The 72,089-nt window shown below is 35.2% G+C and overlaps 4 protein-coding genes and 3 pseudogenes across 4 annotated transcripts in view; 5 read left to right on the forward strand and 2 right to left on the reverse strand.

The window, feature by feature from the left end:
* Gabrr3 (gamma-aminobutyric acid (GABA) A receptor, rho 3) overlaps positions 1-14,774 on the reverse strand; it is a 39,389-nt gene extending 24,615 nt beyond the window's left edge. Inside the window, exons 1-3 of the mRNA XM_013024110.1 lie at positions 14,650-14,774; positions 6,200-6,312; positions 206-273 (exon numbers count right to left, since the gene is read on the reverse strand). Of these exons, the coding sequence (XP_012879564.1) occupies positions 206-273; positions 6,200-6,312; positions 14,650-14,774 (306 nt within the window). The remainder of the gene's footprint in view (positions 1-205; positions 274-6,199; positions 6,313-14,649) is intronic.
* A 13,018-nt stretch (positions 14,775-27,792) lies between these two features.
* On the forward strand, positions 27,793-28,679 carry LOC105991430 (annotated as a pseudogene).
* A 3,963-nt stretch (positions 28,680-32,642) lies between these two features.
* Positions 32,643-33,560, forward strand: LOC105991495 (olfactory receptor 5AC1-like). Its single transcript, XM_013024134.1, has one exon. It carries the CDS (start codon positions 32,643-32,645, stop codon positions 33,558-33,560), a length of 918 nt encoding a protein of 305 aa, XP_012879588.1.
* A 6,716-nt stretch (positions 33,561-40,276) lies between these two features.
* On the forward strand, positions 40,277-41,188 carry LOC105991479 (olfactory receptor 5AC1-like). Its single transcript, XM_013024119.1, has one exon. The coding sequence runs from the start codon at positions 40,277-40,279 to the stop codon at positions 41,186-41,188; it is 912 nt and encodes a 303-aa protein (XP_012879573.1).
* A 1,604-nt stretch (positions 41,189-42,792) lies between these two features.
* Positions 42,793-47,982, forward strand: LOC105991432 (annotated as a pseudogene).
* An 8,281-nt stretch (positions 47,983-56,263) lies between these two features.
* Positions 56,264-57,193, reverse strand: LOC105991481 (olfactory receptor 183-like). Its single transcript, XM_013024122.1, has one exon. The coding sequence runs from the start codon at positions 57,191-57,193 to the stop codon at positions 56,264-56,266; it is 930 nt and encodes a 309-aa protein (XP_012879576.1).
* A 12,841-nt stretch (positions 57,194-70,034) lies between these two features.
* On the forward strand, positions 70,035-70,959 carry LOC105991433 (annotated as a pseudogene).
* The last annotated feature ends 1,130 nt before the right edge of the window (positions 70,960-72,089 follow it).

Raw genomic sequence — 72,089 nt, forward strand, 5'->3', positions numbered from 1 at the left:
GAAAGAGGGAAGTAGGAAAGAATTGAGTAATGCAGTTAGAGGTAGAAAGAAGTGATTAACAATACAAAATAACTACTCTTATTTAGTGAAGAAGGAAAGACTGATAACATAGAACATAACATGCTTTATTAAAATACCCAATGATTTGTCACTAGTGGATATATCTGTTCAGAAGAAAAGATAAATATCCCATGAAGAAACTTACCATGTCGACCTCTGAAATGCTGTCAATGCTTTCAACCTGGACATCTATACCTACTGGTACCGGGGATCCTTTAGAAAGAGAAAGCAGAGGAAAAAAAAAAGAGAAAGCAGAGAATTACCTTTCAGTGTTTTCAAATTAAAGATCCACTTATTACCAGTTGAATCAGTTGATACATATTTGACTGTTGAAAAGCATATGTATAAATAAATGTTATTTCAATAATTATTAATCTTTTGTTTGGGGACATCTCCACATTTTTTTCTAAAGTACAAAACTGGTACCTTTATTTTTATTTTTTTCTTATGCAAATTTTTTAGCTAATAGGGGTTTAAAAAGGAGAAATCTAAGAATATATAGAATTATGCACCTACTATGGCAAAGGTCATATTTTACAGTCAGGGAGTGTCAGAGAGTCATTGACTCTGGAAAATGTCAAACACCGTCTTTTTCATGAGTGCAGTATTTGGCAGACTAGACTCCCATGGATGTCTTTGTAGTGCTACACATGAACACCACAGACTTGGAAGTGTCCCTTTGCAGATCATCAGTCAGCAGCCACAGACTGCATTTTGGAAGAAGCAATACAAAAAAGTTCACTCTTAGGAAAGTAGATCACCATTCCTAGTCCTGTATTCCAGTGTTGATGATCAGGCTACTCCAAACAACAGCAACAACAAAAAGAAAGTGTAAAGAAAAACAATGAAGAGGAAAAAAAGGAAGGAAGGAAGGAAGGAAAGAAGGAAGGAAGAAAAATTATATTTTCTCTAATATGTGGAAATTAGGATTAGTTTGTAACTTTATAAGTAAATACTTTGGTTTGCAAGTGTACACAAATGTATTAACTGAAATATAGTAGAGTCATGGAAGAACTCAAACAGTGTAATTCTTTAGAAGGGCTAAATCAAAGTTCAACAAGATAAAACATCAGGAAATGGGTATTTGAACAGGGTGGAGTGCGGTCACAGGCAAGATGGTAAACAAAGGAAGAAAAGAAGGAGGGGGAGAATGCAGAAAACAAATTTTATGTATATTCTACAAAATTAAGAGAAGTGGGGAAGGGGATGGGAGGGATGGGTGAGAATATTGAAAGGGTGACGTTGATCAAGACACATGGTATTCATAACCTGCTTTGCTGACTGGCAACTCCCTTCAGAACTACTGAAGAAAAATCAAAATAGAAATAAAAAAATAACCACTGATCATGTATAGATTTTGTTATCATCAATCCTCTAACAATACACTATGATAAATATTTATATTGTCTTTACATTGTATTAGGATTTTATAATTAATGAAGATATGGTTTAAAGTATTCGGGAGAGTACAGACACAATGTGCGTATGTTGCATGTAAATATTGTGTCATTTCATGTAAAAGACTCCCACCTACAGGGTATAGTGATTGTCCTGGAGCCAACATCTTTAGGATCCAGAACTGTAACTGTAACTGTAATTGGCTGGTGGCTTTTTCTGCTTGCCTGGGGCAGTCTAATAGGACCATTTTTAAAGTATATATCCATGTTATTGCACATCAGCAAGCACTGGAACCATAGGGGTTTTGAAGGCTGGTTTGACGGTGGAGTGAATGCTAATGGCTTTTCCATTAGAACTGAATTTCGGAGATACAGCTGGAGATGTGGTTCAACTGCTAGAGGACCTGCCTAGTGTTATAAGACCTTGAGTTCACATCCAGTACGACGACCACCACCACCACTATTGTGTGTATAAAGAAAGAAATGCATTTTTGGCATTGATTTATTCCTTTCTTCCTCCAGATAATCCGGTTCTTGTGGGATGAGCGATTTCGCTCTAAAGCACTATGTGTGTCTTCAGTGTGGCTGGTCTGCCTGCTTGTCAGGGCTCCAAGGTGACTTCCCTCTTGCTCTAAGCACTTGTGCTCTGGCATTCTTGCTGGATAGAGTGGGGGAAGACAGGAATGCAAGGGCAAGGTGAAGAAGCTAAAATTTTGGATTCTATGAAAACAAAGGTAATTCTTCTGACAGCTGAGGAGGTGAGTCAGACATGTTGATGTTAGATGTGATGAAAAAAAATCTGCAGCTGTATAAGCCTGAGGCACAGCCAAAAGTCTGCACATCTCAACTCTTCCATACTTCAGTTTGTTAAGTTGTAAAACAGAAGGGATAATGTATGCAACCTTCCTTAGAAGGCTGCTGTGGGAGCCCACCAGGGAATGTATCCAAACCCCAATTAAATCCTCAACAACGAACTTTTCACTACCTATTGTTCTGTAATAAGTAATAGCAGCCTATCCAATAACTTTATAAATACTTTTTATTAATTATAGCTAAGATACTTAGTATAATAAGATTTAAATTACTCTTAACCTTTCTGATCATGGAATTAATTTCCTGAGATTACTAACTAGGTAGTAGCATTTATAAACATACATATTTATATAAAGATATAGCATCTGTCTGAATTTTTTATGCAGGCCGGAATAAAGAGGGCTAAATAGAAGTTATATATCTTCCTTTTCCAGTACATTTTAAATGTATTATAAACTGTGATTATTATACTTGTGATTATTATCATCATTTTGATAGGTAGGTAGAACTGGCTTTAGCTGCCATGAGGGAACTTACTCTCAAAGAAGACTATATTACACTTTCCTGAAATCCAAAACTAGTTAGTGACAAGAATATTCCCAGGTCCTTACAACTTTTTCTCTTGTATGACAGGCAGAGATTGAACAAACAGCTTTTATAGCTTGAGATTGTGTCTTAGCTTCCTAGTCAATTTCTAGAGGCTGAATTGATTTCACTTTGATGAAAGAAAGAAATGATCATGAATAAGACTCTAACAAAAAGCCCTTACTTATGGGAGAAGGAATGGGTAGGGAAAACATAAATACAGAAAATGAGCTGCAATTTATTACCCAAGTTAAACAAAAAGCTCCCCTAAATTTATCTCCTCCTGTTTCTACATAATGAGTCAATTAATCTTCTAATGCTTTATAAAAGTAAAAAACACTACAGTAGCAGCTGGTTTTAATGTTAAAGCTAATTAGGAAAACACATTAAGTCAACAGAAGTGCTGAAGTTACATTTAGCTCAGAGGGAAGAAGTATGTTCATGAGCTGATGTTATGGACAAGTCTAAAGAGAAGAATGATAAACAAAGGCCTGTCTTTTAAATCCTGCAGTCTGATTTTCAAAGCAATCTGGCCTTTGAGAGGAAAGAGAAATGGATCAGAGTCTAAGGTTCTGCTTTGATCAAGACAGACAAGAGAAGGTTCAGGATCACAGAGCTGGTTGGAAAAATTTCCTCATTGTGAGATGACTTTCCACCTGTCACTACTTTTTTTTGGTCACTGTGTTTTTCCCCTTTGGGTGCCAGTTTTGGGTCTTGAACTCAGGGCCTCTTGCTCTTAGTTGATTTGCTTGTTCAAGGAAGACACTCTACCACTTGAACCATAGCTCCAATTCTGGCTTTTTGTTGGGTAAGTGGAGATAAAGAACCTCACAGGGTTTTGGCCCGGGTTGGCTTCAAATCACAATTCTCAGATGTCTGCCTCCTGAAAAACTAGGATTGCAGGCATGATCTACCAGCACCTAGCTCAACTGCACTTACAGCTTCATAAAGGAGACTCAGGGGAAAATCAGTTTTAAAAAATGTATGTATCTCTAACATATTAAGCAAAGGGTAAGAAAAGAAAAAAATAGGATCAACTTTATATTTTCCTAGTCTGGGCATGATACAGGAACAGGAGAATGAAGACAAAGTGTTTTAGATTAAAAGAAAAGAAGAGATTAATAAAAGGCCAGTGATTAGCAATCTGCAGCAGTGGCTGTCGATTGTCACATGCATGCCAGCCACACGGGGATTATGTCACAATGCAGATTTGTTCTCAGCAGCCCTGAGCTGGGGCATGAGCTTCTGAACTTACATTAACTCTCAGGCGGTTCTACAGATGATTCAACTTCTTTGAGTGATGAGGTGTCACTGGGTTGTTTATTTCAAGGTCCACGTTTCAAGAACAGTCATTTTTCTTTCACTCTTTCTGACTTTCAGTGGTCTAAAATAATCCCTATAAAAACCTTTGCTTTTCACTAGAAAGCACTTTAGCTGAGGAGCCCAACCTCATAGGAATGAAGGCTTTTTGCCTGTTGAAATGAGTCTGTTGAATTGCGCCTCCTGAGACTCCATTCCCGTGCAGGTGCCGCCCCCTCGTGGCCATCAAGACCCATGCTGGATAAGTTTAACCCAAATACTGCCACAAAATGGGAGGAAAAATTTGGAAAGCATTTAAAAAAAATCATAGAAACCAAGATAATAGTAGTTGTAGCAACTTATTTAACATTTAGGCTTCTTTCTCTTACATGGTTGCTTCAGGGATTAAACATTTTTTGGGAAAATAAAGATGATTAGTATGAGGAAATATTAATATGAGTAGAGGAGAAAAGAAAAAGAAATAGGGTCTCTAAAGGGGAGAAAAATGATAACAGTGCTAAACCTTCTTTCAAGCGCTTCTAAAATCTTAATTTAGATTTCAGTAAGCAAGAATAAGCTCACTAAGATTTTAACCTAATGTTAGATGATCAAATGTAATATGATGATTCTCAAAATGGGATCTTCAGAGAAGGCAGCAGTAGCAGCATCGGTGAAAATTGTAGAAATGAAATTTGTGGGCCCCCATCTCAATCAAGTGGATCAGAAATCCTGTGAGAGAGGCTGAGTAACCCCCCTGCCTATTAAAATGTGATTCTGATGCTTAGAAAGTTTGATCGATTAAGATCAGGTCATTAGAAACTGTAAGACTGTGGGTTCCCAGGAGATGGAAAAAAGAAAAGAAAACAGAACCAAAAGAAAACAAAACAAAATCAGCCTCTATCAAAAGGACTCTGAATTCAAGTTAGTTCTCCCTGTATTTGTATCCTGATGTGCTTTCCCTTGGCTGTAACTTTGACGGGACAAGAGTGTGATGTTTCCCCACCTCATTTTGAGTAGTTATGACAGAACCCTGCTTCTCACCCTCATCTTCAATTTCCTCGTCTCCACATCCCTAGGATTCTGCACTGTTTCATGCATCCAGGGAAATGGGAGACTTCGATTGAGAAAAGGATGATCTGGATTATTTAACAGGTAGACTTTTTCCCCCAGATCCTGAAAATTCCTAACAAACTGAAGGGAAGATTTGGCCCAACCGTGTGCCTGGGGCCCAACCGTGTGCTTCTCCTCTGGGCTTCTCCCATCCTCCTTACTTGCCACTGTATCTTGCTTTGGGAAAATCTCCTTTCTTTCAGCCTCAGGTTTCTCACCTGACAGTTAAGAGTCACAGCATTTCCTGTTTCCTAGTCACTGTGAAGGTGGAATAATGTAGTGCATTATAAGACTAAGTATAGAGCCAGTCTAATATGTTTTGATTAATTTCAATTTTTTAAGCAGTGAAGAGAAACAAACACAATTCAATCAGTTCAGAAGAATTGGTTCATAGGGAGCTATCGCTTTTGATGGATTGTGGGTTTTCTATGAAAGCCCAGCACTCCAGCCCATAAGAATAACCTATAATGTCATATAATCCAATTTATAGGTTGTAGTGGAAAAATTATTTGTTATATAGGTAAGATGCATATATTCAATTTACTGAACGCATTCACAGTGTGAAAAGTACAATAATAAGTTTGAAGATGAATCAAAAATAAAGTTTCTATTATTTTCATTCAAGAGGAATAAAAGGTTTCTTTTGATACTGAGATTTGAACTTAGATTTCTGTTCATTAAGCAAGTGTTTTAACACTTGAGATAAACAGTTCTTTTATTGTAGTTAATTTTTCTGAGAGGGTCTTCCATTTTTTTATCAGGACTTGCCTCAGACCATCTCCCTCTTCTTCATATCCTGGATACACACTTGAAATACTGCTAGCTATTTAAAAAAACTGTTGGTCTTCACTCATGCTTTATTCTAATTGTTATTAAAACCCATCTCTGTCTTTACAGAACATGTTTAACTAGAGTTTTATAAAGAGACTACTCACCTCCAAATCCAGGTCTCATTGCAAAATCATGGTCCTCTATATGGAGAAGTTGTTCATGTTTCAGAGGCCATATTTTGGTACTGTCATCTTTGTTCATTCTACTTTCTTGCTTGCTGTCCCATCCAAAGGGAGAAAAGAAAGCGTTTCAGAGGTATATTCTACCTGTTTTCCACATAGCACGTTCAGAAACACACACACACACACACACACACACTTTTTTCTCACTTCATATTGTCAAAGACCTGCCACTAATGGCTCTTTGTTATATAAGGGTAAGGTAAGGAAAGATAAACAGAATTTGGGAGAGACTTGCAGAAGACACACAGTATGGCGTTAGTTCACATGCAAGCAATGTTTCTCAGAATATGGTTTTTAGACTTAGAAAATTCCAATTATCTGGGGGACGGTGATCAAAATTCAGATTCATGGACTCCAGTACACTCAATGAGCCTCTAAGGAATCACAGCCTGGCGATATCGCATGCCTTGTGAAGGTGGCTTGTGTAAGTCACCTTCATGAGTCTAGGGATCACTGAGGTTGAAAAATCAAACATGATGAAATTGTAAGCTGATGCAAAGAGTGTTTCCAAGAGAAAAATAAGAGAGCAAGAGAAGACTGGAGTCAGGATGCCCATCAGCGGTTCTAGGCCTTACAGGTCAGTGACATTTGGACCAATGGAAGCCAAGTTGTGAAGGAGGCAAAGTCTGTGTCACCTATAGCTCTCCATGGTGAAGGGAAATGGGAAGTGCCTTTCTGTACTTATCCCAAAGAGAGAACAGCCCTGTCTGCCCCTGTAATTGTGGACTTTGTCCAGTGCTGTGCTTCTTAGAGTCATTTTCTTCCCTGAGCCACCTCTTTTCCAGAGGCATTACAGGTGTGGAGACTGAAGGTATGAGAAAACCCTTCCTTGGTGTGTGGTACGCCATACACCAGATCCTGACTAGAAAAATGTGCTTGTCGTAGTCACCATTATCTTGATCAGCAGCATCAGTAACAACAAAACCCTGAGGAGTCAAACTTGGTAAATTCTTGTCACTCGGGATACCTGGGATGCCTTTGCATTTTCAATTTGAATTTTAACAAAACACTAATCAAAGGAATTTCTTAACTCAATAAGGAGACTTGGATGGGGAGATTTTCAGGTCCTGAAACAGCTTAGATCACTCTGTATGGTCCAAGCCCCAGAGGTTTAGACATGTATGTCTTCCAGTGATAGAAATAGAGACGTTGGGATAAGACAATGAGTTTGATTCAAAACATGTTAAACCATTATGTATTTTAAGTTATTGAACTACTTCCAAGGAACAAGAATTATAGAAACATAATTCTAAAAATCTAGAATGCACTATTTATTAAAAAGCAATAGCACACAGCTTTTACTAAGTACCTACTCCATTTAAGACAACCTACCAGATGATTTGTAAATATGATCTTTTCTGGCATACATCCAAAGCATTTGGACTTCTGGGCTCCATGCCCAGAGTTTCTGATTCAGTAGGTCTTAGCATATGAAAATTTGCATTTTTAACAATTTCTCAAGAGACCCACTGCTATAGAAAATAATCTACATTTAATGAAAGTGAGCTACTTACTTAAAAAAGAAAAATAGTAATGTAACCTTGCGTGAAAATTATTGTAATAATTTTTTTTTGTCAATCATGGGGCCTGAACTCTGGGCCTGGGTGCTGTCCCTCAGCTCTTCAGCACTCTACCACTGGAGCCATAGTTCCACTTCTGGCTTTTTCTGCTTATGTGGTGCTGAGGAATTGAACACAGGGCCTTATGCATGCAAGGCAAGCACTCTACCACTGAGCCACCTTTCAAGCCCTGTAATAATTTTTAATAAAACTTTGTAATAATATTATAATTCAACTAAATGACAAGTCATTTGTTTTGGAAGTCTGAACCTCAATGATATCAAACAAAGGAATATCAGTTGATGGGAATGTGTTACACCAGTATTCTTAATTTTTGTCTTTGTCCACAAAGAACTGTGAATATCATTTGAGAAACAGGAGGTGTACATCTTGGTAATTGGTATGATTTTTCCCGTTAGACTTTGTCCATCTAGGTTCAGACAAAGGCCATATTCCTCTGGCCCTCCTCCTCAGTAGCAGAAATGCCACCCTAATTTTGTGACTAAGAAATCAGGGCATTGGCAAGTTGGAATGGATAGATTTTGAGCAATCTCAGGGGCCTAAGCAGGTCACTGTGAGGCAAAAAGAAAATTGCTAGAACTGGGAGAGGAAAAACACACCTAACTCATTCTGATTCACGGTAGTTTTAATAATGAAATGGAAATCCATCATTATAACAGACATTTCACTGTTTGCTTCACAGAACTTCTTTGTATGTTTTATATATTTGATTAAACCATTGGATCAGAACTGAACTTGAAAACAACTAGGGCTGACATGAGCTGGATAAAACTAATTGGCATACTTAAAGTTATTTAATTGAAAGGTTAACAGTGAAAATGAAATGAAAACCATGACTCCCATTTTCTACTTGTTAAATGGGCAAAAGACATGGAGTAATGTCAAACCTCCGTGCTGATACGCGTACAGTGATGGAGGAGCATTTGTACTTCACATGTAGAAGAATAAATATTGGTAAACCTGTCTAGAAACTCATCTCAGAAATCACATGATACTTTATATGCTTTGACTTAGTTATTCCACTCCAGGAAAATTACAGTTTTCTTAGGAAATGAAAAAATATGTGAAGATATTTATTGCTCATATTAAAGCTGTGCAATGTTGAAAATAAATGCTCACTATTAACAGTTCTCATTCAAAATAATAATATAATGATTAAAATTCTATCATGGTATCGATGAAGCAGTGTGGCAACTGTTCTCATTACCTGACTCATATAACTGTAACTCCTTTATATATCACCTTTACAATAAAGATTTTTAAAAAAGAAAATAGGAAACAATTTCTATGCTATAATTTTAAATTAAAAATAGAATTGATAAATAAATGATTGGCTCTTATCAATCACAAAAAATAGAATTGATATAATTAAAGCAGTGAGTTGTAAGTATTTACTACCTTTGCTTTAAAATAGTCTACTTAGAGCTGAGCGCCAGTAGCTCATGCTAGTAATCCTAACTACTCAGGAGGCTGAGATCTGAGGATCGCAGTTCAAAGCCAGCTGGGGCAGGAAAGGCTGTGAGACTATAATCTCCAATTAACTACGAGAAAACTGGAAGTGGTGCTGTGACTCAAAGTGGTAGAGGGCTTGCCTTGAGCACAAAATTCAGGAACAGTGCCAAGGCCCAGAATTCAAAGACCAGACCTGTCCCCACCAAAAAAAGTCTACTTAAATTATGGTATTTAATTTTTAATTTTTTTGGAAAGTATCAGCTCTAGTGGGCCAGTGTCATGAATGAGCTCCGATGACAATCTTTCCTCTCCTCATCTAAACAACTCCTGAAAACGACTGGAAATATCTACTTTGTAAATGATAGATGAAATTTTAATGATGTTATTTATTCATTTATATAGTGGTGGGGCTTGAGCTCAGGGCCTGGGTAGTGTCCCTGAGCCTCCTTGTGTTCAAGGTTAACGCTCCACCATTTGAGCCATAGTGCCACTTCCAGTTTTTGAGTGGTTAATTGGAGATAAGAGTCTCACAGGGACTTTTCTGCCCAGCCTGACTTTGAACTGTGAGCCTCACATCTCAGCCTCCTTAAAATAGCTAGGATTACAGGCATGAGCCATTGGTGCCCAGCTAATGATATTATTGAAAACAATGTTTTAAAGGTGTTACTAAAGAATTATTAAAAATAACATTTTTAAAGCAAGCTAACACATTTCCTGAAAACTTGACATTTGACTCTCATATGGAGATTTAAGCATAGTGTAGCACTCTGCTAATAGTTCTTTTGGTCAGTGTGGTGTTCCTGCAGCAACCTTCCCCAAACCAGCACTGAATAGAAAAGTCTCCCAATACAAGGGGTGAAAGAATGAATAAATATTCATTGAGGTTCTTTCTCTGTTCTTCTTTGTACCACTGGCAGTCTGAATCTTTCCTAGCTAAAGCAAGGACATTTCTACTTGCCAAAACTAATCAGTCATATTCCTCTTCTCTTTGTCTTTAAGAAACAATGAAAAAGGGCCATCAGATTAAGAACATGGAAGCCCACAATACCAGCATCAGGAAACAGGTATATGCAAGGGGTGGGACCAAGGGGAGAGAAGGAGACAAATGAAGCAGGGAAAGGGGGAAGAATGCAGTGAAGAATTCACTGTGTTTACCACAACATTAAGAAAAGTAAGGGAAAGAGTAGGTTGCAGGGGGTGACACTGATCAAGATGCATGGCATCCATAAACTGCTTTGTTAAATGGCAACTGCTTTGTACAACTACTTAAAGATAATTAAAAATTTAAAGGAAAAAAAGAACATGAACTATCGTAAGAAAACGGAGGCTATATTCTGCATAAACATAGTCAATGCCGAGGCATTTAAGGGCCTGGTTTTATGAAAACTCTCTCAAAATAATGCATGCAAATGCCAAAGGCCACCATATAATTTTCTTTTTGTATTGTCATGTGCGAAAACTATATTTTATTATTTTATTTTTAATTATCTTCACCATATACTTTTCAACAAAAGATCAGATCTTCCTTTCACATCCACTCTGTTAGTTCTCATACATCATTAAAGGATGAATAATTAGTTAATTCATTATTTGTCAACTCATAATCAGGTTGGATGCTGGGGAAATTACTATATTCCTAAAAATCTAGATTATGAAGAAACTTGGGTGACTTCCTCTAGAAACTATGCCCTATAACAATTCTGAAATGTTTTCAGATGCTTTAAAATCTACACAAGAAAGTCCTGAGTGACAGCTCAGAAGTTGGCTGTCTGGTTTGGTCTATCTTCCGGGGACAGTGTCTAGGTTTCCTTCTAGCTGGTTACTTGGGAACCAGTGTGAAGGTTTCTTTATCCCCCAGTGCCATAGAGAATTTTTCTTTGAAGAACAAAAGAAGCATGTATAAACTTTAATGAATCCTCTTCTAGCTTGTGGCTCAGAGGTGTGCCTCACTTAAGAGTCAGAGAACTAAAAACAAGCATATTTAGCCTCAGAAATCCTGGAAGTTCCTCTGTGGGGGAAATTTGTCTTACATAGTGTCTAGAATTTTCTTTCTTTAAATATGATCTAAAATGAAGCATTTAGTTTAAGAGGAAAATTCCCACCTCACTTCCAAGAATCATTGTTTTCCTATCACCCTTTGAAGTACTAAAAAGTTCACATGGAAGAATTATTGGGAGCATCTCTAATGGGCCAGTGCCATAGATTAGTTTTCTTATGGAAACATCTACTAAACTGACTGGACAAATCTACCATGTAACGAGTACATGATATTGTTAGCAGCTTTTTATTAAATTTAATTTTTGTTATCTTTAAGTAGTTCTACAAAGAAGGTTTCATTTAACAAAGTGGTTTATGAACACAATGCATCCTGATCAATGCCAGCCCTTCCACATTCTCACCCATTTCAACCTACCCTTTCCCTTACTTTTCTGCATTTTGTGGTATATACTCTCCCCTTTCCTCCTTTCATTTGTCTCCTTTCCCCTTGGCCTCACATTCCTTTTACATGTATAAGTTAGACTACATAAATAATATGAGCAATTAAGAAATAAAACACAATAATTTGGTATCAGTCTACATTCTTCAAACATACTCTTGCTTAGTTGCTGCCTTCAGCTGAACAGATGTGTCATTTCAGGTTTGGGGTCTGGTTTGTCATTCTAGCTGAAGACTGGAAGGAAAGTGTGAGAGGTAGACTATTTTTAAAATTTCTTCTCTTTCCTTTTTCTTTTTAAAATTTGGTACTGGTACTGGGAATTGGATTTAGGTCCTGGGCACTGTCCCTGAACTTTTTTTTTGCTCAAGGTTGGCACTCTACCACTTGAGCCACAACGCTACTTCTGAGAAGGAGATTTTTTTTTTTTGGGTCAGGTCGTGGGGCCTGAACTCTGGGCCTGGGCACTGTCCCTCAGCTCTTTAGCTCAAGGCTAGCGCTCTACCACTTGAGCTATAGTGCCACTTCTGGCTTTTTTTCTTATGTGGTGCTGGGGAATCGAACCCAGGGCCTCATGCATGGAAGGCAAGCACTTTACCACTGAGCCACCTTCCCAGCTCCCAAGGAGATTTTTTTAAGAGGAGAATTTTTTCTTTTAATTTTTTATTGCAAAAATAGTGTACAGAGGGGTTACAGTTACATGAATAAGGTAATGAGTACATTTCATATCAAGCGTTGTTAAAGAGGAGATTTGAAATCAGGAATCTAATCCCTATTTCCTTTTTATTTTGGCCATTAAAGTTGAGGTTTCAGAAGATAGATAATAAAATTTGGTGTCATCTCTAATGATCCTGTAGTGAGTGTTAGGTACATTCAGCATGTGAGGGCAATTTGTCATTCTGTTTCCTGGTGAGATTATTCATCTTTATCCTTTATCCTTCTTCTTCTGGGTTTCTTTGGATTTTTTCATTTTGGGGAGAGGATTTTTTTTAAAAATTATCTTTTTTTTTGAAAAAAATTTATTGTAAAGATACTGTACAGAGGGGTTACAGTTACATGAGTAAGTTAATGAGCCAATTTCCTATCGAGCATTGTTACCCCCTCCTTTGTTTTCTCCTACTACCCCCTAAAAATTATCTTTAAGTAGTTGTACAAAGAAGTTGCCATTCAACAAAGCAGCTTATGAAAATAATGCCAATTAATCATTGTCATCCCTTCTAACATTCTCCCCCACCTCTCCCAATCCGCCCCTTCCTTTCTTTTTCTTAATTTTTAGGTTATATATTAAAATTTTGACATTTAACAAACCAGTTTATCTATACAATGCACCTAGTTCTGTGTCATCCCTTTAACATCTTCACATCCAGATCCCCTGTCCCATCCCTTCCCTTCGTTTTCTCAATTAAGTGGTATATACAATGCATCATTTTTGCCTGCATTCTACTCCTTTCTCCCTTCATTCTTCTACCTGTCCCCCCTTGCCTACTCCCTTAAAAGTACTAAGTTTTTGGTACTTATTTTGTTAGGCTTTGACTTAGGATTTAAAAAAAAAGACATTCTATGATTTTTGAAGGCATATTTGGTAATAGACTGAGCAAATTCTCCAGTTTTCCAGGTCAAAGGAATTCCTGGCAGTTAATGGCGCTAAAGTCTGTGAATACCCAGACATTGTGAGTCACTGGTCACTGTAAGGTCAGCTGACCTTCTTCCTGAGGAGCATGGGCTGACATTCAGAATGAGGTTTTATTTTTAATATCTGTTTTTGCTTACTTAATTTTTTTTATTTTTGTTGTAAAGGTGATGTATGGAGGGGTTACAGAATTTAAGTCAGTAATGAGTACATTTCTTTTTGAGCAGTGTCACCTCTTCCTTCTCTTTCTTACCCATTTTCCCTCCTGACCCTCATCCCCCGTATGTTGTAGAGTTCATTTTCAACATAGTGTCTAGTGAGAATCACTGCTGAATTAGTTTATCCTTTGTCCCACCATTTCTGTGCTCATCCTTACCCTCCCCCAAGCAGATAAAGTTACATTCAAGACAAAAGGTTCTGGGAACAAACACAGTGACAAAGGAGGAAAACCAAAACCAAAACCAAAACAATCCAAAACCTCTTGTTTCCATTTCTTGGAGTTCACTTCAACAAACATCATTTTAAATGATCATCTGCACATAGCTATTGAGCCTTTGTGATCCTCTCCTATGACTATTTTCCTTTGGTCTCGCTATGTGAGTGTCTAGAGTGTATCTTGTTCAAGTGTATTTTTTTGATCTTTTACCATCCATTGTGTTTACTTGTAGATTCATAGACACATTTTAGTTACAAAAAATGAGGGAAACCATGGAACTTATGTTTATTTGGGTCCAGCTTATTTCACTTAATATCATTTTCCCCAAGTATCTCAATTTCCTTATGAATAGGGCAATCTCATTCATTCTGATGGAAACATAGAATTCCATTGTGTATATATATCACATTTAGAATGATATTTTAAATAGAAGAAAAAACCAACAAGTAGTTTTAATGACATGAGACTATCTCACCAATACTTACTAAAAGAAGTTATAGGTTTAGCATACTTTTACTTAAAAAATGTTGACGAAATATTAAACAAGTGCTATTAATAAAAACAATGTGTAACTCATTGAAGAAATACATTCACTAAAAGATTTCTACAGGCATCATTTATTTGCTACAGATATAAAGTGTAAATAAAGCATATGATTCTGCTCTTTCTAATGCCAACCAGTTGTTATTTACTCTGAGGAGTAAATGCTGTATCTGGAGGCAGACACTGCCAGCAAAGATAGATTTCCACTCAAGGTATGCTTTCATATTTCTAGTCAGACTGAGGAGTCTGATGAGAAGGCTAGAGCAGCAATCACATGGACTGTGTTGAGAGCCTTACCGGGTCTGTTTTGTTGAAGAGGCACACCGCTGGTGGGGCTTCCTGATATTAGAAACACAGGAGGCATCTGGCGTGAACATGATCCAGATACAAGCGACAGAGACCAACTGGAAAGCCAAGACCATGTCTTCTAGAAAAAAGGACTCGTGTAGATGTCACCCAGTTGCTATCAAGATTTCTTCCTCATGTGTTTTTTTTTTAAATTAAACAGAATGCCAGGTAGAAAGTATGAAGGAAAAAAAAAGAGAAATTCTTTCTTCAATTGTGTTTGTTGCTTTAGTAGATTAAGGAAGAGGTTACAAGACGGGCAGGCCTATATCTCTAAATCCTTGGCGAGTTCAGGAAAATAAGGCAGAATTTCCCACGTTTAATTTGCGTCTCTTTGTCCATCTTTCCGGGGAAGGTTTCAGTAAGATGCGGATCTCCTCCTCAGTAAACCGCGGTTCTCAGCAGACAAATGGTGAGGCTAGGCATTAATCCTCTTAAGCCCGTGCAATATTATTTGAATCTATTTAATGACTCTGTAAAATAATATGCTTAATGAGTAAAAGATGATTCATTTAATCTTAATTATGTATTTGAAGACCTTTTATCTCACGAGTTTTTTTTTTTTTAAATCCAGATTTCTGGGCTTCCCCACCCCTTCCCAAAGCATCAGATTATTTAAGCATGTATTAAAAAATATGATTTCTTTTCAGGGAAACAATTATACAGTAAGATGATGATTAATTCCATTGGTAACAAAATGGCTCAGTTTAAGGTTCAATATCACAATATAATAAGCAATGTGATAAATAAAGTCTTTGATGTTTGCAAAGCACATACTGTCCCTGTTAAACTTAGGCTTTACAAGCTGATAAATATCCTTTGTCTAAACAGAGTAGAAACACCCTATGGGAATATTCCTTCCACTTCTGCAAGGAGCCTCTGAATGGACATGTCAGTGAGGCTAGGCTTCTCTATCTGGAGCATCACAGGGCGGGCAGTACAGGGACAGGTGACCTTCATACTAGAACCGAGGGAAAAAAGTATTACTTTCCAGTATTGTAAAGGAAGTACTTACATTTTCTTAAATTGGTTTGTGTGCTTGACGCTTTTTATTTCATATTATTCCTTTGCCATATTAACTTATTTTTAAATTAGAGTTATTTTCTCGTAGTCATTGTGTCTAAACCCTTCACCTGGGGGCTGGGAAGGTGGCTCAGTGGTAGAGCGCTTGTCTTGCATGCATGAGGCTCTGGGTTTGATTCCTCAGCACTACATAAGCAAAAAGAAAAAATCCAGAAGTGGTGCTGTGGCTCAAGTGGTAGAGTCCTAGCCTTGAGTTGAAGAGCTGAGAGACAGCGCCCCGGCCCAGAGTTCAGGCCCCATGACTGGACCCAACCCCCCCCCCAAAAAAAAACCCCAAACCTTCACCTGTTCTTTAGGTATTTTTCCCCCTCTATTTCTTTTGAAGTTTGAACTTAGGTCTTCACGGTAGCTAGGCAGGCATTCTTCCACTACGAAAACACTTCTATCCCACCTTTTCATCTTTGATAGTTTTGAGACAGGCTCTGACTGACTTGGTCAATCTGGACTGTGGTCCTCCTATACTCAGGCAGACAGGCATGCACCACTGTGTCTAGCTGTTGGTTTAGATAGGGTCTCACAAACCCATGTGTAAGAGCAAATGTCTAGAGTGAAATTTGCTCTCTGAACCACCTTTATATGTTCAAATATACTAAATACCATCACATTTCCCATGAAAGTGCTTGTTTAAATTTACTAATCCACTAGCAGTGAGAGTCATCATTTCTTTCTTTTCATTTTCTCTTACGCTTTCTTTTTTTCTTTCTTATACAGTCTTGCTTTGTATCCCAGGCTGTCTTCAAGCTCTAGTTTCTACAGCTGCTTCTACCTGCAGAGAGCTGGGATTATAGGAGTAGAACACCATGACAGCATACTTAGCATGAACGTTTTCATTTCTTAAAACCTTCCCCCCCTTCCCCGCTCAAGACTTAAAAAAAACATTAGTGTTACTTATCTTTTGAATATATCCCATCTCAATACGTGCTGTAGTTTCCCCTAAAGCTAGAGAAGTGTAGGAAAGTTTTCATGTTTTTTTGGGGGGCAGTATGTTTTTTTAAAAAAATAAAAAGCCAATTGATGGAATATAAGAAAAGTTACTGGTTTTAAGTTTCCAACTCTTTGGCTGCCAGATTTGTATGTTATCGCTATACTGTGATCAAGGTTTTAATGTCTTTTACCTCCATGATGCCAGGAGATTCAGAGCTCAGACCTTTGGTTCCTGAGGCTCTGTGAGGCTTGAATCACTCAGCACCCAGTACCACGATTTCCCAAAACAGTTCTTGGACTATACCAGGAATGTTTTGTGAAAATGCTTTCTGTGCACTCAAAGTCTTAAGTCTATAATGAAATATTGGTAGCTGTCAAAGAACGAATAAGACAACAAGAGGGACTTCTTGCAGCTAGTTTAACCTAAGGAATGAACTCATTTGGAGCTGCTCTTATAGGACTCAGAGGAGCTATTATGAAGGGGAGCTTCTTTATTTTTATCTGTCAATTCATGGGCTCTTGCTTTCACTTATGTTCTGTTAGGATGGAGGATGATGATCCTTTTGCATCCAAGAGATAAATCAATAATGAGAATCCATCTGACCTGTTTACTGAATCATCTTTTCTATACCAGTTAACCATACGAGTATATCAACATTAAGGGAGAAATAAAGAGCTTATTTTTGTGGTGATGTATTGTAAGTAGGAAATGGTTTGAACAAACATAGAAATAAGGCAATGGCTTAGGCTAGAAAGAGTTGGCTCACAGGCAATCTTAGGGTTTTATTTCAATTACAGTAAAGCATCTGTCTCTGTTGATGCTCCTCCTAACCTCATCCCTTTGGTGCTTTTCCTTTACAAGCCCTGTAAGCTTCTTAAGGAAGAAGCAGAAATCCACATCTGTCAAAATTAAAAACGTGAAACTACCAGGGAATGGAATGAATCATAGAGTCCCTGGAGAACCCTGCCATAGCCTTAGCCCTCCCTGACATAAATGGCTTCCAGGTCAATCTTCTACTCTAGTGATGCCAGCTACATCCTATTCTTTTGGCAAGGACATGAGGAGACAACTGGATAGCATGGCTGCATCCCCAAATCCCTGTCTTGGGGTATGTAGCTATTGTGTTACCTATAGAGAGAAAGTAAAAGGAACAAGAGGGAACCAGTGCAAAAACAATATTCACCAGACAATATGTTAGAAAATATCTGTACAATTTGGTTGGGGGAAGCGATTGGGAGGAGGGAAAATAGGAGAAAAATAAGGGAAGGGGTAACAAGTTTGACAAGAAAGGTACTTATTACCTTACTTATGTAACTGTAACCCCACTGTACATCACCTTGACAATAATATATATATATATAATTTTAAAAAGTAGAAGGAAAGCTAAAGTCTCATTTAGATGAGAGTAAGTATATCAGACAACAAAAACAGATGCCCAGCCACCAGAAGTCTCCATTGTGCCTGCAAGAAGTCACCTAGGCAAAATATGGACATTGTAGAGTCATATCAAGTTTATAGAGAGGACCTTTGAAGATCATTGAGACCATTCTTACCTCCTTCCCTCTCTCTTTAGGTATAGTCAGCCATCAGTGTTGTTGCAGATAGCTCTTAAACTCCTGAGATATAAAAATCCAAGGATGCTTGAGTTGCTTATTTTTTAAAAGGCATTGTATTTGCATATCATATGTATACATTTTCCCTCTACCTTCAATTGAGCCTAGGTTTCTTATAATACACAATACAATGTAAATACAGTGTAAATAGTCATCACCTTGTACTGTGGAAAATAATGACAAGTGCAACTTCAATACAGACTGGCTGAATTACAGATGTGGAACCTGCAGATGTGTAAGACAGACTGTATGAGGAACTTGGATGTGAGAAGGTCAATAATCGAAACATTCAGTTTTGTTTTAAAATTTGCTTCAGAAGTGAGGTTTAATTGTGCTTTGGAATATGTACAATTAGCCACGACAAGAACCACCCCTAGTGGACAGTTTGCTGTCCGCTCACTCAACAAGGACTCTTGTTTTCTTGAATTACTGTAGCTCCAGTATATCTTTACTTCATGCTGCCCTTCTTCCATTTCCCTCTTACACGAGTCTTGAAATACAGACCAATTGTGATATGAATGGAGCCACTGTTATTGACAAGTTTAGTGGCCCTGAAGCAAAGCTAGCTTTATTATAGTATAATCGCACATTTGAACCACAAGATGGCACTATAGGACATATGATCCCATCTTGAGTCTAGGAGCTCTGTTAGGGAAAAAAAAAGCTACCAAGTACTGTATAATTTGTACTTAACCAACGTAGGCAAATGAAAAACATAATGACATAATGTCAAATGATTCAGGAAAAAGACAGATAAAAACTAAATCCTGTTATGAGAAAAAGGAAAATTTCACCTTAAATAATTGACTGTTCTAAACACATTTCAAAGGTTTCATCTGCTATGTATTCCAAGAACAGTACTTTATCTCTAAGTGCTTAGAATTAGAGGTGAAAACAGTGGAATATAAGCTTTCAATCAACCTGAAGAAGCTGTCACAAATAACGTTGTAAAGTGACACTAAGAAGGCATTGGGAAACGCAATTCTGGCACTGGATATTGCACTTTCTTTTTCTTTGAATACTTTAATAGCTCTCAACATAACATTTTCATACCTTTAAGTAAGTAGTGTACTGTGATCATATGACTCTTGCATTACCCGTTTGTTCCTCCTTACCCTGCCAAATAGTCTGCTTTCTACTCTCCTATCTTTTTGTATATCTAGATTTCATAGAAGAGAATCGTATAGTATTTTTGTTTCTGCATTTTGTATAATTTGTTTAAGATGCACTCTGGTCCCATCCATTTTTCTGCAAATATTATAGTCATTCTTTGTGACTGAATAAAATCTCATTGTGCATATATGTGATGTTATCCTTCATCTCTTGTTGTGTAGAGATGCTGATTTCACACCTTGGCTATTGTGAATAATATGGTAATAAAGATGGACGTGCAGAAACTTTATTTTGTGTTCAATAAGATGAATTGTATTCATATACTGTTTTGTTAATTGTACAATTCCTTTGTACAACCACTTAAAGCTTTTTTTAAAAGAGTACATAAAAAAGAAAACTCAAATACAGAAAAATATGAAGAATTCCTTTTGGTGTATACTGTAGAATGGTATAGCTGGATCAGAAGGTAGTTTTGCTTTAGAGTTCAGGAAAGCTTGATATTGATTTCCATAGTGATTAGGCTAACATACTAAAATAATAATGTATATTGTTTCCTTTCACCATATCCTCACCAGCATTGTTTATTTTTTGATGATAGCCATTTTGATTGGGGTTAAATGGAATCTCAGTGTAATTTAGATTTGTAATTTCCCAATGGCTATTCATGTGTCTATTTGTCATTTTTACTTTTTCTTTGGAGAATTGTCTATTCAATTTATTTTCTATCAATAAGGTTATTTGTTATTTTAGTGTCTAATATCTGGAGTTCTAGATGCATTCTAAATGTTAATCTGGCAAAGATTGTCTCCCATTCCTTTCAGTGATATAATTGTTTCATTTCCTATGTAGAAGCTTTTTGAATGGATGGAAGTCCATTTGTCAATTTGTTTTCTTTAAATTAGACTATATAAAATTGTACATCGTAAGTGGTCTCATATGACATTTCCATATATGTATACATACATTAACGTAATAAACACAAAATGATAATGATTGTCTCAATAGATATAGAAAGAATCCCATAAAGTTCAACATCTACTCTTGGTTAATATGCTCAAAAATATATATAAAAGGGACTTACCTCAATCCTAAAGGATATAGATGAAAAGTTTATCACTAGAATCATAATCCATGAGAAGAAGTCATGAAAACTTTCCCTCTAGTTTCTGATAGAAAACAAAGATGCACAACCCCACTGCTTCTATAGTTCTTTTTGTTGGTTTGCTTTCTTGTACTGTGGTACTAATTCTTCAATATACATGAATCTGTAATCATTTAATTCATCAGGGCAATTTCCTTATTTATATATCTGCAGGTGATTCCAATGTGAAATCAATACAACTGCTAACATTTGTTACCACCACTAAAAGTTTAAGTTGTCTTGTGATCCATCGAAGTTATCTTAAGTTTTATTTGGTTGTATAAGCAGCTTGTAAACAGTAAATGGAATGTCATATTTCTTCCATTTACAAGTAGTCTAGAGAAGAACAAAAAAGACTAATTGTCATGTCAGTATTGTTATTTTTCTTAAATGCAAATAAGGCTAGAGTGTAGGTAATAGTGGGAGGAAAAAGGACAGGATAAAGAAAGTATACAAGTGTGAAAGTAACCAATGAAGCCTTTAGAAATTAGTTTACGGAGGGTTTAGGGAACTAGGAAAAAGTTGAAGGGAGTGAGTCTGACCACGGTGTATTATATACATATATAACTATATAAAAATGAAACCACTTGTACAATTAATTGATGCATAATAAAAATGTGAAAACAAAGATCAGTAAGCCCAATGAGAATTCAAATACATGAATGAAATAAAAGAATTAATTCAAGTCAAGACCCGTTATCCTAGCTTTACTCAGGAGAATGAGATCTGAGGATCATGGTTGGCAGTCAGCGTGGGCAGAAAACTTTACCAGACTCCATCTGCAATCGACCAGCAAAATGCTCAACTGGTAGAGTTCCAGCTGTGAGTGGGTAAATCAAGATAAAACAAGTCCCTGAGTCAAGCCTCAGGACTGACTAAAAGAAAAAGAAAAAGGTAAATAAATAAAAGACATGTCTAAGAAAGTCACCAATTTGGGATGAGAATTTAGAAGAGAGAGATTTTAAAAAAGAACCAACAGGAGGGAGGCGGAGGAAGATGGCGGAGGTGCAGCTGGAGTCTAACTGAGCTCTCTCCTAGAAACCAGTTTTAGCATTCTAGCAAAAAGTCCATAGCTAGAGAGTCCCACTAAATGAGCCATAGTAGTACAGACATTTTGGCCAGAGAGAAAAAATTCAGGTAGCTTGCTTAAGAAGACAGATTTGAACACACACCGCCATGGAGGCTGTGGTGATGGCCAGACAGAGCAATTAGTCAGAAGTGAAAGGGCACTGCATATTACTACAAGGAACAATCCATTAAGAAGATACCAAAACCACGTGGGTTTCAACAATGATTTTTTTTAAGATAGGACCCAAAGCATAGTCAAGAAAAAAAGAACGAAAGCAAAGCTTCTGCCCAACCAACAAAATAACTGAGTGAAGAGAATGCCCAATATGGTTGGGGAAAATATCTTCAAGTCATACACGTATTAAAAGGCTGATACCCAAAATATATGAGATCTCAAATAATTCAGTGGCATAAAAATAATAAAGCATGAACATTGAAATGGGAATGTTCTCAAAAGGTGACAGAAAATGGCCAAGAAATTCAGGAAGAATACTCCACACCATTAAACACTAGGGAGCGTACATTAACACCCAATATTGTACCACCTCATTGTGTGGATAGTTTATTGAGGATATATAGGAAAGAAAATATGTAGAAAGAAGAATGTAAATTAGAAAGTCATTTTGGAAACTAAGTAGGGAAGTTCCTTCAGAAACTAAAACCAGAACTATCATGTGGTTTTGTTTTCAGTGCATGATTACAGGATTTGAAGTCAGCATTTTGCAGAGATGTGTGCACTATGTTCACTGTAGCATTGTTCTCAATAGCCAATTATTGGAAAAAACCTAGATGCTCATTAATGGATAAATTGATTAAACAAATTAAGTATAGATGCATAGTGGAATATTACTCAAAAGAAGGAAATTCTACCATATGCAGTAACATGGATTAGCATTATAGTGGATAAAGTCATCCAACCATACAGGTGTAATATTGCCTGGTTTCAATGAAATGTACCACCTTATAGATCAAACATATGAAAGCAAAGTGGGCAGTGAGTTATAAGACAAGTGGTGGTGGTGGTGGGGACTGAGGAAATCTTGTTCTAAAGGCAGAACATTCCAGCTAGACAGGACAATAAACTTTGTGTGAGGTGTCATGCATTACGATTACATTGTGTCCACATAGCAGTCCATCACATTGTAACCAACTAATAGATAAAATCATAATTGCTTCATTTTCAATGAAGGTTAAAAATTGCACCTGTAAGTTTTACAGTTCTTCCAAATTCATGTATATCAAAGCTATTTCTTTTTGATTTCCGTGGATATAGATATGCAAAATGTACGTGTGTGTAGTTTTGTTTGTTTACATTTGCTTGTTCACTATGGTTTGTTTCAAAATTTGCATTTAAAATGATCAAATGTATGCCTTATTGAATACATTTTATTAAACAATATGTTTTGGTCGGTCTTGTGGCCTTGGGTGCTGTCCTGCTCTCTTCGGCTTAAGGCGGAACACTCTAGCGCTTGAGCCACAGCACCACCACTTCCGGTTTTCTAGTGATTTGTTGGAGATTAGACTGTCACGGACTTTCCTGCCTGGGCTGGCTTTGAACTGGGATCCTCAGATCTCAGCCTCTTCAGTAGCTAGGATTACGGTGTGAGCCATGGGCGCCTGTCTTTATAAAACAAAAATTTAACAATGTAAACATTCATAGACCTGTTACTTTCAAGTTTTTTATAATGACAGATTTCCTTTTTTAATTTTTAAAATTTTATTGTAAAGAAGCTTTACAGAAGGGTTACAGTTACATGAGTAAGGTAATAAGTACATTTCTGTAGTAGACAGAAAAGTAATCCATGTTTTTCAAAGATCAAGGAAAATATAATGTATACTTTTAAGATAATAATGCTTGTGTATAATAATGACATACTTTTGTTTTATATTTTTATTATGTTTTAATTAATTTTTTATTGTGAAAATACTGTACAGAGGGGTTACAATTACATGGGCAAGATAATGAGTACATTTCTTATCACACATTGTTGCCTCCTCCTTTGTTTCCCCTTCCCATCCCTGCCCTCCCATCCCTCCCACCACAAAGTTGTAAAGTGGTTTTCGACATAGCATCATTTCGACACTGCAACATTTCATAGTTGCAATGGGTCCATCTGTTTCCCTATTTAAACAATTTGTACTTTTGTTTTTTTTTAAAGCTTACATAACTACTGTATTCAAATAAAAACATCCAGATTGGATGAAATTTGTAGTAAAAGGTTAAATATATCCATCAGTGCTTGGTGAAATCATAAAAATAGATATTCTTTATGTTATTCTACATTTTCACATCTTAAAATTATGTTTCTAGAATTGAGCTAGAGCAAATTATATAAAATTCATGTCATATTTACAATTATGCAAATATTGACAAAAGCAGAAGATTCATTTTTTGGGAAGCAGGGCGAATCAAACATTCTACTATAATATTGCTAGAAGTAACATCCCAGAATCTAGGTATAAATTAATCAAATGCTATGAAAACAGTTAATAATTGTCCCCCAAATGAATAAAACACAGACATAAGTATGCAGGACACTGTGTTATTTCTCAGAGGCATTCAAGTTCATTTCATCTAAAGACATGCTTGCACTTTTGTTAGTAATCTATTGTGCTTTCATTAGAAAAAGAACATAGAAATAATAGTTGCAATAGGATTGTTAGTAACAATTCTGTGAATCCTTTACAATGCCCAAGAGACTGACTTTATTCTACAGGGAATTTTTGGCAACACCAAGGGAATTTCTTTTTTCACAAATATAGTTGAAGGTGAGAGAAGCAAATATCATTCTCTCCAAAAGCTACTTTGCATTAGGCAAATTAACAAGGGAAGAATGATCAACTTTGGTTTCTTCCTACTTGCACTTAATAGTTCATCAAAAAGATGTAAAGCTTATGTATCTTCTTATAGAAGCTAGCTGAGAATACAATCTTTATCTTCCTGTCATAAATTTTTTTCAGCACCAAGTGTTTTTCGTGAGCTATTAATATATGTAAAACAAATTTTCTCAGGGCTTTATCTACCATATAGGAAAGCTAAACAAACCATTTTGTTTAGTCCCTCTTAAACTTTATAGATGTGTAGGCACATATTTCTTAGAATAAAGGTTTGAACTCAAATCATGTGAAGGAATTACAGAATTGTGTAATTAACCTCTTATTATAATATTATATTTTATACTTATACTATATTATACATATACTATACTTATATATTAACACATAGCTTATTAAAAGCAATGCATAGTTAGTTCATAGCAAGTTGGTGGGGAAGGGTTTTAGGGAACCCATCACATTTGTGGGCGCTTCTGATCTGGGTGAGTCTTAATCACCTCGTAATTCTAAAATGTCGCTGAGGCTGAAAGATTCTAAAATTTTGATGAACAGTTATTTCATTAAAAACTGTAATAGAATCCAATTATTCATTTTTCTATGAATGTCTTTAAAGGTGGATGTTGGTTCTGACCTTTACTTTGGAAACGTTCCAGAATCAGGAAGGCTTTCTAATAACTGATCATCAGAGGGAAAGATGGAGTCTTTGGGAGTCCCTGCCTCCCCTTCTTGGTTTGGTTACACAGTGCTGCTGGAGTATGCCAAGCTGAAAAGTTTATGAGGCTGCAGAGTGAGTTCCCATTGTATTCGTGGCGGACACAAAATAAGGCTAATTGGAATTTTTTTTGAAGTGTGACAGTGGCAGCTTCACTTAATGATGACTGCCAACATTACCAACTTCTTTGTTAGCATTTGCTTTTGCTATTCCCAATAAAGATGCACATTAATTGGTCTCCGCAGACAAGCTTAGGTGCATTTTACTGTACACAATTCTACTGCTTCTATGTATTTTATTGTTTCAAACTTATTCTTTACTGTTGTATTTTTCACCAGCTCTTTCTTTAATTTTCACTTTTTTCATTACAGATTAAATATTTAGGGAAAATTATTTTCAGATCATCATAGACCGGCGAGAAGTGTAAGTCAACCAATTGGTAATGGAATTAAAAATATGTATTTGGTATCACAACAATAGGGGGAGGTCTTAGTGTAAAATCTTGGGAGTTATGTAGCCAAGACTTCGAAATATTTCCTTAAAATGATTCTTCATTTAAACTTGCTATTTTTTTTTTGTGAGTCATGGGGTTTGAACTCTGGGTCTGAACACTGTCCCTCAGCTCTTCAGCTAATGGTGCTCTTCAAGGCTAATGCTCTACCACTTGTGCCACTGTGCCACTTCCATTTTTCTGAGTGGTTTATTGGAGATAAGAGTCTCAAGGACTTTGCTGCCCTGGCTGGCTTTGAACTGTGATCCTCAGATCTCAGCTTCCTGGGTAGCTAGGATTACAGGCATGAGCCACTGATGCCCAGCGTTAGACTTTCTATTTTTATATTTGTATGTCCTGTTTTATATCACCAAAGGGATTTGAATATATAACATATGTTAAATCTACAGTCTTTCATAATTTGTCATTAAAGAAATTCCCTGTGGTAATATTGACGTGGATTTCCTCCTTCCTCTCTTTCTCTGGCATCAATCCTCACTTCCCAGGCTTATAAAACTTTTAAGTACATTTTTTACATTTTTTTAGATTGGCCATTTATTCTGCCCTTGTAATTTTTATCATTGCTATTGTTTATTAATCTCCAGTTTTTCTTCTTTGATATTCTATTTTAAAATAGTCATAATTTTATAGAGGTATTGAAATCTTGCGCATTTTTTCTACTGTGATGTTTTTCTTTTGTGATGTTTCACTCTACCTTTAAGCTGATAATACCACTCATATTAGCTAATAGAGCAAGAAAACACATTGTTATATTATCTTTAGCATGGTGAATACCTGAAATATTAAAAGTCATTCATTCTCAATTACACAAATAAATCTCTCCATCAGCATATCTAATGGTATTTATTTGCTCTCTCTTTAGTATACAAAGTAGCTGCTACTGTATCAGTGTGACATTAGCCTAGTACCAGTAGCTCATGGCTATAATCCTATCTCCTCAGGAGGCTGAGATTTGAAAACTGGTTTGAAGCCAGCATTGGAAGGAAAAATCTGTAAGACTCTTCTCTCCAATTAACCACCAAAAACCTGAAAGCAGAGTTATGGCTTAAATGGTAGAGCACTAGATTTGAGGCAAAAAGTTCAGGGACAGCACTCAAGCCCTGAGTTCAAGCCCCAGGACCAGCATACACACACATACACACACACACACACACACACACACACACACGACAGAAAATACACACACACACACACGACAGAAAATCCACACACACACACACACACACACACACACACGACAGAAAATCCACACACACACACACACACACACACACACACACAGGACAGAAAATCCTTTTTTAGTATCATGTCCAGAATCTGTGTAAAAAAACTAAAATAAAACAGTGTTATCACTTAGGAGACACTAAGTAATTACTTAGATGAATTCAAGATTTTGCTCACATAAATTTTTAGAGAAAGAATTTAAAACGTGTGTCAACTTTGAGACATTGATGATGTATAGATCTATGTAAGCAACACATTGGTAATGGATTAAAATAACAGAAATAAAATTTAACTATCCTATTTCTTGGTGGATTCATGTCTCAGAAAGAAAGAATAATATATAACATTAATATCAAAGTATGACCCACTTTTGTTCCATATAGAAATAAGAATAAGTTTCTAAGAAATTGACTTTTCCAAGTTCTTTTAAGTCCTTTTGGATTTGAGAAGTCTTTCGTTTATAGATTTCAGGATGTTTGTCATTCTTAATTCTATATAACATCTTTCCTTTCATTCTCTTTTTTCTTTCTTCTACTTTCTTTTTATTCAACTTATATCCATCTATCATCATCACTCTCCATCAGTCTAACAATTACAATGACTGTTACTAAGTTCGGTAAAATTGATGTCTACAGTATCTTCATTCCCCTTTCTAATAAATGACTTAAAAAATCTTCATACCTCAAAATTATAAGATATTTCACATTTTAGGTATTTTTTCAAAGAAAAATACTATAATATTGTGTCTACTGCTTAAAAACGTTGGTAAACAGACATCTGAAACTGTAATCTGATACTATTCTGTATAAATGTGGATAAGTCTTTCTTTACCACCCTCTTTCATTGCAGTGGGCAGACTAAGGGGCTGTGATGGGGAAAACTAAATTTGTTCTCAAAGGAATCACAGAGCGTCTAGAGCTTTGAGTCCTCCTGTTCCTGGTGTTCTTACTGATTTATGCCATCACCATGGTAGGCAACTTGGGATTGATTTTTCTCATCTGGAAGGACTCCCATCTTCACACACCCATGTCTTATTTCCTTAGCAGTTTGGTCTTTGCAGATGCCTGCACTTCATCTTCAGTGACTACCAGGATGCTTGTCAACATCTTATGTAATGGGGAGATCATATCCCTCATTCAATGCTTGGTTCCAGTGCAACCACAGAATGTTTTCTCCTGGTACTGACGGCCTATGATCACTATATTGCCATCTGTAACCTTTTGCTCTATCCAGTGGTGATGTTCAACAGACGCTGCACTTGGTTGATCAGTGTGTCCTATTTGATTGGTTTTATGTATCCCTTAATTTATGTTGGATTATTATTTAGACTCATGTTCTGCAACTCCAATGTCATAGACCATTTCTACTGTGAAATCTTACCACTCTACACCATTTCTTGCACTGACCCCTCTCTCAATGCCTCAGTGGTTTTTATTCTTTCAGCGTGTATACAAGCTATTACTTTCATGAGTATCATCATCTCCTATACCCGGGTCCTCCTTGCGATTATGAGAAAGAAGTCTGAGAAGGGTGAAAGCAAAGCCTTCTCCCCATGTGGTGCCCACCTACTCTCTGTCTCTTCATTCTACGGCACTCTGTTCTTCATGTATGTGTGCCCTGGGACTGGGCCAGATAAATATCAGGATAAAGTGTACTCCCTGTTCTATGCCATTATAATTCCTCTGTTCAACTCCTTTATTTACAGCCTAAGAAACAAAGAAGTTTTAGGCGCATTGAGGAAAGTGACAAAAAAGTAAACAAGCAAATAAATGAATATTTTTTCCAGAAAACTTAATTTATTATTTCCATTTCACTTTTGGCTTAAATAAATTACTATATAACCCTGCATGATAAATAATAAGAATACTTGTTGCTGAATTAAATACAGAATGTTAGGGTAGATGTGCTTGTCTTGAATATAAATTGTTATTGTCATCAGTTGCATAATCTACTCTAAACACTGACACCAAACACATTTTGTTTTAAATCATACTTAAAGTAGAAACTGAAACTGTAACAATTATATTATTAGGCCTTTATTTTGTGAATAAATGTTGTGCTTTCAGATATTTGCATTTTGAAATTTATTTGAATTTATATTATTTTAAATCCTTCGTTAAAGTCAACATGAAGAGGAGAAGGGCAAGGGAGAGTGTAGTCATAAAACCCCCAGGACTGACACCAAAAAAAAAAAAATTCGAAGTATATCCTACAAAATTAAGAAAACTGAGCAAAGGGAAGTGGTTGGGAGGATGGGAATGAGTGATAAAACAGGTGACATTGATCTAGATGCATTGCGTTGAATGGCAACACCTTTGTACAACTACTTAAAGACAATAACAAGACAGTATTTATGTCCTCTTATATAGTTGTGTAGGAAGGTATTTTCTAAGCTCTACATCATCAATGAATAAATAATATATCGAACAAAATAATTTTGAAGTAATTGCAATGTGTGGAGCTCATCAAGCCAAATCTCAAGACTGGGCAGGGTTGCTTAAGTTTGTTTAGGGCTTAGTTTCTACACAGTCTTCTAAGTGTGCCTGTGCTGTGCTCCAAATGTCTGGACTCCACTCTAAGCAATGCATTCCTTTGTCATTACGGAACACTGCATATTCATAAAATGTTTTCCTTATAAGGTAGTGTATTCTTTATTTCTCAGAATCAAATTTAGATGGCATTGAAAGACTCTTTAAGTAATGTATCTTTGCACTTTTCTTGTAATTAGTTTAGAAGGCTTTTGCTTTCAAAATAAAGAAAACTGATGTAAAAATAATCCTCACAATAGACTTGTCATTAATTACTGGCTTGTGAGTCCACAATGCCCAGTAGACTGGCTTTGCCCTGTAGGGAGTCTCATAGAAGCATTGAGGGAGTTCCAATATTCATGTCACAAACAGGGCTTAAGACGGAGAGAAACAAATACCATTCCCTTCAAACTGCTTTGAAAGAAAATGAAAATGTGAAGAATGATGGTCTCTAGTACCTTCCTTTGGCAGTCTCCATGAAGATTTAAGTCTATGACATCCATGCTCAAACATCTTATAGGAATTGGGTGAGAATGCAGTATTTTACTGGATTACCATTATGGAGTATAAAATTAAATCATTTTGTTACTAGGACTTTGCCATTTTTGACCATATGGAATAAAAAACAGTCATGAAATCAAAATGCTAAATAAAACTAATGTCCAATTCCTATTAATTCTTACAGATATATAGCTACATGTTTGTAAAACAAAGTTTTGAACTCAGTTATATGATTGTTTACTAGACTCTGTAAATGACTATGTATTTCACACTACATATTAATAGGAGTGAAGAATGCTAATCTCATGGATAATTGGTAGAAATGCAGCATGGAAAATCACATATCAATGAGAATTATTTAGTGAAATTCATACTCTGTTTTATACACTTGATCACCAACTAACTCTGAATTTTTTAACGAAATGTTTAATTGCTGGACACTGGTGAATCACACCTGTAATCCTAGGTATTCAGGAGTCAGAGATCTGAGGATTGGGGTTCGAAGCCAGCCCAGGCAGGAAAGTCCGTGAGTCTTTTATCTCCAATAAACTACTCAGAAAAAGCCTAAAGTGGCATTATTGCTCAAGTGGTATAGTGCTAGCCTTGAGCACAAAGAGGCTCAGGGACGGACACAGGCCCTGAATTCAAGCCCCAGGACCCACAAAACACAAATAAATTAATTCTTAATTAAGAAGGATTCAATTTAGAAGGATTAATCTAATTATGACATCAGTGTCCTTAAATGTCAAAATAGTTTTTACTTTGGCAATGTTCTACAGGGGTGAAGATTTTCCAGTACCTGCAGATCATGAAGACATATGGTATATCAACGAAGCCTCTGCTTCTCATCTGCTTCTTGCTTTAGACAGAGTTCCTCAAAATAGCAAAGTGACAGAGTTCACTACAGCTGCACAGTGGATTTTATCATTGCCTTCTTAGCTACAAAATAAGGATCTGCTAATATTTTCTGGAGAATTGACTGTTTTCATGTTTGTCAAAGACTGTTGCAAGCTTTATCAGTTCTTCTGGCACTGTAGTTTATATCCAAAGAAAAATTGCAAAATTGTTTTCCTTGGTGTTGACATTCTTCATACAGTTGGAAAAAAAACTTTTCCACAGAATAGATTATCTAGTGAAGGACAAACACCGTTTGTCTGTTTTCGCTCTAAAATATTCCAGTATTTAACTGTTAATATTATTCTTTCAGAAGTACATTTATTTTCAGTAAATCTTTACATGATCCATGCTGTTCTTTGGGTAGACATCTCTGGATAATGTTTGTCTGACCTTCATGGTCTTTGATGTAAAAATCATCCTTTAAGTCTATAAAAATTGGTGAGTGTAATTAAAAAAAATTGGTGAGTGTTACAGAAGTGACAGGGTGCGTTGCTGTCATGTGCATCTGTGTAGTCTTGTCACGTGAACCTGGAAGTTGTGAATGTAGGACTTGTCTCTTCAACAAGGGACCAAGTCAAATGCAGGTGCTATTACAACGTCAAGAACAAAACAATGAAGTGAAAATATTTCACTCAATGATTATACACTTAGGGCTTATGTTTCTACCTAGGAACTTCCTAGTTTAGATCACCAAGGCATGGCTCTGGATGGAACACTATGAAGGTGTTGCACTAGGGTTTTGATGGTCTGGATACTCCTGGATTTCCACAGGATTTATTCTCACTGACTGTCCAGGCCTGTTGAACTCATGGATACACTTTTAGCTTGAGTCTTCTTTTTACCTTTTTTCTCATTCTCACCTATATTTACAGGCAGAAATAAAAATTGATTCCAATATATTTGGAGACATGCAGAAATGTAGTGTTTTAAGACATACTCATTGAACTGGATAATTTTTTTTACATTGACATATTTAATGATAACTGTACAGCCTAAATTTAATATGTAAACAAGCCATTAGAATAGGTGGGTGGATATGTTTTCTTATAAATTGAGATTATTTTTAATAGCATGCCTATATTATCTGATCTACAGTTTCTTTGTGACTAAACTACAAATAGAATAGTGTTCTATCTTAGAACTTACAAAGTTATGACTTAAGTAAAAGAAGGAATATTGTTTTCAAATATGTTGTTAAGAAAGATTCAAGAAAGTATTCAAAGGATGTGTGTTTTCATGAGTTTTAAAACAACTCGAATTTTGAGGAAGAGAAGTAAAACAATAAATTACTGTCTTATTACTTGATTTACAATATATTAGCAAGAAAGAATTATGTCTATCAACAATAGGAAATATATGAGCGACTTGTTTTAGTCTATAAAGTATGACCAAGTGCTTGAGAAATGGAAATAAAAGTCTTTGGATTGGTCTTGCTTTAAGAGATTTGGGTCTGAAAAACATGTTTCAAAAATTTTGAATTAGGTGTGAAATATCTCTTTAATATGTAATTTGCATTGATTTTTGCATTCTAACTTATACAACCATGTATATTGATATCTAGAGCTACCTCATTCATCTTTCAAGTAATTATTTTAAGACAAAAGTTCTTTAAAATTATCTATGGTATCTCCAAGTTTTAGATGTTTGTCAAAGAACAAAATGACATCTTTCTATCTTTAGATTAATGAGAATCTGAAATGTAAGTACCACAGTGCAATCCCAGAAGTCTTTGCATGACAACTGGTGATTTTTCTGACCCCTCTCTCATTGCAGAGAGCAGTCTGAGGGGACATCATGGAGGCGAACCAGACTCTGGTGACTGAGTTTTTCCTCAAAGGAGTAACGGAGCGTCCAGAGCTGCGAGTTCCTCTGTTCCTGGTCTTCTTCTTCATTTATGTCATCACCATGGTGGGCAACCTAGGATTGATGTTGCTCATCTGGAAGGACTCCCATCTCCACACACCCATGTACTATTTCCTTGGGAGTCTGGCCTTTGCAGATGCCTGCACCTCATCTTCTGTGACCCCCAAAATGCTTATGAATCTTTTAACAAGGAATCACATGATCTCCAGGTTGGAGTGTTTCTTTCAATATTACTTTTTTTGTTACAGTGCAACCTCAGAGGTATTACTCCTGATGATGATGGCCTATGACCGGTATGTGGCCATCTGTAACCCTTTGCTCTACCTAGTGGTGATGTCCAACAGACGCTGCACCTGGATGATCAGTGTATGCTATGCCATTGGTTTCCTGCACCCTTTAATTCATGTTGGATTATTATTCAGACTAACTTTCTGCAAGTCCAATGTAATAGACCATTTTTACTGTGAAATCTTGCCACTGTATACAATTTCTTGCACTGATCCATCTATTAATGCGCTAGTAATTTTTGTATTTGCCACTGTTATACAAGAAATTTCTTTCATTAGTATCATTATCTCTTATACACGTGTCCTGTTTGCCATCCTGAAAAAGAGATCTGAGAGTGGCAGAAGCAAAGCCTTCTCCACATGCAGTGCCCACCTGCTGTCTGTGACTTTGTTCTTTGGCACTCTCTTCTTCATGTATGTGCGCCCTGGGACTGGCCCTGATAAGTATCAGGATAAAATGTACTCTCTGTTCTACACTATCATAATCCCTCTGCTGAATCCTTTTATTTACAGTTTAAGAAACAAAGAAGTTTTAGGTGCACTCAGTAAAGTAATGAAATAACTGTTCCAGAAACCTTCCCAGGCTCTATTTTCTTTCTTTCATAATATATTTTAATGAATTGTCTTGTATTTTGCACATGAAAGTGTGTTAATCTCTCCTTGTCAAGCAGAGTTTCATTTATTAGTTTAACCTACTCTTCTTGAGATGTAGAGACCCTTATTCCCATGCTGTCTGCTTTCTCACTAATTTAACAGTTTGAGCCCGTAATCCCAGCAGTCAGGAGGCTGGGGCAGGATTGGGAACTGGCATCCAGCCTGGGTGCCAAGACTGTCTCAAAACAAAATAAGCCAAATGAAAGAACCCCCCCCCCAACAAAAGTCATTAGTTACTTCAACAAACCCCAGATCTTCTGTTTTCTTTTGTGGGCATGGACACACAAGAGTGCCTGAATTGAAAGAGTTTGTATGCTGTTATATGAGGTATAAGTTTGTTCTAGTTGTAGTTATCTTTGTGATAATTTATTACATTCATCAAAATAATGAATAAACACATCAAGAAAAGAACTCCCATATTTGTTATTTGTCATTTGAATTTTAATGAAATCGTGAAATTAAAATTAGTAAATTAGTTGTTTAATCGCAAACATATTTTATAGCACTTCAAGTGTATATTCCCTAAAATGTAAAATTAATACATAAATATATTGCTTAAATATATTTATTTAGTAAATATTGGATAAATGTTATAGTTATTAAGTACTTATTTTATATTAAGTATATATTAAATATATTTGATACCTAAGAAATACATATTTAATAAACATTTTATTATTTATTTAAATAATGTCTGAATATTTTAGTCAGTATGTATAAACATAAACCCCTTTTGGAAATATAATAATGCTGCTAAACCAAATATAATTACACATGCTGTCCTAATACACTTAAAATAAATATTTCTATGAGAATGAAGAGTACTTTTCAAGTGTAAAATTAGTGCATTTATCAAGCGACTCCTATGTACAACTACTTAACGATGCTAATTTTTTTCCCCAGTTGTGAGGCTTGAACTCAGGGCTAGAGTTCAGTCCCTGAGCGATTTTTACTCAAGGCCAGTGTTCTACCACGTTGAGCCACAGTGCAATTTCCAAAGATACTAATTTTTAAAACTTAAAAAAAGTTACTATATAGACTTTGTCCTTGACACCCTTTATTATCTCAAGAAAGACCAACACTTCATTGCAGCATGACTTTAAAAATAAAGAATTACACCTGTGGGCTTTTTTTTCTATATCCTGCCTCACTACTTACTATTGCAGTGACTTTTCTTATGCTTTAGTCATACTTACACACTTTATATTTCTATATTCTTTGTATTTCTATATTCTTGGTCACTTGCTCCTTCTTATTTGTCCCCTTCAAACAGTACCACAAGCATAATCATGTCATACACATATACATATATTTGTATGTATACGTGTATAAGTTTGTATGCGTATTGATATGAAAATAGCTAACATGCATTTTTGTCTAGATTCTACATATGAGAGAAAAAATATGTCCTTTGAAATAGAAAGACTTGGAAAAATTATAGTAAGTGAAGTAAGACAGGCCCAAAGAAACATAGGTCCCATGGTTTCCCTTATCTACAATAACTAGGATATGTCTGAGACAAGCAGAAAGTCAGATAAGTTGATGTTAGGTGAAATGAACCCCAAGATAAGTATTCAAATGTTTTTTCTTTCATGCGATTGTTTCTAACATATTTATAAGATGATTTCTTTGTTGCTTTGTATGTCCCTCCCTTATAGTATAACCCCTGCTTTCATTGCATTTGATGTTGGTATAATTTTGTGGAGGGGAAGGAAAAAAATAAATCATTTAAATAGGGACACAGGTGGACCCATTGCAACAAGGAGATGTACAAGTCGTTATGTCGACAAACAAACTTTACAACTTTGGCCAGGGGGTTGGGGGGTTGGGATATGGGAAGGGATGGGAAGGGGAAACAAAGGAGGAGGCAACAATGCTTGATAAGAAATGTACTCATTACCTTGCCCATGTAATTGTAACCCCTCTGTAAGGTATTTTCACAACAAAAAAAATGACCTTTGTCCTTCTGAAACCAGTTTATTGGCATAATTTCCGTCTATTTTTCTTCCAAAATACTTGTTTTTAATTCTTTCTGGCAGACGAATGTTGTGTGGTTAAGAACAAATATTTAGTAAAAACATTATCCCCCCATAGATAGTCTGTTGTTTGTCTACATCTATAGTTTTAAGAAATAAAACAGTACTAATTTGCACATGACTTACCAAATAGAGAATTTCTTCTGTATGTTTTTTTCCCTATCTTTTCCCAAAATAGGTAACCATGAATTCTTATGTTATCTTCATATATAGACACATTGCATTTCAATATACTGCCTTATCCCATTCTTTTCCTCTCACCACTTCCTTATCCCTTTTAAAACCACCCTATATTCACAAACACATATTATATATATATATATATATATATGTAGGTGTGCATGATATTCTTTTATCTTTCATAAGTTGAAGGGCGTCAAGGCTGATTCCTCAGCTTGGTTAATTGTGGTAGTGTCTGCTGCACAAATCATGGGTGTATAAGTCTAGTAGACTTTCTGGCCCTGTCATCTTCCAGGTCTCAGTCTCCTGAGTAGTTATTATAGATCTGCTTAACAATATAGTTCCAAGGAGAAAATGTTTTTTAGTGGTAGTATAGGGAAAGACTTTAATTTTTGATTGAGTATATTGTTTCTGAGGTAATTCTGTGATTTGCTAATGAAAAATTAATCTGATTAGATAATATAATTATGGCACCCTTAGAAAAACAAGACAAATGGCTACAGGCTGATCTGAACTGTGTTCAATGATGGTTTGTAAACAAGTCCCTGGGAACCCTGAGGACATAAGTGTATTTTCTATCATTATATCTTGTACAGATGATTTAATGATTAGTTCATAATGCCCAGTAGAACAACACTGTTTTACTCCTACTGGGAATCCTCTGGAAACTTAAGATAAAAATTCCAAAATGCTTTGAAGAATTGATTTGTAGCAGAAGAAAGAAATGCTGCTTCCTTTAACTTGGAGTTTTGGAGAAATTGGTATGCAAATAACACTGATTCTTTCTATGCCATTTATAGAAAATAAGCACATTTCTAGTTTCCAGTAAGTTTTAGTCATTGGATGAAAGTATGAAGCTTTTCATAATTGTTATTATACCCTTGCCATGTATGTATGTGTAAGGGGACAATATGTAAATAAGAAATTAAAATGTTATACAAAGTAGCTTTTAAAATTATTTTCCAATATCTGGGCAGATGGAAATTAATGTCCAGCTGAATATATATTTCTTATTTATCATTTATTGTGTCATTAACCATAATGTTGGAAACCTTGCTTTTAATTCGTAGATTAACAACAATGACAACACAAAAGACATGAGTTCTACTAATCAGGACAATATATACTCAGAGATTATTCTAAATTGTGACCATTGTTTTAAGTGAGCCATAAAATATACTGGTTAAATTCTTTTATAATTTTTTCAGAATTCTGTTTTAAGGTACATGTGCTGGAGTAGACAAAAATATGTTAGATTCCTTGAATCATGAGACTAAGGGCTAAAGACAGAGAAAGATATTCCAATAGGTTCCCTATGCCATTTTGCATACTATACAATGCTTGGATTAATGCTAAATTAATCTTTGTTTGATCTGGTATTATGAAGATAATTTGGTCATTTAAAGGTATAAAGAATCTTGGGTAAATTAATTCAGGTAGTTTATCTCATGGGTTATATTTTATTTATTTAATATTTTGACTTGTATATACAAGAGCTCTCTGTGATATATATTAAAAGGTAAAAATTCTAAACTTCTTTCTTCATTTATTTTGCATGGATACAATGAAAAGTCATTTTGTTTATGTTGATCTGTATTTATTAGAAAGTAATTTTTTAAATAAAATTAGATGATTAATTTTTATTGACAATAAAAGTGTTTTTCATTTATGGTAATACAACAGTTTGTCTTCTTTTATGTCTTTATCCTAAAATATTTCCCACAAAGTATTTTTTTAATTCTTTCAGAGATTATTTAAAAATCATTAAAATCATCTTCTTACTTAAGTAACCACTAACGAAATGTCATATTTTGACTAGGGACAAAAGTAAACAGAAAAAATGAAAAGGATATTACTGAAATTGAAAGCAAATATATCTGAGAAACTCCTGTTTGAATTCTTAGCATGAACAATTACAATTGTTTTGGATTACTAAAAAAGGAAGTTTACTTAATGCTCATAACTTTTTTCCCACTAATTAGTCCTCAAAGAATATGCTATCTCTCCTAAAGGTTATTTCTTTTTTTTTCCTTGTCTTTCCTAGCCATTCCGAAGTGTGATCTGACTTAACCTCAGGTCTAAAGGTTATTTCTGAATGTAACTTATTTTTACTTATAAAAATTTAATGGTATTACATTATAATTTCAAATTATAATTTTCAGTACCATATCCCTCCTTCAAAGGGAAGCAAGAGGATTTCACTGTTCTTGTCTCTTTTCTTCACTGTTAACTTGTTGGAGATAATTGTCTTTTGCATCACTTTGTATGCATATATTGGCAGAACTTCTTACATATAAATATACCACATAATGTCATATACAGGAATCATATTACAAGTGAAGTTAATGGTGGATACTCTATCTCAAGTTCATTTCTCCTTTCCCCACACATAACTCAACTCTCATACTAGGAAAGTTAGTGTTTTAATCTGAGCATGTATTATTCACATGTGTCTCCATGTAAAGAAGAGATTGAAAAAATGCACTGTACAACAACTGTGGCTCATGCCTGTAACCCTAACTACTCAGAAGGTAAATATATGAGGATTGTGGTTCAAAGCTAGCTGGGGCAGGAAAATATATGAGACTTACTTCCAACTAATCACTAAAAAGCCAGAAGTGGAACTGTGGCTCAAGTGGTAGAGGGATAGCTTTGAGGAAAGAGCTCAAGTGGTAAAGGGATAGCCTTCAGGAAAGAGCTCAGGGAGCGCACGCAGGCCATGAATTCAAGCCCCAAGTTTGCAAAAATAAACAAAACTCCTGAAGTTTTATACTAATGAGATCATAGTTGTTTTTATTTCTATACACTTACTCTGCTCAGATACTGTATATTGTGGTAATTTCCCATGCAGCTGCTATAGCATTTTTATGGCTTTTATTTGATATTGTAATTATTTTGTAATTATATTGTACTTATATGGGAAATTAATATTTATGTCGGTAATATATGAGCATTTGAATTTTCTCACCTTACCAGTGGGCACTTTATTTTGTGTATTGTGTATGAAAATTTAGCATTCTTATTTCACTTCTTGGTCATTTTAACTTTTTCAAGTGGAAATTTGATAATTTACATATTTTACTCTCTACTTTTCATTTTTCTTTTTCTTAACTATTTTCACTCATATTTTTTATTTGAGAGATAATTTTTATTTTATATTAGTTGAGAAATAAGTTTCTTTCATATACACAGAAAAATATATTTTGTAATTTAGAGTATGCCTTAGACTTCAGAGGTGCTCATTTTATGTATTAAGATTTTGTAATTTGTCTCCTCCAAATAAGAATGGCTAATAGACACATGAAGAGATATTCAACATCCCATGTAACTGTAACCCCTCCATATATCACCTTTATAATTAAAATTAAAAAAAAGATTTAGTAATTTGTTCTTCATTAAATTCCTTTACTTTAGAATGGATTTCTCTAATTGATATATTACAATATAACCTTTAACATTTTATAATTAAGTTCTGACATAGGAGTAACTTTATTTCTATGTGCATCAATAACAATGTTAGAGCAATTTATTAAATTAGTCTTCCTTTTAATATTTTTGTATTTTATTGAATTTATTATTATTTTATTATTTTCATATCACATTCATGCATATATTTTAAACTATTTCTGAGCACTTTTTTTTGAGACAGAGTCTCAATTCACAATCTTCCCATAACATCCTCCTAAATGAGCTCTTTATTCTTCTGTCCCAACGCCTTGGATTGTTTCTATTCTAACATTTCAGCTAAGTCTATCAATTTTAGTTTGACCAATTAAGGTACTTTCTGGTCCTTACTATTTATGTTTTTGCCCCCTTGGGGAAATTATTTGATTTCCATGATTTTTGAAGAGTTTAAGCAGTTGAAAAAATTGTTAGACTGATTGGGCTGGGAAGGTGGCTCAGTGGTAGAGCACTTGCCTTGCATGCCTGAGGCCCTGGGTTCGATTCCTCAGCACCACATAAACAAAAAGAAAAAAGATGGAAGTGGCACTGTGGCTCAAGTGGTAGAGCGCTAGCCTTGAACTGAAGAGCTGAGGAACAGCGCCCAGGCCCAGAGTTCAGGCCCATGACCGGACCAAAAAAAAAAAAAATTATTAGACTGAAAAGAATTTTCATGTCCCTTTGTCTAAGTATCATTTAAATTATATTATTTTGGAGAACTTTTAAGGGATGTTAAAGTAGAGGAATAAATTATTTAAATTAGAAATTATAGGTATGGCTCATGGTGGAGAGCCAGCCAATGAGCAAAAACTTCAGATACCAAGTTCAAGTCCTGGTCTCATAAAAAAAGAAAATAAAAAATTAAACTATTAAGAATCACTCATTGGGAATTTGTTCATCTCAGAATTCTTTTGTGACTGTTATTCACTTTTTTCCCCTTCTAGTTTAGTGACAATCTTGGTCATCTATGGCTGAGGAAAACCAGACTCTAGTGACTGAGTTTGTGCTCACAGGACTCACAGACCATCCAGGGCTGCAGGTGCCCCTCTTCTTGGTGTTCTTATTCATCTACCTCCTCACCATGGTTGGCAATCTGGGGCTGATTGCGCTCATCTGGAAGGACTCCCACCTTCACACCCCCATGTACTTATTCCTCAGCAGTTTAGCTTTTGCTGACGCGTGCACTTCTTCCTCTGTGACTCCCAAGATGCTTATGAACTTTTTGTCTAAGAACCATGTGATATCCCTAGTTGGGTGTTTCACCCAATTTTATTTTATGGGTTCCAGTGCGACCACAGAATGCTTCCTTCTGGTAGTGATGGCCTATGACCGCTATGTGGCCATATGTAATCCCTTGCTTTATCCAGTGCTGATGTCCAACAGACTTTGTGTCAAGTTTATCGTTGTTACATATTTTGTTGGTCTTATGCATTTAACAATTCATGTAGGTTTATTTGTTAGATTAACTTTCTGCAAATCCAATGTCATTGATTATTATTACTGTGAAATTTTAGAACTGTTCAAGATTTCTTGTACAGATTCTACAGTTAATATGCTAGTCCTTTTAACTTTTTCCACCTGTATACAAGCCTTCACTTTTCTAACAATCCTGGTCTCTTATGCCCATGTCCTCTTGGCCATTCTGAAGAAGAAGTCTGACAAGGGCAGAAGCAAAGCCTTCTCTACCTGCAGTGCTCATCTGCTCTCTGTGACTTTGTTCTATGGCACTCTCTTCCTCATTTATGTTTGTCCTGGTTCTGGACCAGCTGAAGAGAATGAAAAACTATTTTCTTTATTTTACACAATAATAATTCCTCTGCTAAATCCTTTCATTTATAGTTTGAGGAACAAAGAAGTTATAAGTGCCTTGAGAAGATAAATAAATAAATAAATAAATGAATAAATAAATACCCTCAGCGTGTCAAACTATGTCTTATTTGCATTATGTGAAATAAAATCTTGATCCTATGTATTAGCCTGTCCTCTACCATTTTACTGGAATTTCTAGGCACAGGGTATGACATAATATAGCTTTACCTTTTCATTCTTTGCCTATTAGTTTCTAGATTATTTGCTCAATGAACATCTGGTAGTGTTAACCATAAATAGCTTATCAGAAATAATGAGGTCTACTTTATATGGACATAATAACTCAGTATGCTCACCCACAAAGCATAACCATAACATATTTATGACTAAGATTACAACTTTCTTCAATGATGGTTCATATAGCATATATTGAATAATTTTGTAATAGAGGAATATTTGGGGGCATTGAACTTCAGTTTCACAGACCAGCTTTGCTATGATATTACTGTAGTATCAGATTTAGTAGATGCTGAGAGACACAAGGTAAGCACAGTAAATCAGAGATAAGAGAACTGGTTTACTACTTAACTATAAGAGTGTAAAATTATGTTCATGGATTTCTGATATAAATAAATATGCATGCACCTATTTTAGTTGAGCATATCCCTGAGCTGAGATAAATTAGTGTCAGGGATTTACATTTTGTATTTAACAAGAATCATACAGAGATGGTTCTGTATTTTATATAACAACATGGCTAACTTCTTGTTGTAGTGAACCAATTACATTCCCACAGCAATTACTTAGGAAAAATAATTATGCAAAAATGTTACATTTGGAGATGAAGGAAATGGCAGAGGTGCAGCTAGAATCTTACCAAGCTCTGATGTAGAAACCAGGTTTAGTGTTCCAGTGAAAAACCCAAGGCTAGCTACTCACACCAAGTGTGCCCTCATAGTACAGAGAATTTGGCCAGAGAGGAAATATTAAGGTAGCTTGTTTAAGAAGGCCAGAGAGGAAATATTAAGGTAGCTTGTTTAAGAAGGCAGATTCGAGCACTCGCTGGTAGCCCGGGCGGCAGCAGTGGCTGTATTTCAGAGGCTGCCACTACCGCCATATCAACAGACAGAACCGGGGACAAAGGCACCGAAGATGGAGCGAGAGGGGCTTCTACTCACTGAAAGCACAAACTGACAGGAGCAGAAATTTTCATCCTGCTGACCACAGATAGATGCAGACTACAGACGGCCCAAAATCCAAGGGAAAGGTGCTCTAGTTATCTTCCCTCTCTTCCTTTCTCATTGCTCTAATCGTATTTTCTCCTCACAATTCTCCCTATATCTATTAATTTCTGGTCCCCTGACTCCTTTGATTTTCTTAGTCCATTGACCCCCTAATTTTCTGTTGTTGAACTAGATTGTTATCTATACTTATTTTGACTGTGTGAAAAAAATCTGTGGGACTACAGAGCTCTTGGTTGATGCTTGCTTTAAAATCGTGTTCTAGCTCACATTGGTTTTGCTTTCATACCCAAATGGGCAAAATGAGCTGTAGAAACATAAGAAAAATGGCAAGTCAAGCATTATCTCCCCCTCATGATAAACAGGCAACAGAACAGTTAATAAATAATCCAGAGGAGAGTCCTCAAAATGCTCTACAAACCCTATGGTAAACATGGTGAATGAAAAGATTGAAAGCCAGCAAAGTGCTTTTTGTGACCATGATAGGACAATATGTAAGAGTGACGAAGCTAACCAAACATCAATAGAGGAATTGCATGAGCGTGAAAAGGCTAAGCAAAGATCAATAGAGAAATTGTATGAACGAAATGAGAATAAACAAAGATTAATAGAGGGGTTCATGGACTCCACAAACAGAAAGCTGGAGGAATCCATGGAGGCCACAAGCAAATTTAATGAATTCCAAAAGAAGGAACAAGAGTCCAATGAAAATACAACCACTCAACTAAGGGATTTGAGAGTGACCACTGAAAACCAAATCAAACAGGTAAAGAAGTCAGTACAAGATCTAAAACAAAGCTCCAACAAAGAAATTGAAGCCATCAAATCTGACCAATTGGAAGGAAAGGAAATAAAAAACAAAGTCGGATGTCTTTACAGTAAGTTAGACCATGCAGAAGATCGAATCTATGGAATTGAAGATAGCCTAGACATTACAGAAAAAGAACAGAAAAGTATGCAAGAGAAATCCAAGAAATATGACAGATCCATTCAACACCATTAGAAGGCCTAATAAAGGCTAATGGGTATAAAGGAGAGTCTAGAGACAGAAGCTAAAGGCTAGAAAATTTATTTAACAGAATTGTAGAAGAGAACTTTCCAAATATACAAAAAGATAGGCCCATTCAGATACAGAAATCCTTAGAACCCCAAATAGCCCAGACCAGAACAGGACATCCCACAGCCACATCATAATCTGCTTTTTTGTTCAAGGCTGACACACTGTACCACTTGAGCCACAGCTTCACTTTTGGCTTAATAGACTTCATTTATACACTCTGCTTTGTAATGCAGTCACAAGTCATTCTGTGCATCAGAAAAATTAAGTATAGATTAAAATCAGGAGGCTGAGATCTGAAGATTGCGGTTCAAAGCCAGCCCGGGCAGAAAAGACCGTGTGACTCTTATCTCCAATAAACCACTCAGAAACCGGAAGTAGCTCTGTGGCTCAAGTGGTAGAATACTAGCCTTGCACCAAAGACCTGAGAGACAGTATCCAGACCCAGAGTTCAACTCCCATGAACAACAACAACAACAATAACAAAAATATGCAGGTTAAGACACTTTTAGTCAGGAACAATAGATTTTCAAATTAGAGGAAGTTAAAATACTGTCAGTGTTCCACTACAAAGAAAGAGAAATGCTCTTTTTAAATATATAAAACTGTAAAAGGTATGTGTAGCTGCAATATTCTTTTGATATATCCAAGATTAATTGAACTGGGTATTTGGACAATGGCACAGATTACAGTGAACACTAGAAACTCTTTGAAATACCCAATTCAAAGGAAAACTAGCCACTCTGAAATCATTCATTTTTTTTAGGGTATTGAACCAATGTTCTCTCTATGAATTTTAGTTTCTGCCATTTGTGTCTGAGGCTACCGTCTATCCCCTGACAACAAATCTCCAAGACTCAGGAAAATGTTTCTCTCTTCGATCACTTGGCAGGAAATTAATTTCTTGAATGAATATTGGTGCTAACATAAAAACCGAAGACTGTGGGGAAATCAGATATAAAACTTTGCAAGAATAAAACAAATAAAAGCAGCCACTGAGCAGGAAAAACAAACAAATGAAAAACCAAAGAATATTTGTCAACACCAGCTCAGTGAAGTCTGCTGTGAGCTCTGATGAAGTCTCACAAATTTCACCTACTCAACCAGATCATCCATTGTTGAAGGAGAAATACGTGTGCTTAATATTTTTGTATGGAATATGATTCCAAAATTCTCATTGGTCTCTTTTCTTTGGTTTCCCCTTCTCAAAGTCCAAATCTATGGAAGGTTAGTTTGACCAAAACTAAGATTAAGATCCCTAACTATGAAAGAGTAACTGAGTATCTTGCTGTAAATGGGTATTGTCTCTGTCACTAAGGTGGACATAATAGCTTGCTGCCACTTTATAGCCTATGTTTAAATGATATTTTGAAAAGAGGTATACAATTTAACCTAAGTTACACTTCAGAATTGTGATGCTCCAACATCTGTTTTCCATGTGCTGGGATTATAAACATGAATATGCATACTCAAATTATAACTTACTTGTGTTCTTTCTACTTTATTTCTCTTCTACTTTTGACACTTTTTATGGTATAAAAGATATATTATTGTTCTTTACATTATCATGGTAACTCCTGAATTATTATTTTGTTAATAGTATTATCTAAATGCTTGTCACTTAAATATTCTGAATTGGAAATTCTGAAGATGTAACTTCAACATATCTCTTTCACAAACCCCTCTCTTTGCATATGATATCACATAAGCTCCAATGATTCTACTCCATGAATCTTTTGATTTAGTTTCTTTGTCATTTTTCTAGAAGCATCTTTTCACACAGGGATTAGGTACTTTGCATGAAAGTGAATCACTTTCATATTTTAAAATACTCATTTTTTAGAACTTTCTGAAAGTATGATGTCTAGTTCTACAGTATCTTGTCACTTTAAATTTTGGTGCAGATTTTTTATTTCATTATATCCTTAAGTTTTACAAAGGAGTTTCAATCCAACATATCAAGGCTTCTTGAGCGATGTCACCCATCCTTCCCTATCCTACACATTCCCTCAATTTCTCTAGCTTATTTGATACATTTTCTGGTTTGTGAGCTTTGAAAAATGGAACCAGTTTCTTAATTAATGCAAGAACATATATTAATGCAAGAATAACCCTCTTTCTCCTCCTTAAAGCCAATTTTTATTAAGAACAATTATGTAAATGATAGTTCATATGGAATGATTTATCTAAAGGGCTTACAGCGTGACCTTTGTATGACAAAAATCAAGCTCTTTTGCATAGCTTTCAACTAATTTTAGAGCCCTAGACTTAAGAAAGATCATTTTCTTGACTGTGTCTGTGTCAGACTCAGGATAAATTTTGCAATTTACTTGCAATAATTTTTATTTTTATTTCTAAATATTTAAACAACTGAAATTTAATTTTCTTTCAACATTCCCAAAAGTTTCATTTTTTAAATTTTTTGTATGTTTTTTATTGTGAAAATGCTGTAAAGAGGGGTTACAGTTACATGAGCAAGGTAATGAGTCCATTTCCTATTGAGCATTGTTGCCTCCTCCTTTGTTCTTTCACTTTGTTTACTTTGTGCCAATAGCTTCCATGAATGAGAGAAAACATGTGACATTTATTTTTGTGAGACTGGTTTATTTCACTTATGATGTCTAATTCTATCTACTTTCCAGCAAGTGACATAATTTCATTCTTTATGGCTGAGGGAAACTTCATTTTACACACATACACACATAGATATATGTATATCTATATCTATAGGTATAGATATCCATCTATAAATATCACAAATTCCTTTATCCATTCAACTGCTGACTGATAGACACCTAGGCAGATTTTACCCAAAAGTTTCATTTTTTATAAAATAATAAGTAACAATGGAGGATTCTCATGAAAATATATGGTTTATTTCAATTCTTTTACAACAATTTTTAGTTCATAAGTACAGCAAGAATATTATTTTCACAGTTAGTGATTTTTTTTTTGTTCTTCAGGGGACATCGCAGTGAAGACATGGAAAAGGCAAATGTAACTTCATTGACAGAGTTTGTTCCCATTGGACTGACACAACAACCGGAGTGGAAAATCCCCCTGTTCCTGCTGTTCCTGGTGATATATCTCATGACCATTATGGGGAACCTCAGTCTGATTAGTGTCATCTGGCATGACCCTCACCTGCACATACCCATGTACTTATTCCTTGGGAATTTGGCTTTTGTAGACACTTGGATATCATCTACAGTGACACCCAAACTGCTGGTCACATTGTTAGTCAAGGACAAGCTGACATCTCTCCTTGAATGTTTGACACAGTTTATTTTTCCTTTGGATTCAGTGCAACTGTAGATTGTTTTCTCTTGACAATCATTATGGACCAATAGACTATGCCTCTGGGTAATTGTTCTGACATTTGTGGCAGGATTTCTTCATGTAATAATTAAAAATAAATTTTTTAGTGAAAATAAATTTCTGTGCTTCCAAAATATATCACTTTTATTGTGACATTTTGCCTTTATTGAGGAATTCTTGTACTGATCCTTCAGTTAATTTTATGCTGGTATATTTTTTGGCTGGCTCAGTTCAAGCATTCAGCTTTGTGACAGTTCTTGCCTTTTATACTTTGGTTATCGTTGCAATCTTGAAAAAGAAGTCCATCAAAGACATAAAGAAAGCCTTCTCCACCTGCAGAGCCCATCTCTTATCTGTGTCTTTATACTTTGGTACTCTTCTTATCATGTAGGTGCGCCCTGCCTCTTCACAGAGAGATGAGGAGGACATGATGGACTCTCTAGTTGACACTGTCATAATTCCTGTGCTAAATCCCATTATCTACAGTCTGAGGAGTTCTACAGAGGAGTTGTCCTTTAACAAGGCATTTTATGAATGTCTTGATCAGTGTCCCTCCCCTTTCAGCATTCTCACTCATCCCCTACACAAACCCTTCCCTTATTCTTATTTTTGTAGCATATACATTGGATTCTGTACTGCATTCTTCCAATTTTCTCCTCATCATTCATCTACCATTTTCCCCTTGACCCTACTCCACTTCTTTCCAGAACCCATTTCCTGGTATTCATCTAGTGGAACTTTTTTTTGGGGGAAGGGGGTCCAGTCGTGGGGCCTGAACTCTGGGCCTGGATGCTGTCCCTCAACTCTTCAGCCCAAAGCTAGCGCTCTACCACTTGAGCCACAGCACCACTTTTTTGTCTTATGTGGTGCTGAGGAATCGAACCTAGGGCCTCATTCATGCAAGGCAAGCGCCCTACCAGTGAGCCACCTTCCCAGACCCTGATTTAGTGGAACTTTGACTTTGTCTTTCTCAGGAATTATAGCATTTGAATTCTTCCATGAATCTACCCTGCTTCAGTGAATACATTTGCATACACTTGCACAGGACATGACATATTTACTTATAAGTTATAAACTAAATCTCACTACTACAGACACAGGGAAATAAGCATGCTTTATCTTTTTGGGCCTGGGAAATTAAGTGAAATGGGACCACTCTGTTTTACTGCCCTATTTTGATGATCACAGGGTGGTCAGAGGAATACAACGAGGAGCCAAGATTTTATTGTGTATGTAGATGTTGCATAATGGGGCTAGAAGCATAGTAGATTTCTACTGGTGTTGGTCCTGGTTTTGAAGATCTTTTGTCTTCAGTGAAAATGTTTGTTACTCTTCTTGTCATGTATATTGTCATATGTGTGTACATACATACATACATACGATCTACATGTAGGTTTACTTCACATCCAGGCTACTAAGCATAGTGTCACAGTAAACATGGACACAGCTTTGTCTTACTGTGCTTACAGTGACTATTTTCTTATGCTCCTTTCTTCTTCATATATCTTATCAGTGGCAAAATTCAAAGGATGTCATATAATTGTTTGATAGGTTTTCAACAAAAATGCCTGTGATTTTCCTCTTTCTTGTCACTGAAGATTACATTGAAAAAAATGTTTACAAAGAAAGCTTTATCGTTGTAGGTAGTTAGGTATCACTACTCAGATGTCAAATCTAAATGCCCAGATTAGGAAAGTGCTTTAGAAATGAAAGTTAGTGACAAGTTCTACAGTTAATACTCAAAGGAAAACATGAACTTGTCAGTATCACCTCATAAAATTTTCAAACTTTCCTTGATTTTCAGATAAACATCAATCTCATCTCACCTCAAAGCCCTGTGCAATTTTTTGGCTACACCTGGCTTTCCTCTGCTTCTTTCTGTGCAGGAAAATTACTATAATAATTTCTGGCTTCTACAATTTTACTTTGTTGGTAAGACTATATGAACACCACAATTTTAGAAATAAATTTTCTAAGATCCAACCCATACCTACTGAATCCAAATCTCTTTATTCATAGAATCTCCAAGTGGAGTTCTAGGTTACCTTGTAAGTTATCTTCCATCCTTATTGTTCTTTTTTCTCCTTTTTAATTTGTTTTGTTTCTCTCTTGTCTTGCTCAATGGGGCTTGAAGTCAAGACTCTGTTAGTAAGGTAAATATTCTAAGGCAAGCCCTATTTGTTTATTTTTTTTTCTCTCCTACTTAGCCTTGCTTTTGCCAGATTTGGCCTTGAATTAGTATCTTTTTTTCCTTCAATTGCTTTGTAGCCTGACTATTCCCTCTGATCTTTGTTTTGTAAAATCCTCATTAAATTTCACCTTACCTTAGTGGAGCAAAATAAATGCTTAGAATATAATCTATAGATTTCATGATAACTTGACATGGTATTGTCTCCTGAAGAGACGTTAGCTCTTTGACCTTATTAAAATCATGTTTATTTTTATGTCTCTGAAAAGCCATAAAAATAAAAGCATTGATAAAGATATATATTGTATATAAAATGTATAAAATTTGCCTCAAAAATATTAGTTCTCACAGAAGATACAGGTGTTCCTTAGAAAATGAATTCTTAGAATAAAACTGTGCAACTCTATGACTTCATGGTGACAATTTCAAATTATATAAAACCCCATGGAATAATTTCTAGTTCTCTGTAGTTTGCCTAATTCTGCAGTGGCTTGTAGAACCATTTAAGTTGTCCTAAGGGGAATCCTTAACTCTCTGAAGAATTTAGTCCTCTACATCTTGTCATTCGGCAAAAGTACAGAGTGGCACAAATGATTGTTCTTGTCTCAAAATCATACTTATAAACACAACTCAGCCTGAGAAATGAATCTGTGCAATGAATTTGCAAGAAATGGTTTATGTTTTTCACTGCTATAATTCTTTTTTGTTGTATTTTATAAGTGCCTACCTATTTAAATTCCCCCACATTTTCTTTCAAGATTTGGGTAAGAAAGAAATGATTTCTATCATAATTATTATTCTGTTTATAGAAAGCAAAAAGTTTATTTAATTTGTAACAATTTAAGATTCAGTTTACAAAATCCCCAAAGAGTCAAGTGGAAATGAAAAACCATCAGCGAATTAATTATGTATTTATTGTCATGATGGAAGACTTGAAAAGCAAAGTAATAGAAAAGTTTTGGTTTCTTCCTATCAGAAAGGTGAAACTTTTTAAAAGATTATTCATATATTAGTTGTTTAAGGGACTTTCAGTGTCAATTACATACATACATACATACATAAATATACACATACATGCACACATACACACATACATACATAAATACAATGTACCTGATTCAAGTGATTTATTCCTTTTAGTCAGTTTTTACTGCCTTATTAACCTAAGTATAATTACCTGGTGGATATTTGGTGGACCAGACAGAGATTTAAAACTAAAAAAAATTCAATCCTAATTTTTTTTAATGTAAGATGTTTCTCCTTTGGTTGATTCTTATTAAAAAAAGATTCTCTGTTGAATAAAACACATAATCTGGTTAAAAATTTAAGATATTTGTTAAATATTAGTTGCTCTTTTTTCACTGACTTTCTGTAATGATGATTGCAGGATACACATGCACATGTGGACAAGCATGCACACACATACACAAAAATGCTTATGAGAAGATACACAGAAAATGTTCCTCTACTGCTCTTTCCTACTTTATGATGCAAAAAGTAGTACACACAAATAAAATTGGGTAATTTTCAATTATTTTGTGATTTGAGGTTACATGCAATGAAAACTATCTCAAATTAAAATACAGGTCACTACTTAAATTACTGCTAGCTGTTTATAAAACCTGTTGCAGTTTTTAATCTAGGGTCAACATTAATCTAAAGAAAATAATAAAAGTAAATGGCCACAACTAAAGTTGTAAAATTAGAAAATTCAAAACGAGGTTATAATAGAAGTCAAGATCATCTTATGCCAATATTGTAGGTTGGCAAACCACACCACTCAAGTCAGAAAAGAAACCAAGGAAGCATTCTACTGGGAGAGAAAGGGATGAGTGTAGCTGCACTTTTGAAGAAAGGGAAAATAAGTACATTAAACTTTGCGGATGTAGTACAGATTAGAATATTTAATTTCATAATGTTTTTGAAATGTCCAGGTCAGAGGCAAAATTGTCCTTGTGAAATTTCTTTTTCTTTAATTTTTTTATTTGTGAAGATACTGTACAGAGGGGTTACAATTACATGGGCAGGATAATGCGTACATTTCTTACCAAGCATTGCAGCCTCCTCCTTTGTTTACCCTTCCCATCCCTTCCCAGCCTCCCCCTCCCCCCCATCCCAATCCTTCTCCTTCCCCCCTCCCACCCCCACCCCTTCCCCCCCCCAACCGACGTTGTAAAGCTCGTTTTGGACATGACAACTTGTACTTCTCATTGTTGCATCAGGTATACCTGTATCCTTAAACAACTGGTTTTTCCCCATCTCCTCCACAAGTTATACTGACATCAAATATAGTGAAAGCAGGGGTTATACTGTGGGGGAGGGACATACAAAGCAACAAAGAGATAATCTTATAAGTGCATTAGAAACACATGCATGAAAGAAAAAACATTAAAATACATATCTAAGGGCTCATTTTCCTGACATCACATTATCTGACCTTTTCCGCTTGACTCATAGATATACTAGATATTGCAAATAAGGGAAACCATGGGACCTATGTTTCTTTGGGCCTGGCTTACTTCACTTAATATAATTTTTTCCAAGTTTTTCCATTTCCTAACAAATAGAAATTTGTTTCAACTCTCACTTTTAGTTTTTCACATAGTATCTGTCAGAAAACACATAGATTTCAACTTTAAAGAATCTTCGTCAACCTTGTTACCCCTTTCCTCAAATTTTCTCCTACTTTTCCTACCCTTAACCACCCCAAATTGTACAAATTATTTTCCAACATATTGTCTTGTATATCCGTGTTGCAAGGTTGACAAAAATGTACTCATTACCTTTTACTCATAAACTGAAACCCCTCTGTACATCACCTTGACAATAAAAAATGGAATATGAAAAAAGAATCTTTGTCTTTGATTCTTTAGCTGATTCATGATATTATTATCACAAAATAATCTTTACATCATTTTAGCAAGTGTTTGAGAATGTTTTTTTTTCTCCTTAAGTCTCTTAATAATTAGTATTGAGTGAAGGAAAATATTTGATTTTTTGATTCCATCAATTCTCCTAAAATACTTTCCATTATTTAGAGTTAATTCAACATAGACAGCATTCTCACAAATGCTTAGTTTTATTTTAACTCATCTCTAATACTTTTCATTTCATAAATATGTAAAGATATCCTTACATTTATTTTAGGAGACACTAGGGAGAATATGTAAGAAGAAAATGCAACATAGCTGACAACAGCGTTTGTTCTCACAGACTTCCATATCAAGCACAGTGGAAAAATCTCCTTGTTCCTGGAGTTCTTGATGATATATCTTATCACCATTGTGGGAAACCTTGGTCTGATTGTCATCTGGAAGGACCCTCACCTTCTCATCCCTACGTATTTATTATTTCATAAATGCTTGGTTATCATCCACCGGGACAACAAAGATACTGGTCAACTTGTTAACATAGAACAATTTATCTTACTGAATGCAAGATACAGTTTTCTTTTCTTTGTACTCAGTGTAATGACAATATGTCTTCTCTTAGCAACAATGGCTTCTGATCTCTATGTGGCCATCTGAAAACCTTTATTTTATCCATTGATTCTGGCCAACAAGACTGCATCTGGCCATAGTTGTGTCACCGGTAGGAGGTTTTTTTCATTCCACATGTCATGAATGTTTTTTATTCAGACAAACTTTCTATAATTCTAACATAATATAAGACTTTTACTGTGAAGTTATGCCATTCCTAAAGATTTCCTGTACAAGTCCTCTTAATTAATCATTTCTATTTTTTCTGGGTGAACACAAGCATTTAATATTGAGACTGTTCTTGCCTCTTATACATTTGTGCTCATTACAATCTTAAAGAGAACTCTGCCAAAGGCATAAGGAAAGCCTTCTCCATCTCTTAGCTGTGTCTTTATACTTTGGTTCTCTTCTTTCATATATCTGCTCCCTGTGTCCATACAATCAGATGATCACGATATGATGAAATCTCTGTTTTGCACTGACATAAATCCATTCTTAAATTCTATTAACTACAGTCTGAGAAATCAGCACATCATAGATTCAATGACAAACACATTCAAGAGAAATATTTACCGAGAGGACCATGATAATTAAAGAATATAAAGACATTTTATAAGTTTGCATACTGTTAAATGTAGCTTTTATAAATGTATTAAATGCTCTCTTTTTTTTTTTGTCGGTCATAGGGCTTGAACTCTGGGCCTGGGCACTGTCCCTGAGTGTTTCAGCTCAAGGCTAGAGCTTTACCACTTGAGCCACAGCGCCACTTCTTGTTTTCTGAGTGATTTATTGGAGATAAGATTCTCAAGGTCCTGTTCCGGCTGGCTTTGAACATCGATTCTCAGACCTTAGCCTTCTGAGTAGCTAAGATTACAGGCGTGACCCATTTGCACCCGGTCAAAAGTCCATTAGATTCTTTTTTTTTTTTCTGGTCGTGCGGCTTGAACTCTGGGCCTGGGCGCTATCCCTCAGCTCTTCAGCTCAAGGTTAGCGCTCTACCACTTGAGCCACAGTGCCACTTTCTCTTTTTTCTTTTAAACAAAACAATTACAAATTCATTAAAGTTAAATTTGAGTATTTTGAAATACTCAAATACTTTGAAATTACAATTGTGCCTTTTGGTGATATATGTCATATATATAATTTATATATATATATATATATATATATATATATATATATATATATACTTACATATACATATGTATGTGTATATATGTAGCTATCCTGGCTATTTAGCTAAATATTGACCTTTAATTAACAATCTTTGTATCTGCTTGTGATGTTCAATCATCATAACAAACTTTATTCTTTTTTTGTGATGCTGGATAATGAATTTTGTGGGTCCAATGGGTAGCTAGAAACACAGGGGTGAGTGAACACAACAGGCCTCCAATCTTTTACTTTGTTTTCAGGCTTGCAGGGGGATTTCCCACTGTTCCTAGACATAGCTTCTAAAGGACTCTTGCTCTGTTTAAATATCCTGGGCTTGAGGAACAAATGATCAGTTTATAACAGGTAGTGCTGCATTTCTTCTGTTGGGGCCACGTCCTGCACAGATATCTTAAAAAAATGTATGGTACAGGTGATGTACAGTGTAGTTACAGTCACATAAGTAAGGTAATAATTGCATTGATTTTCCTACAGTATTACCCCTCCCTAGTTTTCTCCTGCCTTCTCTCCCCCACCCTAACTCCCCTTCCCTCCAACTTTTTACAAATCTGTCCAATTGTTTTCTATTATTTTTTATTGTCAAGGTGATGTACAGAGGGGTTATAGTTACATAAGTAAGATAATAAGTAACTTTCTTGTCAAACTTGGTAAAGGCTTTTGATCCTGTGTCAAAACACAATCTCAATTCTTAAAGTTCCTATGGTGCATTTGTAGTGTAATATTAATAGATGTTAAGACCCAAGCTCCTGCCAGGCCTATTCATATATAATAGTTAATACAATGCAATACGTTACAAATAGTCAGTACATTTCCTGCCATAAGTAATTTACCCTTAACTTTTGAGGGGAAAATCTCTACTTGTAGTTTGTTGGCTTGTTTTTATCTGTGTTGTAAAGGTATTTTTTCTGTGTCAATGAAATTCTGTAAACAGTCTCCTAAACAATAAAATGTTTTGCAGAATATGAAAATATGCATTTGTGCCTGTGTTTAACAATAAATACAATGAACAAAACTCTATTGTGTGATTATAGTTCTGTCTCAGCAGTGTTCAAAACAGTTGGTGGAATTAGGTGGAAGACATCCTTTAACTAGCACATATGTTTTGCATAATTTTTCTTAAGGAGAAATGTAGCATATTGCACATCTTGTCAGAAATAAAAATTTGGATAAAGTACATTCTTTATATGTTGTATGGGCATATTCATATTTATATATGTGTGTTTCTGTGTAGCAGTGTGCATTCTTATGTATGTATATCTGATTTATATTCTATACATATTCATGAATGAATTAACTTGAAGAACAAGATATCTGTTATAAATATACATATATGCATATTTGCATATTATCACAGCAATGACAAACCATCAAAAGTTACTGAAGAAGAGTGTAAGTTAACCTGAGAACTTAGTGTGAAGAATTAGCTGGATTCATCTTTGGAAAAATGAGAATATCAGCACAATAGAATATACAAGAAAGATTTCACCGAAATTCACTGGCGATCTGAATTTAGGATGAGGACTTCCATTGTGACAGTAAAGTATGGAAGGTAAGTGTTAAGAAATAGATAGGACAGAGCTATAAATGGATAGTTGAATGGGATGGAAAATGAGGAAATGTAACATACAAAGACTTCCTTTTTTCCTGGTCACTTACTAGCAATAATGACATAATTTCCTCTTAATATTACCTGAATTTGCATAATATTTATTTCAAGCTCTTTATAGGAATTACAAATTTCAACAACCTTTAAATGCTACCAAGAGTTTTCTTTATTCTTTCTATTTTAATTGGTTGTTCTTTCCCATACTCAAATTTCATGTTTTCTTTTCTATGTCTACTAACACTCTTCTCTCCAATATATTAACTTTCTGGATTAATAAGCCTCTTCAGAAGTTTTCTCTCTGAGAAAATTCTCTTCTCTAGTGCAATGACTTAGAAACACTTTCCTATATCTAGTCCTCTTTCCACTCCTTCAAATTTTTCTCATTTTCCCAGATTCTGTTACAATAAACAGTTATTCCTCAGTTGAATGAGATTAATTTTTCTAAGAAGTTCAATTAACTATTACCCCAAAATGGTGGAATTATAAATGATTGCATAATATGATATGAGTCCCAAATATAGAGCAGAATTTTCTATGTAAAGTATAATTCCAAGTCCTTTTCATGTAATCCAGCATTTCATAACATTGTGAATTTATAATGTAATGGCGTACAAACATAAAAGTTTCCTCTGGGCCAGGAAGGTGGCTCAGTGGTAGAATGCTTGCCTTGCATGCATGAGGCCCTGGGTTTGATTCCTCAGCACCACATAAGCAGAAAAAGCTGGAAGGGGCTCTGTGGCTTATGTGGTAGTGTCCTTACCTTGAGATGAAGAGCTGAGGGACAGCGCCAGGCCCAGAGTTTAGGCCCAACTACAGACAAATAAAAAAATAAATAAATAAGTGAAAATAAAAAAATGTCCTCTGATTTTGTTATAATTCATGCCATGTAAAATAATACTTTATTAAAACTTTATGCATTATTAACAATATATATGTTTTTATAAATTAAAGGCTAAAACCTTGATTTTTCATGTTCTATAGCAAACATAATTGCAAACAACATTGTGCATGACACAATACAAATAATTTTCTTCCAATTTTGAAACTATTTTAATGAAATGAAAGCAGATAGTAAGATAAGGTCTAAATATTTCTTTTCATTATTTTTTTCAGAGACTGTATGACTTGCTTGTTTCTCAGACTATAGATAATTGGATTTAAAGCAGGAATTATGACAGTATAAAACAAAGAGAGGAACATATCTTTGTCATCTGCTTGTGAAGATGCAGGATGCACATACATGATAAGAAGGGGACCATAGTACAAAGACACAGATAGGAGATGGGCTCCACAAGTGGAAAAGGCTTTTCTCATTCCCTTTTCAGACTTTGTTGTTAACATTGTAAAAAGAACAAATGTGTAAGAGATAAGAATAGTCATAATGGAGAATACTTGTATTGAACCAGAGAAGATAAAAAGCATGAGATAATTAAGAGAAGGATCTGTACAGGAAATCTTTAGCAATGGTATAACATCACAATAAAAGTGATAAATTATGTTGGATTTACAGAATGCTAATCTGAATAAAAAACTTTCATGAATGACAGCATGAGTTAAACCACCAAAATATGATAAAACTAACAGCTGCTTACAGAGTTTGTTGGTCATAATCACTGGATAAAGTAAAGGTTTACAGATGGCTACATAGCGATCATAAGCCATTACTGTCAAAATGAAACACTCTGCAGTTGCACTGACTGCAAAAGAATAAAACTGAATCATACATTCAGAGAAAGAGATCAACTTGTTCTTGTCTAACAAATTGAGCAACATATTCGGTGTCACTGTGGATGATAACCATGTATCCACAAATGCTAAGTTGCCGAGACATAAATACATGGGGATGTGCAGATGAGGGTCCTTCCAGATGAGACCAATCAGACTGAAGTTTCCCAAAACAGTCATAAGATACACCACAAAGAAGAAGAGGAACAGAGGGATTTTCCACTGAGGTTGATGTGTAAGTCCTGTGAAAACAAATTCTGTCACCACTGTCGTATTTTCTTTTTTCATGTCTTCACTGGATGTCCTAAAAAATTAAACACAATTAATACGAAATAACATTCACTAAGATTTACAGTCTATATTTTATGGATGGAGAGTTGAATTAAGTTAGTATAGCTTTCATCATGTACTCCATCTTACTATTATAACAGAAGATTACTAAATTAAAAGTGACATTTAAATTAATTCAGTTCAATAAATCTGTAGGATTTGATTGGAATGAGAGGTCTTCTAAGCAAGCTTCTGACTTATAAAATCACTAATTAACATTGGATATTTCATTGCCTGGACATGGTTCATGTACTATAGTAAAGGTATTTGTGGACCCTAGATGTTAATGTGAAGGGATTTTAACATAATTATTCAAGAAATAATTTTCCTCTAAGTTGTTTTAACATGTGTAATTAGGTGAGAGAACATTTAAATTTAAAATTTGTAGCATATAAAATGGCTTTAGGGAGAGAACCGTGGAATCAGGGATACTAATAAGGGACTGCAACATTCTTAGAGATTCTCAAACTAGATTAGGTATATCCATAGCCTGGAAGAGTCTATGCTAAAAAATAGATTATAAATTCTAATAGTAGAATTATAGTCAATATTTCAAGTATATATATACTTTACAGTCCCTTGAACATCACTGCAGTCCCTATTTCATGCATATTATGACATTTGCAATGAAAAAGTAACAGAAGTAAATATAAGTAATATAACTCAAATGAATTCAGAATGTATCATCACTAGGATTGAAATATATATTAGCCAGATTTTAATGGTGAACAATGAAGCAAAGAGTAGTAGCTTCAAGAAAAATAAGCCTTCAAGAAAAAGAAAATTGATATAGGTCAACTGGTTTCCTAATATGTACAAGACCTTGGTTCAATCATCACAAAACATTAAATGAATATATACATAAAAGTTAAACAATAAAATTTAAAACCTGTTCATTGTCTAATCTATTTAAGGATCATGCTCTAACATCCACTTGATGTATATCTAACAGATTGAAGAATTAGTATGACTTAGATGTTTCCAGAAGGCTTGGAGGCATAGTTGTGAGTAACCTAAACATACAGAAAGAAAGAAAGAGAAATAAGATACAATTATATGGAAGCTATATTAAAGAAGTATGGACACCATGTATTACATGGGTACATATAAGCCCTTTTCTCAGATGAATTGCTCATATAATTCTTTCTGAAGTACAGAAATTAACAGCTATTCAAGTAATCAGAAAGTCTTAGATAGATTCTCCTTGCACATAGATTTAACATTATGGTTTTTGGTCTATTTTTCCCCAGTCAAAAACAAATTTCTAAATCCTCCTTTGTTTTTGACTGCGGAAATGTGGCGATCAAAAGACGGAAGTATATGGAAAGAAGGAATTCTGAGGTGAAACTTTCATGAAAGAAATGATACACAAACATCAACGGCTTTTCTGTATGCTAACAATGAGAAGAGCAAGGCTGAAATCAGGAAACAACTCCTTTTGTAATAGCCTCAAAAATACCTAGAAATTAACAAAAGAAGTGAAGGATCTCTATGATGAAAATTTTAAGAAACTTGAAAAAAAATTAAAGCTTATATAAGGAAGTGGAAAAACTTCCCATACTCCTGGATTGGGAGGATTAACTCCATGAAAATGGCAATACTGCAAAAGGATATCTACTTTGATAGGATTATTTTACTTTGATTTTGGTGCCCTGAATATTGTATATATATTTATCTTAATTCGGGAAGGGAGGGGTATTACAAAATGGTGAGACAAAGGTGAATGAATGCAATAGTGATAAATACAAATTTGACTATGGAGGAAATGAACTTTACAACTTGGTGGAGGTGATTTGGGGGAGGGAAATTAGGAGAAAATGAGGAAGAGGTAACAATGTTTGGACAGGAAGTGTACTCATTACCTTGCTTATGTAACTCTAATCCCTCTGTATATCACCTTGGCAAATTAAATTAAAAAGAAACGATACCTCGAATTCAGATATTTTTATGACCAGAAAAATAACAGCAAATGTGAGTTGTAACATCTGAAAGGTACAATGGAAATAGCAACCCTAAGTGAGATAGGTTGAGTATAATTTGGGCTGTTTATTTGCCAGGCTTCTTTATTTTCCTATTCACTTTTCTATGTGAGTATATGAACTGTCTAGTGTCAGTCTATTTCCATTTAGTAAGGAAATTTCCCATTGTTACACAGATCACTAAATTGAAAATTAAGAGAGAAAAGTCACTAGGAAAATCCTCTGAGTAAAATGATCCTATCAAAGTTCCACAAAATAAGATGACATGAAACCTTTTCAAAAATGGGTGGGGGTGTCTGAATGAAGAGGAAAAGCAGGAGAGGATGCACTCAAGAAGGCAAAGTATATGCAACAAAATTAAAAGTGAGGCAAAGGATGGTTAGGAGAGGGATGCATGAGAATGCTGAAAGGGTGATATTGATAAAGATATAGTGTATTTATAAGTTGCCTGGTTAACAGGAATAAAAGAACTAAAGGAGGAACAAGAAGTCTAAACAATTTGGACATAAAGAGAAAGAATGGGGGCTGGGAAGGTGGCTCAGTGGTAGAGTGCTTGCCTTGCATGCATGAGGACCTGGGTTTGATTCCTCAGCACCACATAAGCAGAAAAAGCTGAAAGTGGTGCTTGGCTCCAGTGGTAGAGCACTAGCCTTGACCTGAAGAGCTGAGGGACAGTGCCCAGGCCCAGAGTTCAGGCCCCATGACTGGATAAAAAAAAAACAAACAAAAAACAAACTAAGAGAAAGAATGAACCCAATATAATAAAGTGGGAAATAGTGCCACATACCAAAATAAATGCTCTAGTAGCAGAAGCCTTAATGTAACGAAACATAGAGCTTTTCTATGACCCAGAAATCCCAATTCTGGGCATTTATGCAATGGGACAGAAGCTCGGCCAAACTAAAACCACTTGCACAACCATGTTCATTGTAGCACTGTTTACCATAGCCAAGATATGTAAAAAATCTAGATGCTTCCCCGTGGATAAATGGAACAAGAAAATATGGTATATATACATAATGGAATTCTACTCATCCATCAGAAAGAATGATAATGTACCATTTGTAAGGAAATGGAAAGTCTTAGAAAAATTATAGTAAGCCAAGTAAGCCAGAGCTAAAGGAACATCCACTTCATAGTTTCCTTCATTTGTGGTGACAGGAATGTGCTTATAAATCTATCAGTAAACACACTGAGTCACACACACACACACACACAGTGGGACATGGTAAATTATGTAGGAATCTAATCATTTACATTGAGAATAAAGGAGACTATGCATAGGATTGGTGGACAAAGGTTCAATAGTTATGTGCAGATGAGCATATGAAATAATATTCTATAAAATCAACTCCAAGAAAAGGAAACAAGAGACATTTTAGTTGCTATGATTGTTGTTTGTGCTTCCTTTTGTCTTGTTTGCTAGTTCATTGTATTTCTGAAGGTAAGGGAGGGCACATAAAAGGTGGAACAAAGATAAACAAATATAATGGTACTCACTAGACACTATGTGGGAAATGGATATCTTATGTGTGGGGTAGGAGGGAAAAAGTGGGAGTTAGTAATGGAAAAGGAGACACGATTCAAAAAATGTACTTACTAATCATTAGCTGATTCATTTAATCATAACCCTTTATATATCAACTCTACAAAAACAATTTTAAAAAACAGACTTACTGGACATATTTGAGTGTAGAAAATTAGAGATGTGTTTTGGATTTAATGAGGGCAGTTTCACATGATAGAATTCAAAACACAGAATAATTCAGAATGGATGGAAAGAAGCAGCATCACAGTAAAGAGAATGAAAGAATAGACTTAGTAAAATAAAAAACAATTGGTAGATACATATTATATATTCAATATAGTATATTTTCTTGTAATCTATTTTAACAGAAATTACAAAGAAAAAACTTGCCCATGTAATTGTAGCCCCTCTCTACGGTATTTTCACAATTAAAAAAAAAAAGAAAAAAACTAGCCAGGAATATGAAGTATAATAGGACAAGTGACAATGAGAGATATGCAGATGGTTGAAAAGAAAATAAGAGGAATTAAAATAAGCAAAGAAATAAAAGAGAATGTGGCCAAGTGAAGAAAAGACAAAGTAAGAGACAAAGCATCTAATAACACTGAACTTGAAATAAAGGGGAAAGCTTTCAAGTTCACATACAAATGTTCAGATTACTTGAAAATATACTCATGTTTCCTGGCTCATCTTTCCATATCTAAACATCTCTATATATTTAATTATGAAAGCAACAAGAAAATGGTAATTATATTAACAATATATTATATTTTATGCTAGCAGTACTGATTTTCAAAATGAAGAGGAAAAATATTATTAAATAAGATGATGGAATGTATAGTTTTTGCCTACATGGATTGCTTCACTATGTACATGTAAACAAAATATACTGGGTAACTCAAATATATACAGAAATATATATATATATATATAAATAAAGACTAATACATATTTACAGACAGACAGACACAATTCCTTGTCTTTGTTAATGGGAAGACTGAAATAGGCTTTCTCTAAAAACCATTTTTTTAGTGTGGCAGCACTGTATTACTCATCAACTACCATCAGCAAAATATGCAATTGAACATAGGAATCTTATGAAGTCGATATTGATAACTATTAGCAATAATTTCAGTTTGGATATATTTTACTTACAGTTTGATTTTCTCCAATACTGCAAATAACTACATAAGCTAAAATGATCAAATTTAATTTTATGTGGGAGAGTTTGTTACATTCACAGTGTTGGAAAGGGTGGTATATTGACTTATATACAAAATGCTCAGTAAAATATTATCAGAGGTGGGTGAAAATATAGAACTAATATTAACTGACTTGGAAAACACTTTAGGAAGAATACATGATAATTGAAATGCAATAGGCCATTTTATTAGAAGTGACAGGAAGAGTTCTTACATAAGTACAGTACAATGACTTGAATCTTTAAGCCTAGAATCCTAATTTTATAACAATTTCTTTATCAAATAAAGAAATTGGAGACTCAGAACATACACTAAAGAAAAAAATAGTTTTAGAGGATTTTTGCTTGTGAAAAATTTTAGTCCCCAAATAAGAAAAACAAGATAATGTAATCCATTTCCCATCTGGCAGATTTTGATTCTTGTATATTTATACAAAGTGACTACAAATCACATAACAATGTAACTCTCATGTAAAGAATGTAAAATATATAAATAAATTCTGTCTTACCGATATACTGAAAATTATGTAGAGGTCATTTAAAAGTACTAGACTTTAGCAGGTATTGCTGACTCAGGCCTCTAATGCTAGCTACTCAGCAGGTTGAGGTATGAGGTTTGTAGTTTGAAGCCAACCTGAGCAGGTAAGATCAATTATCTCCACCCTCCCTCCCAACAAACCCTGCCTAATTGGAGCTATGGCTCAAGTGCTATGATTCTAGCCTTGAAGAGAGAAAGAGAGAGAGAGAGAGAGAGAGAGAGAGAGAGAGAGACAGACAGACAGACAGACAGACAGACAGACAGAGAGACAAAGAGACACAGAGAGAGACAGAGAGAGAAAGAGAGATAGAGAGAGAGAGAGGAGCATGAAAAGCTCTAGGAATGTTCCCAGGCCAAGATCAACCCCCAAAACTGGTGCACAAAAATAAAAGGTATTAGACTATGAAGTATCAGAAAATAGAGTATAATGGAGTTGCTGGTAACAAAAGCAGCAATTCTGTGCACACCAATTGATCTGGAGGTTTGATCAGCTATTCTTAGTAGAATGCTTTTATATAAGGTTTGTTTGAACACTGAGTCAAGCAGAGTGGTGATATAAAATTCCTGTGAGATTGCCAGAGGGTTCCCTGTAGGATAACATGCAAGCCATGTTACTGGGCACAGTGAATGTGGACATGGATGAGAGGTGAGTTGTTCTTGCAGGCATCACAGACTTGTGAAATAACATGTAGTCATTGTACATAGTTCTACTTTGGACCAATGAAATCAGATCTTACTTCACCATTCTTATCACAGATGATATTTTATGCTTATTTGACTTCAGTTCAATGTCAAGTCCTCAGTAAGAGTGTCCTATACCTATGCTTTCCTAACATGGATGCCTATGAATTTCCAAGACATTTTGGAAAATGTGGATTTGTTTCAGTATTTGTGGATTGTAGCTCTAAAGTCTTTCTTTCTAATTAATATTTGTAAAACTTTGATGTCAATGGAACCTTCGTGTAGAGGACTGAAAATATGAGAGAATCTTGATTGTCTTGAATATAGAAAAATCAGAAACTGCAAAGTGGTAAGGATAAGATTTCAGAAGGACCATGGCATTGAGTCCCTGTAGGTTTGAAATAGGCCTAGAGGCTAGTCCAAAACTTTGTGCCTTACCTTGTCCTAAGAAAAACAACTGAACTCACAAATTTTGAACATGTGGCTAACATGTTTGAATTTCTTTTCTTACATAAAAAACAAGTGTAAGGGAAGAATGGGTGAGAAGGTTGAAAGGGGTGAAGTTGATCAAGACACATTGTGTTCATGAAATGCTTTGTTAAATGGAAACTACTTTGTGAACTATTTAAAAATAAAAATAACTTGTTTTTGTCAGTTGTAGGGCTGGAACTTGGCCTAGGCGCTGTCCCTGAGCTCTTTAGCTCAATGTGAGCTCCCTACCACTTGAGACACTGTGTTGCTTCTGGTTTTCTGATGGTTAATTGGAGATAAGTGTCTCAAAGACTTTCCTGCCTCTGCTGGTTTTGAACCACGATCCTCAATCTCATCCTCTTGAGTAGCTAGGATTATAGTAGTGATCCACTGGTGCCTGGCTTTTATCCTTTTTTTTGTGCTGGCACTGTGGCCTGAATTCAGGTCCTGCGTGCTCTCTCTGAGCTTTTTGTTCAAGCCAGGGCTCTACCACTAGAGACAAAACTCTATTTCTGGCTATTGGATGGTAAATCAGAAATTAGTCACAGATACTTTCCTTTCCTGGCTGACTTCGAATCATGATGCTCAAATTTCAGCCTCCTAAATACCTAGGATTTTAAGAGTGATGCCCAGCTTGGAGGTCCTTTTAAGAAAAAAATGTAGTATTTATTACTCAAGGTAGTTATTATACAATATGTAAAATGTTTTATTTATCTAGTTTAGAATTAATGAAGTTTATTTAAATTGTTTATGAGCAATTGACATAAAACTTTTAAATAGTTCGTTAGTTAGTAAAATGTAGTTTATTACATTCTCTGACAATCAGAGTAGAAAGAGGTTTGATATGAGCCAGAACATTCACAATCCCCATATATGTTTTTTTTGTAATTTTTAATAAAAATTTAGACATTAATATAATAGCTGAGTATTGATTTTCAAAAAATATTTTAGACAACCTAGGACTTCCTTGGTTCTCAGATTGTAGATGATTGGATTTAGAACAGGAGTTATACCATGTGACACAGAGATAACATCATATCTTCATCACGGTGCACGGTGCACATTCATGAAGAGGAGTGGGCTATGGTATTAACGTACAGTTAAAGGGTGAGCTGCCTTGGTCAAAACTGTAAAGAGAACCAGTGTGTAAGAGACAAGAATAGGCCCAATGCTAAATACTGTTCTTGAACCAGAAAAATAAAAATCATTAGATAATGCATAGAAATATCAATACAGAAGTCTTTAACTATGGCATAAGATTGCAAACACAGCAATATATGTTCAAGTAACAGATTAATCTGACTGAATAACTTCCTTAAATTACAGCATGAATAAAACCACTGACAAATGAAAAAACCAATATCTGATTGTATAGTCTTTTAAACATAATGACTTGGCAATATAATCACTGCATTAGGTATTACTAGATAGCAGTCACAAACCATTGTAGCCAAGACACAGCATTCTGCAATTACTGATTGCAAAGGAAAAATACTGTACTGCACACTCAGAGAAAGATATCATCTGTTCCTTCTTTAACAAGTTGAGTAGTGTTTTGGGGGTCACAGTGATCCACAAACACACTTCAGAGTCTATATATCTGCAAGAGTTAATACTACACACAATACATAGTCTGTACATTTCTTTCCACAACTAGTTCACACCAAGATATTCTGCATAATCATAACTTCGCATACGGTCACTTACTCTGTTTTTACTTCAGAAATAATCTTGATTTCATTCTCTAGCTTTTTGTTTTATAATTTCATAGTTGAAATGATTTTCTGAAGCTTTTTAAAGACAGGTAAAAGCTTTTGCTCCTACAGGTCTGTCAACAAAGAATCTCACTTCCTGACGCTTCAATGCTCTTATGGTCATTTGTAGAGTAATATTAAAAGATGTTAAGTGGGGACCTATGCCTGGCTTACCTCACTTAATATAATTTTTTCCAAGTCTTTTCATTTCCTAACAAATGGGGCGATATCATTATTTCTGATGGAGGCATAGAATTCCATTGTGTGTGTGTGTGTGTGTGTGTGTGTGTGTGTGTGTGTTTGTGTGTACACACATACCACACATTTTCTGGAGAGGCATCTGGGTTGGGTCCACATCTTACCTATGGTAAATAATGCTGCAATAAACATAGATGAGCTGGTAGCTTTAGTATGGTCTTGTTTGTGATCATTTGGGTTAAATGCCCAAAATTGGGATTGCTGAGTCATAGGGGAGCTCTGTGTGGAATCTTTTGAGGACTCTCCATACTGCTTTCCAAAGTGGTTGAACAATTTTACATTCCCACCAACAATGCAGTACTGTTCCCTTCTGGCCACATCCCCTCCAGCACCTGTTGTTAGGGTTCTTGATTATTGCCATCCTAACTAGGTTGAGGTGGAATCTCAATGTTGTTTTGATTTGCATTTCTTTTATGGGTAGAGAGGTTGAGCATTTCTTCATATGTCTATTGGCCATTCTTATTTCTTTTTCAGAGAAATTTCTCTGTAAATCTTTAGCCCACTTATTTATCAGGCAGTTGTTTCTTTGAGGATTTGTTGTTGGGGGGAAAATTTTATTTTTAGTAGAATTGGTTTAATAAGATAATTTAAGTTAAATATTTTCATAAACAACTGTAGCAAATAATCAAATGTTGAAAATCTTTACTGTTTACTGGGCAATATTCCAATAATTTAACATTCAGATTTCCCAGTATGGTTGAAGATCTACACAGAACCCCATCAAAACTGCCATTCAAGGACTTAGTTAGCTTCCCCTAACTTGGTATTTTTGAGAACAACACTAATAGAATTGAAATGAGCTTCGTATTAGCTAATTCAGGGCCAAGGACACACAGGCAACCTGACTAGACTTGCTGGACTCACTAGACTCTCTGATGAGATCATGACCTTGTCTCTCCTGTGTGCTTCTGTCCTGTGCCTGGGGGATATAATTTTTTTTTTATTTTTATTTTTTTTATTGTGAAAATGCTGTACAGAGGGGTTACAATTACATGGGCAAGATAGTTAGTAAATTTCTTATCAAGCATTATAGCCTCCTCCTTTATTTCCCCTTCCCATCCCTTCCCATCCTCCCACTCAATCCCCCCCCTCAAGATGTAAAGTTGGTTTTCGACATGACAACTTGTACTTCTCATTGTTGCAACAGGTCCACCTGTATCATTATTTAAATGACTTGTTTTTCTCCTTCCCCTCCACAAATTATACCGACATCAAATACAGTGAAAGCAGTGGTTATACTGTGGGATAGGGACATACAAAGCAACAAAGAAATAATCTTATAAATGTGTTAGAAACAAATGCATGAAAGAAAAAGAAACATTCATAATACATATCCTAGGGTTCATTTTCCTAACATCACCTTATCTGACCTTTTCTGCTTGACTCATACATATACTAGATATTGTAAATAAGGGAAATCATGGGACCTATGTTTTTTTGGACTTGGTTTACTTCACTTAATATAATTTTTTCCACATCTTTCCATTTCCTAACAAATGGGGCAATGTCATTCTTTCTGATGGAGGCATAGAATTCCATTGTGTATATATACCACATTTTCATGATCCATTCATCTACTGAGGGGCAACTGGGTTGGTTGCATATCTTAGCTATGGTAAATAATGCTGCAATAAACATAGTTGTGCTGGTAGCTTTAGTGTGGTTTTGTTTGTAAACATTTGGGTAAATGCCCAGAAGTGGGACTGCTGGGTCATAGGGGAGCTCTATGTGGAGTCTTTTGAGGAACCTCCATACTACTTTCCAAAGTGGTTGAACAAGTTTACACTCCCACCAACAATGAAGTAAGTTTCCCTTCTGTCCACATACCCTCCAACATCTGTTGTTATTAGAGTTCTTGATTATAGCCATTCTAACTGGGGTGAGGTGGTATCTCAATGTTGTTTTGATTTTGAGTTCCAGGTATATTTTAGATATGAGACTGTTGTCCATTGTATGACTAATGAAGATTTTCTCCCAATCCGTGGGCTTTCTATTGATCTTGCTAACTATGTCTGTTGTCATGTAGAAGCTCTTCAGTTTCATGAAATTCCATTTGTCCAACCTTTCTTTGATTTGTTGTGTTTCCCGGTCTCTATTAAGAAAATTTCGGCCTGTGCCAATGAGACCTAGGGTTTCGTATATTCCGTTCTGTAATGTTTTCAGGGTATCTGTTTTGACTCCAATGTCTTTGATCCATTTAGAGTTGATTCTGGTGCAAGGTGATATATAAGGATCTAGTGTTAGTTTTCTACAGGTGACTAACCAATTTTGCCAGCACCATTTACTGAAGAGGCTGTCTTTCTTCCATTCATTTTTTACCTCCTCTTATAGAAGATTAGGTGGCTATAGGTCTGTGGGTTAATGTCTGGGTTTTCAGACATTTCCACTGGTCGTCAGGTCTGTTCTTGTGCCAGTACCAAGCTGTTTTGATTACTATGGCTTTGTAGTAGAGTTTCAAATTTGGTATTGATATTCCTCCAGCAATGTTCTTTCTGGTAAGGATCATTTTTGTTATTCGGGTCTATTATTGTTTCATATGAATTTTTGGATTTCTTCTTCTATTTCCTTGAAGAATAAGATTGGAATATATTGATGGGTATTGCATTGAATTTGTAGATAGCCTTGGGAAGTATTACCATTTTCATGAGCACAAACTTATCCAAATTCAGAAACATTGAAATTATGCCCTGCATTCTCTCAGAACCCAAGGGAATAAAATTAGAACTCAACACTTAAAGCCACCCAAAAAAGTCCTGAACAACACACTGTTGAGTCACCAGTAGATCATAGCTAAGATTAGAAATAAAATTGAAATATTCATGATATTCAACAAAATGAACACAGAAATTACCAGTTCCTTTGGGACACAGCAAAAACAGTCCTTAGATGCAGGTTTATAGCTCTGAGTTCTTACATCAACAAATTGAAGAGATCTGAAACCAACAATTTAATGAGACATCTGAACCTCTTAGAAAAAAACCAAAAACCTAAACCACAATCCAGTAGATGGAAAGAAATAATTAAAAGTAAACCTGAAGAAATGAATGACAATTCAAGAAAATAATAAACTGAATCAACAAAACAAAGAGTTGGTTCTTTGAAAAAATTAACAAAATTGCCAGACTCTTAGCAAATCTTATCAGAAAAAGAAAAGAAAACACCCAAATAAACAAACTCAGAGATCAGAATGTAAACATCACCACAGAAACAACCAAGATTCAGAAATTATAAGGGAATACTTTTCAAACATTTATGTTAATAAGTTTGAGAATGTGGAAGAAATGGACAATTTCCCACCAAATATCGACATGCAGAAACTAAACCAACATGAGGTACACCAACTTAATAGACCCATAGCAAGCATTGAAATAGAAACAGCAATAAGAGACCTCCCATCTAAGAAAAGCCCAGGATTGGATAGATTTACAGTGGATTTCTACAAGGCTTTCAATTCAGAACTCACACCAATACACCTCCAACTCTTCAATGATATTGAAAGAGAAATTTCACTACCAAGCTCTTTCTATGAAGCCATCATAACCCTCATCCCCAAACCAGGAAGGAATAATTTCTTTGATGAACATAGATGTAAAACTTCTCAACAAAATTTTGGCCAATCAACTTCAACAATTCATCAAAAAAAGTCATATACTATGAACAAACAGGATTCCTTTCAGGGATGCAAAGCTCATTCAATATACACAAATAAATTAATAAAATTCATCGTATCAACAAGAGCAAGGATAAGAACCACATAGATATCTCAATAGATGCAGAAAAAGCATTTGACAAGATCCAACACCCCTTTGTGATGAAGGCTCTGGAAAAACTAGGAATCCATGGTACAGTCCTCAATACAATAAAGGCTGTATATGACAAACTTACAGCCAGCATTATACTTAATGGTGAAAAATCAAAGCCATTTCCTCTAAACTCAGGAACAAACAAGGATGTCCACTTTTTCTGCTTCTCTTCAATTTAGCAGTAGAATGCGTAGCTACAGCAATAAAACAAGATGCAAACATAAAGGGACCCAAATAGGGAAAGAAGAAGTAAAACTCTCCCTCTTTGCAGATGACATGATCTTGTATTTAAAGAATCCCATGGACTACATTCCCAAATTACTTGAGCTGATTCAAAACTTTGGCAAAGTAGCAGGTTATGAAATTAACCCTCAAAAATCAATGGCTTTTCTGTATTAGAACAATGAGAAGAGCATGGCTGAAATCAGGAAACAATTCCTTTTGTAATAGCCCACAAAAAATAAAATACCTAGGAATTAACTTAACTAAGGAAGTGAAGGACCTCTACGATGAAAACTTTAAAAACCTGAAAAAGGAAATCAAAGCAGAACTTTTTCTCTCATTTTAGTGATTGTCTGCAACACATATGGAAGATAGAAATAAGACTCTGGTGACTAAGTTTGTGCTCATAGGACTTACAGACCATCCAGGGCTACAGATACCCCTCTTCCTGGTGTTCTTATTCATCTACACATCACCATGGTGGGCAGCCTGGGACTGATTATGCTCATCTGGAAGGACTCCCACCTTCACACCCCATGTACTTATTCCTCAACAGTTTAGCTTTTGCTGATGTGTGCATTTCTTCCTTTGTGCCTCCCAAGATGCTTACACATTTTCTAACTGAAGATCACAGGATATTACTTATTGAGTATTTTTCCCAGTTTTATTTCTTTTGTTCCAGTGCAACCACAGAATGTTTCCTTCTGGCAGTGATGGCCTATAACTGTTATGTGGCCATATGTAATCCCTTCTTTTAACCAATAGTAACATCCAAAAACTCTGCACTCAGTCTATATGTGTTTCATATTTTATTGGTATTCTGAATTCAACAATTCATGTAGGTTTGTTACTTAGGTTAAATTTCTGCAGGTTCAGTGTCATACATTATTTCTACTGTGAAATTGTACAGTTATTCAAAATTTCTTGCACAGATCCTACAGTCAATATGCTGGTTGTTTTCATTTTCTGATCTTTATACAAGGCTTCACCTTTATGAACTTTGCTGTCTCTTATATATGTATTCTCTTTACCATTCTGAAAAAGAAGTTTGAGAAGGGCAGAAACAAAGCATTCTCTACTTGCAGTGCCCATCTGCTCTCTGTCTCTTTGTTCTGTGGAAATCTCTTCCTCATTTATATTCGCCTTGGATCTGAACCAGCTGAAGATAAGAAAAAATGTATTCTTTATTTTACACAATCATCATTACCTTGATAAATCCTTTTATCTATTGTTTGAGAATCAAAGAGGTTATAATTGCCTTGTAAAGAATGATAAAAAACAGTTATTAGACAAGTTTCAAATAGTCTATTCATAATAATGGTAATAATAATAATAATAATATGCTCATTAAGTTAGCCCCCATTTTACCATTTAATTAGTGGGCTGGTGCTCTCAATTCTGGGTTAGCTCAGTGTGAAGAAATCCAGCTTTGTATTTGTATTTGTACATATAAGTTTCGTCGTTATATATATCCAGCTTCTCTCATTCATAACTAGCTTGTTTATGTTGTTGCATCCTATTTCATTTAAGCATTTAGATTCTACAAATTAGCTATTTGATAGTGACTTTACATTTCTGTAATTGACAATTTTACTAAAATATTAAAATTATTTAGTAAGATCTACCTTTACCCTGTATACTCACATATAGTTCATTATGCTCTGACTTGCTCCTCAGAATGTGGAAATCATTAAAATGTTGTGGCTCTGCTGCATTGATTCAGTCCTTTAGAGATATTTCTACAGACAGTATGTATAAATTATTGTCTTGATAGACCAGTTATATAAGAAAGAGCTATCTGGGTGGGTGCTTCAGAATTATGCCTATAATCCTAAATTGCTTAATTCTCCCAACTACTCCAAAATTTCAAATATAACAATCTTGGCTTGTAATTTTGCTCTGGCTTTATGGTTATATGATTCTGTGTATATGGATTTCTAGAAAATAAGAACTTAAATTTTTATCTCCTTTTAATGATCAAATACAAACATCTTCATCTTTCATTTATGACTTATAATACATAGTGGCAACAGTCTATCAGTTCTAGTGCTAGATAGTTTATGAGAAAAAACAATAGTTGAGAATAATTGGCAGGTTGGTTTTAACTCTTCTTTCTAGAGAGAATGAAAATAGAAAAACAATGTTCAACAGAAATGTACTCATTACCTTACTATGCAACTGTAATCCCAAGGTATATCACCTTGACATTAAAATTAAATAAAAAAAGAACAGGAAAGAAACAGTAGATAATAGTGTATTTTGTGTTGCTGGTATAACAAATTCCCATAAGATTAATGGTAATTCAACACAAATTTGTTATGTAGACTATTAATAACTATGAATATAGATTAGTATATTCTGAAAAGGTAGACTTCAACATTTAACAAGAGATAAAAGTTTTTGATAATAATTGCAGCAA

This window comes from Dipodomys ordii, unplaced genomic scaffold (assembly GCF_000151885.1).
Source record: "Dipodomys ordii isolate 6190 unplaced genomic scaffold, Dord_2.0 Scaffold73, whole genome shotgun sequence".
Classification (NCBI taxonomy): Eukaryota; Metazoa; Chordata; class Mammalia; order Rodentia; family Heteromyidae; genus Dipodomys; species Dipodomys ordii.

Coding starts and splice junctions, on each gene's coding strand:
- LOC105991479 (XM_013024119.1), top strand. CDS start 40,277: ATGGCTGAGGAAAACCAGACTCTAGTGACTGAGTTTGTGCTCACAGGA.
- LOC105991481 (XM_013024122.1), bottom strand. CDS start 57,193: ATGAAAAAAGAAAATACGACAGTGGTGACAGAATTTGTTTTCACAGGA.
- LOC105991495 (XM_013024134.1), top strand. CDS start 32,643: ATGGAGGCGAACCAGACTCTGGTGACTGAGTTTTTCCTCAAAGGAGTA.